General features: G+C 65.4%; 2 protein-coding genes and 2 long non-coding RNA genes across 5 annotated transcripts in view; 2 read left to right on the top strand and 2 right to left on the bottom strand.

Moving 5' to 3' along the window:
- The window catches only part of LPCAT1 (lysophosphatidylcholine acyltransferase 1), a 26,382-nt gene extending 12,094 nt beyond the window's left edge, over positions 1 to 14,288 (bottom strand). Inside the window, exons 1-4 of one of the 2 annotated variants that reach the window (XM_070056920.1) lie at positions 14,050 to 14,288; positions 4,807 to 4,949; positions 2,011 to 2,225; positions 762 to 874 (exon numbers count right to left, since the gene is read on the bottom strand). In XM_070056920.1, coding sequence (XP_069913021.1) covers positions 762 to 874; positions 2,011 to 2,225; positions 4,807 to 4,949; positions 14,050 to 14,196 — 618 coding nt within the window. In that variant the 5' untranslated portion in view covers positions 14,197 to 14,288. The remainder of the gene's footprint in view (positions 1 to 761; positions 875 to 2,010; positions 2,226 to 4,806; positions 4,950 to 14,049) is intronic. The other variant, XM_070056921.1, reaches the window with a different exon arrangement.
- Positions 14,289 to 14,352: 64 nt separating this feature from the next.
- Positions 14,353 to 18,692, top strand: LOC138845262 (uncharacterized). The gene is made up of 2 exons (XR_011382166.1): positions 14,353 to 18,280; positions 18,442 to 18,692. It is a non-coding gene; the product is annotated as an uncharacterized lncRNA (long non-coding RNA).
- Positions 18,693 to 32,365: 13,673 nt separating this feature from the next.
- LOC138845260 (uncharacterized) lies at positions 32,366 to 34,050 on the top strand. The gene is made up of 3 exons (XR_011382165.1): positions 32,366 to 32,928; positions 33,448 to 33,634; positions 33,823 to 34,050. It is a non-coding gene; the product is annotated as an uncharacterized lncRNA (long non-coding RNA).
- A 21,444-nt stretch (positions 34,051 to 55,494) lies between these two features.
- LOC100345053 (large ribosomal subunit protein uL6-like) lies at positions 55,495 to 56,509 on the bottom strand. The gene is made up of 2 exons (XM_051831088.2): positions 56,477 to 56,509; positions 55,495 to 56,222 (listed from the first exon to the last, which is right to left on the bottom strand). Exons 1-2 carry the CDS (start codon positions 56,507 to 56,509, stop codon positions 55,593 to 55,595), a joined length of 663 nt encoding a protein of 220 aa, XP_051687048.2. The 3' UTR covers positions 55,495 to 55,592.
- Between the last annotated feature and the right edge of the window lie 10,973 nt (positions 56,510 to 67,482).

Raw genomic sequence — 67,482 nt, 5'->3', positions numbered from 1 at the left:
AGTGGAAGATGGCCCAAGTCCTGGGCCTCTGCACCCACGGGGGAGACCTGTGTGGAGCTCCTGGCTCCTGGCTCGGCCTGGCCGTTGAGGCCTCCTGAGGAGTAAGCAAGTGGACGCAAGATCTCCCTCTCTCCCCGCCTCTTCCCCTGCCTCTGCAACTCTTTCAATTAAAAAGACAAGAAAAACACGGAGGAGAGCAGAGGTGGACGCGGGGAGGGGATCTCTGAGGAGTGGGGGCCCCGGAACCACACTGGGACGGTGAGACGCAAATCACAGCTCGGCCTCCCTCGCACACGGCAATCGCGGCTGAAAACCCGACGCGGCTGAGCCGGCAGGGCCCCAGCTGGGCACGCCCTGGCGGAGGGGCAGTGGCCTGTGCCACCCACTGCGGCCTCCCGGGCAGCCAGCACCCAGCGAGCCCTGCAGACCCCCAGCTTCTCGACGTCAGCTCAGCTGAGAGAGTCGACTCTCTCTCTGCCTCTCTGCAACTTTCAAACAAATAAATCAATCTTAGAAAAAAAGTAGGCCAAACCCAGCACGGATGACGTGGCCAGCACTGTGGGCTGGGACGGTGCACCCCGCTCGGGGGCAGAGCCGCCTCCGAGGGGATGACGCGAGACCCCGGAGCGCCAAGCCGACACTCAGCACGTCCCTGGTTCGCACGCTCAGCAAAAACAAAGCAAAATGCAGCAAAACCTGGCACCCAGGGGCGTCCTGGCCGCTCTGCTAGAGTTCACGTGGCTGGGAACGAGGCGCCGTACCTGTGGCCACGCCCCCTTTGACTGCGCCCGCCTCCGGATCTCCTCCACGGTCTTCCTGCGGGAATCCTGGTCTGACCGGGACACAAACACTGGTCGGATGTACCTGATCAGGGCTACAAGAGAGGCAGGCAGTATGGGAGGCTGGCTCCGGGCTGCACCGGTGGGCCAGCTGCGTGTCTGCTCCGGGCTGCGGCTCAGGCCCGAGGCCCCCTGGGCTGCACCGGTGGGCCAGCTGCGTGTCTGCTCCGGGCTGCGGCTCGGGGCCCGAGGACCCCTGGGCTGCACTGGTGGGCTAGCTGCGTGTCTGCGTCTGGCGGTGATATGATCAGGAAAACCCCCAGCCCCCAGTGAAGCCCTGCAGGAAGTGAGTGTGTACAGGCCAGGGCAGGGGGCAGGGCACAGCCTGGCCCTGCGGGCAGCAGGAAGTCCTCGGCCACCCCTGCAGAGGGTGCGAATGTCCCCGGTCACGTGGCTGGGGCCCCACAGCCCGTGTGGGCCAGACTGCGCCACAGCCCAAATGCTGGCTCTGAGGACGGACCCCCTTTGCTTGCCGATGCCAGAGCAGAGGTGAGGCTGTCTGGAGGAGGGGCATCCTGACGCCAAGAGGAACGCCGGGACCGCCAGCCACAGCAGTGGCCGGGAGGTGGCGGGGGAGGGGCCGGAGGCTGCTGACCGGCACCGTGTGAGCCTGGACACAGGTGGGCAGATGGATTCCCACAGTGCTTTGTGTGGGCAGCCCCAGGACCCTGCACAGCCTCGACCCCCGCGGAGGACAAACGTGGGAGACTTTGATAAAAGTGTCCTTGGGGAGAGCCGGCAACAGCCGCCCTCCCAGGCCCCGCCTGGGCCGCCCCGGCTCCCAGCATTCCCGCCACTCATGGGGGTGTTTCACGTCTACTCCTCCCTGGAGCCTTCTAAGGAGGGAGAGCGCACTGGCAGGAGACCCTCCCCAGCCTCCCAGCCGCACACTGGAGCGGAGCCTTCTGTACCCTCAGACTCGTGGGGCCCAGGCTCCCCACTTCCTGCGCCCCAGTGTCTGTGACCCCCACTCCAGGAGATCCCTGCTCATGGAGGGGGCGGAGCTGGGGGTGCCCCTGGGGGGTGATGCGGGAGGGGTCACTCACTGGAGGGGGTCACTCACTGGAGGGGGGGGTCACTCACTCCAAGGGGAGCCGTCACTCATTCCAGGGGGAGGAGTCAGCGGGGGGGAGCTCTCACTGCAGTGGGGGTGGGGCAGAGGGTCACTTACTTCCCCAAATCGGGATGTCCCTGCTCTCAGCCTTCATCACAATGGACGACATCGTCATGGTGACGGGGATGGCGTCGAAGTAGGAGGAGTGGGGCGCCAGTGTGAGGACAGCCGCCTCGGTGGGCAGCGCCCGCCGCCCCTTCACGGCCACCCAGTGGAAGCCGCCGGCGAACCACATGGCGCGCATGATGGCCTTCAGCAGGAAGTCCACAGCCCTGCAAGACGGGCAGAGGCGCTCAGGGGCGGCGCGGGAGGCCCCGGAATCGGCACCAGCGAGCACCGAGCCTCCTCCACGTCGCACTCAGCTCAGGCTGCGGCTGCTCAGGGAACCGGGCTCTGTGACGGCCACCTGCGCCACGGAGACGACACGTGGCTTCCCAGCACGCATGGGCACGTCGCACGCCTTCAGCCTCAGTGACAAGTTTGCCACCACGCTGTCATTTAATGGACACGGACCCTCAACGTCCTACACACGTGTGAGACCAGGGCGGGCAGCGCTGGCTCCGGATCCTGCGGGACAAGCCCAGGAAGCAGAGACCGGCTTCCCGCTTCTCTCGGTGGACGGCGAGAACTCGGCACACGGCACAGAGCTGCGGGGACTGGGAGGCGCCGACTGAAGCCCACGGTTCTCGGAGAATCCCACTCCCAGGCAGCCTGCGCGGGGACGGCGGCCTCGGGCGCTCTGGAGAGGGGGCCCACAGCCGCTCATGCCGCGGCAAAGGCGGCAGCGACCGGCCCGGCCACCCCATCCGCAGGAAGCGAACTGGACACGATGTGCACGCAGGACACCCAGGCTCAGGGCAGGGACGGGGTGGTGGGGGTCGCCGGGCAGCCTCAGGGCTCGGAGCTGGAGGGGGCAGGAGAGGCCGAACCAGGAGGCCACGGCTAGGACCATGTCCAGGAGGAGGAAGTGGAGCCAATCTGAGGATGGCACCCAGGTGTGCAGCGGGGGAGGGACAGAGCCTGAGGCAGGCACTGCCTGGGGGAGGGGCAGTGGCCTGGGTGTGTCTGCGCTCCTGTGAGGGTCCCATGGAGAAGAGAAGGGGTCAGCCCAGGCAAAGCAGAGCAGACGGAGACCAGAGTGTGGCCAAAGCCAGGCCACTGAGCGCTGGGCTTCTGACCAAACCAGCGGCCACGGCCTCGACCACACAGGCACGCCTGGGGCTACGCTGGCCCTGCTATTCCGCCTGGTGACCCACCAACACCACACAGGAACCACGGGACACAGCTTGCTCTTCAAGAATGCACACCCAGAAAGCCAAGAACCAAGAGCCGGTGGCGACCCCACACGGTCCCGGCAGAGCCAGCAGGAGGGCTTCCCACACTGTGCCTGGGAGGCGACCCCTTCCCAGAGGTGACCGGGCGTGGCCAAGGGCATGGCAGGCCCCAGGGGGCGTCAGGCGGGAAGGACACACAGGAGTGGGCCGGCAGTCACAATACCACAATAAACTTGTTTACAGAGGAGGGCAGGGTGCGCCCAGGCCACGCAGGGCGTCACAGCCTTGGCTTTACGAGCAGAGTGACCTTTAAGTCACCTAAATCCTCGCCAGCATACCTGGCACACCTCAGCACTCCCACTAGCAACGGCTCGCGCGGCCCTGGCCGATTCAGCCCCGACAGGGGCCCGCGGGGTCCCCTCACAGTCCGGTCTGCACGGCTCGGGCTCAGCCTGGGAGGGGCACCGGGGCGCAGGTGCCGCCCACCTTGGCTGCCGGGCGCCGTCTGAGATCCCGGCCGGGTCCGCTGCTTGGCCAAGATCAGCCAGAAACAGCGGCTCTGACGTCAACCTCCCGGCCTGTGCACACGCGGCGACTTCTAATAGCAGCCCGCAGGGGCGAGGCCTGGTCACTCCTGGAAGATGAGCCCCTGGCCCACAGCCCCGTGAGGTGCAGGGGTGGGGGCCTGCATGGGTGTGAGGTCTGCGTCACGTGGTCCCAGGGCCGTCCACTCAGCTGGGGAGCCTGGGGGACCGCACTGGCCCAGCCAGCACCACGGGCGGAAGTGTCCGGTCACGGGGCCAGGTGAGGGCGGCCACGAAGTTCTGACTGCAGCCGTGGGCAGCAAGGAGCCCAGCAGGTTCTAGAGCAGAGGCGGCACGGCAGGGCGGCGCTGAGCAACACGCCCGCGGCCCACAGGGTCCTGAAGACGGAGCCTCGGAGCAGGGCCTGGCCAGCCTCAGGCCGGCAGGGTGGACAGCAGGAAGCCCAGGGGGAGGTGGACAGAGAAGGGGAAGACGGGCAGGGCCCTGAGGAATCGGCACGAAACCCCGAGAGCCACACCCGACTGCTGGCCGTGTCACCCCAGCGTGGGAGCAGCCGCCAGCAAGCGCTCACCTTGCCAGGAGCACGCACCCACCCGCGCCACAACACGCACCCGTGCAACAAACACGCACCCGCATCACAAACACGCACCCGCGCCACAACACACACCCGCGCCACAAACACACACCCGTGCCACAAACACACACCCGTGCCACAAACACACACCCGCATCACAACACGCACCCGCGCCACAACACACACCCGCATCACAAACATGCACCCACACAACACGCACCCGCACAACACGCACCCGCGCCACAACATGCACCCGCACCACAACACACAACACGTACCGCGCCACAACACACACCTGCGCCACAACACACACTGCGCCACAAACACACACCCGCATCAAACACACACCCGTGCCACAAACACACACCCGCATCACAAACACACACCTGCACCACAAACACACACCCGCGCCACAACACGCACCCGCGCCACAAGCGCTCGCCTGCCAGCATGCACTCACCTGCGCCACAAGGCCAGGGGCCGCTCGGGCTCCTTGTCAGCAGGGCCCAGGGAAGCCACAAGCGCGAAGGGCCAGGCCAGCAGCATCATGAAGGCTGCGAACAGGAGCCGGACAGGGAAGAGCGTCAGCGTCATGAGGAGCACCTGGGGAGACAGGGGTGAGCGTCACGGGGGATGGGGGGGTGAGCGTCACAGGTGGGGGGTTGAGCGTCAAGGGGGGGGTGAGCGTCACAGGGGAGGGGGGGTGAGCATCACAGGTGAGGGGGGTGAGCGTCACGGGGGATGGGGGGGTGGTGAGCGTCACGGGGGATGGGGGGTGAGCATCACAGGTGGGGGGTTGAGTGTCAAGGGGGGGGTGAGTGTCACAGGGGACCTGGGGAGGGTGAGCATCACAGGTGAGGGGGGGGTGAGCGTCACGGGGGATGGGGGGGTGAGCATCACGGGGGATGGGGGGTGAGCGTCACGGGCGATGGGGGGTGAGCGTCACAGGTGAGGGGGGGTGAGCGTCACGGGGGATGGGGGGGTGAGCGTCACAGGTGAGGGGGGGTGAGCGTCACGGGGGATGGGGGGGTGAGCGTCACGGGGGATGGGGGGTGAGCGTCACGGGGGATGGGAGGGTGAGCGTCACGGGGGATGGGGGGGTGAGCGTCACGGGGGACGGGGGGTGAGCATCACAGGTGAGGGGGGGTGAGCGTCACAGGTGAGGGGGGGTGAGCGTCACGGGGGATGGGGAGGTGAGCGTCACAGGTGAGGGGGGGTGTGAGAGTCACAGGAGACGGGGGGGGGGTGAGCGTCACGGGGACCCGGGGGGGGGTGAGCATCACAGGCGAGGGGGGGTGAGCGTCACGGGGGATGGGGGGGTGAGTGTCACAGGGGAGGGGGGGTGAGCATCACAGGTGAGGGGGGTGAGCGTCACGGGGGATGGGGGGTGTCACAGGGGAGGGGGGGTGAGCATCACAGGGGACCTGGGGGTTGTCACTGGAGATGGGGGGGTGAGTGTCACAGGGGACCTGGGGGGGTGAGCATCACAGGGGACCTGGGGGGGGTGAGTGTCACAGGGGATGGGGGCGGGTGTAAGCGTTACAGGGGATGGGGGGGGTGAGCGTCAGAGGACCTGGGGGGTGTCATAGGAGACGGGGAGGTGTCAGCCTCACAGGGGACCTGGGGAGGGGGAAGTGTCAGCGTCACAGAACACCTGGTCGCGTGGTCCTGGAATCGCCACTCAGGGATCCTGTCCATCTCCCTGCTGACCTTCAGCGTGGGATGACCCAGGAGGAGCCAGCCCAGGGACACCCGCCTCAGCCAGGCACCCTGTGGAGCGCAGCTGCCCCAGCACCACCTGCGCCCGCAGCCCCCACCTCCCTGCCTCCACCTGAAAGCCACAAGGGGATGGTCTGCAGGTTCAGGGTCACTCTGACAGCGCCCTCCTCCCGCCACAGCCCCATCCAGCCTGGGGACGGCGTCACACACGGGTGGCGGGCGGCCGGCAGCGGCCGGCACGCGCCCGTCTGTCGCTCAGCAGATGAAATCCCAGTGATGGCTCGTGTCACAGGGCGTGGCCAAGCACGGGACAAACGGCCCCGCCTCCTGAGGCTGCAGAGGGAGTGCCATCTGCCACACCCCTCACATCCCTGGAAGAGGACCAGGCCCTGCAGGCCATAGGAGGGGACACCTCGGAAGCCCTCACCCCTCAGGTGGTCACCGGCCAGCAGGGCCCTGCAGGAGGCCCCGGGCACTGCCACCCACCCTCCACCCACACCAGCGCCACCATTGTCCCCACAGCCGGTCACAGGTCACAGAGGGGGAGCCACCCTCCACACCTGGACAGTACTCTTCACACCACACCTGTGACCTTTCACCCAGTGCCAAGGCCAACCCCTGTGGCCCCCGGGCAGAGGGCATGGTGGGAAAAGGCCTGGGTGCTCACCCGCCACTGGTGCCTGGGATGAGCAAAAGTGACAGGAAATGAATGACCTCACAGCAGGTGCATCCGGGTGGCTGTGCTGGGCTGGGGGCCCCACCACCTGCAGCACTGCCTGCCTCAGACCCCGGGCACCAGGGCAGGTGTCCAGCCGAGGGCCAAGGGGTGGGCGCAAGCTCAGGCGTGAGCTCACGGGCTGCAGGACGTGGCAGTGGGGGGGGCACGGCTCTGACCCTGTGGCCCCCAAGCCCCTGCCCTCCCCGGGGCTGGCTCGGTTCTGGTCAGATCTCCCCCAGGCTCCTCAGGACCCCCTTCTGGGACCAGAGCTCTGCCCGTGAGGCCTGAGTCCCCTCTGCAGCCCACAAGAATCCACGCGCAGCCAGGATCTGCCGCGGCTGCCAGTGCCTGCTGGGGGCCGGCGTCGGGCAGGGCCTGGCTCCAGACAGGCGCCCAGGCAGGCGGGAGCAAGTGTGTGCGTGCGAGCGTGTCCAGCAGCAGGAAAACGGGAATTTCTGTGTGGGGGAACAGGAGGCAAACCAGCATCCACATATCCAAGTCCCACCTGCGCTCACCCGCCGGGGTGGGCCAGCCCTCTCCCTGGGGGCAGCTTAGGGCATCTCGTCTGCCCCGCTCCAGGGGGGCCACTGTGAGGTACCCCGGACTCGGTGCAGGGGTGGGGGGGAATCACCCACAGCAGATCCTGAAAGACCCAGGCTGACTGCAGAGCCGCCTCTCGGCTCCTTCCCGAGACGCCCGCCTGGTCTGCCACGTGTACCCTCTCCATCCTCTCTCTTCGCTGAACTCTGCTACCTCGCTCACCGCTCCCACTCGGACAAGAGGCGGAGTTCCTGGGCTGGAACTCACAGCACTCAGGAACGAGGCTTGGCCCCAAATCCCTGCTCAGAGCTGCAGGGACCCTGCCGCACCTGACCCACTTCTGTGCACCTGTAATCACAGTGCCGCGGGAGGGAGTTCCAGGACGCCGGCTCTGTGCCCAAAGGCAGCTGCAGGCAGTCCAGACAGGCAGCCCCAGCGGTGCCGCTGGGGAGGGGCCGGGGACCCCTGCAGGAATTCCACGGAGAGGCCTTGTCCTCCTCCGCTGAGCCTGTGACATCAAAAACAGTAAAAGAGGCAGGGGCTGTGGCACAGCAGGTGAGCTGCCTTGGGCCCCTGTCCGGGACCCCGCCCTGGCGACTCCACACTTCTCATCCAGCTTCTCGCTCTCCCGCAGGGGGAGCCCGAAGCCCACGGCCCAAGTCCTTCATCCCCTGACGCCCTGGGCCCCACGGGAGGCTGCAGCAAGGCAGGGCAGACCAACGTGGTCAGGGACCACAGGGTGGACGGGCGGCTGGGAGCTGCCCCCAGCGCAGCGTCCCCGGCACCCAGGGAGTCCTGGGACGCACACACAGGCCGAGGGGCTGAGGGGCTGCCTACCGCCTGCCGCAGGGACATCAGAACAAGGCACTCGGGACCCGGGGCGGGGGGGGGGGGGCTCCAAGCCGGGCACACGAGCACCCCAGGGAGAGCTGAAAACCCTGTACAGGCTGCCCTAGAGCCGCCACTCACCTGGGGGCGGGACACAGGAGCAGGCGGAGCCAGCACCAGTCTTAAGTTTATAAAGAAGCGAATTCACAAATCCACAACAGCAGCCAGGCAGGCTCTCCAGACACAGCTCTGCCTGTGCGGCGGGGCTGATGCGGGAGGTGGCACACGGCTCACACGCGGGACAGACGCCGGCTCCTGCCACACACCGCCGACGGCCGCAGATGCTGAGCCCTGGTCCCCGAGTGTAGACGCCCATCCTGAGCCCTGGTCCCTGAGTGTAGACACTGTCCTGAGCCCTGGTCCCCGAGTGTAGACGCTGTCCTGAGCCCTGGTCCCTGAGTGTGGACGCCCGCCCTGAGCCCTGGTCCCTGAGTGTAGACGCCCACCCTGAGCCCTGGTCCCCGAGTGTAGACGCCCGTCCTGAGCCCTGGTCCCCGAGTGTAGACACTGTCCTGAGCCCTGGTCCCAGGGTGTGGACGCCCGTCCTGAGCCCTGGTCCCCGAGTGTAGACGCCCGTCCTGAGCCCTGGTCCCCGAGTGTAGACGCCCATCCTGAGCCCTGGTCCCTGAGTGTAGACGCTGTCCTGAGCCCTGGTCCCCGAGTGTAGACGCCCGCCCTGAGCCCTGGTCCCCGAGTGTAGACGCTGTCCTGAGCCCTGGTCCCCGAGTGTAGACGCTGTCCTGAGCCCTGGTCCCCGAGTGTAGACGCTGTCCTGAGCCCTGGTCCCAGATTGTAGACGCTGTCCTGAGCCCTGGTCCCTGAGTGTAGACACCCGCCCTGAGCCCTGGTCCCCGAGTGTAGACGCCCGCCCTGAGCCCTGGTCCCCGAGTGTAGACACTGTCCTGAGCCCTGGTCCCAGGGTGTGGACGCCCGTCCTGAGCCCTGGTCCCCGAGTGTAGACGCCCGCCCTGAGCCCCGAGTGTAGACGCTGTCCTGAGCCCTGGTCCCAGAGTGTAGACGCTGTCCTGAGCCCTGGTCCCTGAGTGTAGACGCCCGTCCTGAGCCCTGGTCCCCGAGTGTAGAGTGTAGACGCCCGCCCTGAGCCCTGGTCCCTGAGTGTAGATGCTGTCCTGAGCCCTGGTCCCAGATTGTAGACGCTGTCCTGAGCCCTGGTCCCTGAGTGTAGACGTTGTCCTGAGCCCTGGTCCCCGAGTGTAGACGCCCGCCCTGAGCCCTGGTCCCCGAGTGTGGACGCCCGCCCTGAGCCCTGGTCCCTGAGTGTAGACGCCCGCCCTGAGCCCTGGTCCCCGAGTGTGGACACCCGCCCTGAGCCCTGGTCCCTGAGTGTAGACACCCGCCCTGAGCCCTGGTCCCCGAGTGTAGACGCCCGCCCTGAGCCCTGGTCCCCGAGTGTAGACACTGTCCTGAGCCCTGGTCCCAGGGTGTGGACGCCCGTCCTGAGCCCTGGTCCCCGAGTGTAGACGCCCGCCCTGAGCCCCGAGTGTAGACGCTGTCCTGAGCCCTGGTCCCAGAGTGTAGACGCTGTCCTGAGCCCTGGTCCCTGAGTGTAGACGCCCGTCCTGAGCCCTGGTCCCCGAGTGTAGAGTGTAGACGCCCGCCCTGAGCCCTGGTCCCTGAGTGTAGATGCTGTCCTGAGCCCTGGTCCCAGATTGTAGACGCTGTCCTGAGCCCTGGTCCCTGAGTGTAGACGTTGTCCTGAGCCCTGGTCCCAGAGTGTAGATGCTGTCCTGAGCCCTGGTCTCCAAGTGTAGACACTGTCCTGAGCCCTGGTCCCTGAGTGTAGACACTGTCCTGAGCCCTGGTCCCAGAGTGTAGACGCCCGCCCTGAGCCCTGGTCCCCGAGTGTAGACACTGTCCTGAGCCCTGGTCCCCGAGTGTAGACGCCCGCCCTGAGCCCTGGTCCCTGAGTGTAGACGCCCGCCCTGAGCCCTGGTCCCCAAGTGTAGACGCTGTCCTGAGCCCTGGTCCCTGAGTGTAGACGCCCGCCCTGAGCCCTGGTCCCAGAGTGTAGACGCCCGTCCTGAGCCCTGGTCCTCGAGTGTAGACGTCCACCCTGAGCCCTGGTCCCTGAGTGTAGATGCTGTCCTGAGCCCTGGTCCCCGAGTATAGACGCTGTCCTGAGCCCTGGTCCCTGAGTGTAGACGCCTGCAGAGGTAGCTTTAAATCAGTGCACGGCCAGTGCTGCCCACACAGAGGTCCCCGTGGGCAGTGCAAGGACATGCAGGAACTGAACCCCAAGGGCTTGGTGCTTGTCTACTGCACACCTAGTGCCACAGCACGGGCTTCTCGCAAGACGGACGGTGCTACAGTCACGCGCGTGTCTGACGGGGCGGGACAAGTCAGTGAAGACGAATTGACGTCAGTGTTTTCAGAACACATTTGCCATGACCTTGTTGAAGGCCCCCACACTTGCACACACAAGCATGCACGTACACACACTCTCCTGTTAAAGACCCAAATATGGGGCAGTCTGGGGTAGCAGTCGCGGCACTGCTGGGGACGCCCACGTCCCACCGGGAGGGGCTGGGTCCAGCTCCCGCTCCCCGCTGACGCACACCCCGGAGGCAGCGGCAATGACCAAGTGCGTGGCCCTGCCTGGAAGGAGCTCCTGGCCCCCGCTGCAGCCGGGCCAGGCCTGGGCGTTGTGGGCATTTCAGGAGTGAACCAGAGGATGGAAGCTGGCTGTCTGTCTGTCTCTACCTCCATAGCTCTCAAGTACATTCTGAAAAACTTTGGACCCCAACTTGAGGAGAGAAGACTACAAAGAGGAGGAAGTGAGTCTTCCGGCCCCGCGTCTCCCTCCAGAAGCCAGAGGAGCCGGAGCTGAGCAGCCCCCCACGCACACCCGGAGACCCAGCTCCAGCTTCCCACCCGCCTCCAGGGCTGCGGCCGACACGTGCGCCGAGGTCACTGGGGAAATCCGGCCTCCCCTGGGCCACCGTGCAGCAGCAGCAGCAGCACCGTGGCAGGCCCAGGTCGTCTGACGGTGGCTGAGGGCCGTGGGCCTCCCTGGCACCCAGGGAGGGCCGGGCCCTGCACAGCCCTTGCCGCCTCCAGCCTCCTGAGGGGCACACACCCCCCCCTGGGACCCTCCAGGGCAGCGTGACTGGCCCCCTGCCCTCAGGGTCTGCCCCCAGGCCCCTCCAGAGTGCCAGCTACGGGCCAGGCCACCCCCTCCACAGAGGCCAGGGCTGCAGGGCGCAGCAGGGGCTTCAGGTTCCAGAGGCATCCGGACCCGCGTCCCCACGTGTACGCGTGTGCGCTGGGGGCAGAGAGCGCCTGCACCTGTGGCTGGGGAGCGCTCAGGCAGGGGCCCCCTGCCCAGGGTGGGAGGTGGGGTGCTGCCTCACAGCCCAGGCAGGCACTGGGACGGGCTCTTGGAGGGACAGGTGACGTGCTCCGTGCAGGGCGGGGCACAGCCCAGCTTGGGCCAGCCGGTGTCATAATCCTCTCTCTGGATTAGACTTGGGGGGCGGGGGGGAGCACTCACAGCCTCCTTCGCTCTGAGTCCAGGCTCGGATCCAGGACCAGGCTCCCAGGTGCAGCGGAGGCACCTCCACCCTCCAGGAAGGGAATTCCCTGACTGCTCAGGACACGGGGAGAGGACCCAAGGGCCCACGGAAGTGGTCACCAGTCTATGACTCCAAGGACACACAGGAGCACATGACTCTGAGGAACCCAGGCCGAAGCCGCAGGACCCAGTCCCGCACCACGCACAAATCCGTACCCTCGCTTTAGCCAAAGCCTGCTATGGACAGATGGTCACAACACCTCTGTCCAGACCTTTCTGTGTTGCTTCCTGTCCCAGCACCGTGTAAGCTCCTAACTAAATCTGTAGCTGAATGACAGACGGGCTGGAGGGATGAGGCGGCCCCAGCGCTAATCCCACACGGGCAGCACTCCTGGAACCAACGCGGCAGGTGCGCACGGGGACTCAGGGCAGCCGGGGACTGTCCCAGGCACCCCAGGATCCACGGGGGCCGTCCCAGGCACCCCAGGACCCACGGGGACCGTCCCAGGCACCCCAGGATCCACAGGGACCGTCGGGGCCATCCCAGGCACCCCAGGATCCACGGTGACGAACCAGGCACCCCAGGATCCACGGGGGCCGTCCCAGGCACCCCAGGATCCACGGGGACCGTCCCAGGCACCCCAGGACCCACGGGGCCGTCCCAGGCACCCCAGGATCCACGGGGACCGTCCCAGGCACCCCAGGATCCATGGGGACCGTCCCAGGTACCCCAGGACCCACGGGGACCGTCCCAGGCACCCCAGGACCCACGGGACCGTCCCAGGCACCCCAGGATCCACGGGGACCGTCCCAGGCACCCCAGGACCCACGGGGCCGTCCCAGGCACCCCAGGATCCACGGGGACCGTCCCAGGCACCCCAGGATCCATGGGGACCGTCCCAGGTACCCCAGGACCCACGGGGACCGTCCCAGGCACCCCAGGACCCACGGGACCGTCCCAGGCACCCCAGGATCCACGGGGACCGTCCCAGGCACCCCAGGACCCACGGGACCGTCCCAGGCACCCCAGGATCCATGGGGACCGTCCCAGGCACCCCAGGACCCACGGGGACCGTCCCAGGCACCCCAGGACCCACGGGGACCGTCCCAGGCACCCCAGGATCCACGCTTTCTTCACAGCCTTACTGCGAAATGCTAACCCAACCGTTACACAAGGGACTGTAGCAACCTTACCTTGATGGTTACACAATGAATTGTATCAAGCTGCCTGGGCACGCCCCCTGCACACAAAGTAGCCCTCATTTCCAGGAAGGGCGAGACCACCGCCCACCTGTTCTCTGGCTAACGCCAGCCTGGGAAAGAGGGTCCTGTGGGGAAAGCTACCTGGAGTCCCCAGCCCACCCAATCTCCCAAGGGGGACCCTGCCCCAGGGCAGCTGGGAAGAGCTCACCCCCCAGCTGGGCGAACAGGCCCAGGCTGGGCGCTCCTGGCGGGGTTCTGCCCTGCTCCCATGAGGGCGGGGGGCACCCACTTCGGGGCAGAACAGGGCAGACTACAGGGACCTAGGGGGCACAACTTTTTTTCTGGAGGAGGTGAGGGTCCCCCTGGGCCGGGGTGGGAGGGGCACAGAGCCAGGTGAGAGGGGAGGAGTCCTAGGGAGTGACACAGGGGAGACCCGTGAGCCCGGCGGAGTGGAGCGGGCAACACAGGGACAGGGGGCCAGGACAGCCTCTGCTCTCAGCTTCCGTCCCGGGACAGGGGTGCCAAGGAGCATCGCGGGGCGGCGGCCGGGAACCCCGCTCCTCCAGGGGCTGCAGGAGCTGCCCCACGCGCACGAGCCGGTCCCTCGGGGAGGAGGGGGCCCACGCCCCATGCTGAGCCGGACACGCGGAGGCCGCTCGCTCAGCCCCTCCTCCTTCAGCCCGGCCCCGAGGGAGAAGTTGATTCTGGGCACGCACCAGCCCCCGGCGGCTGGAACCACGCTCTCCGCCCCGAGGGGCCTCCCGCCTCCCGCAGGCCCGCGAGGTCCCGCACAGGAGGCGCGCCGGAGACAAAGTCGCCGCCCGCCGGGCCCAGGGAGGGGACGCCCCGGGGTCCCGGCGCGCCGGGACTGCCGCGCGCGGGATGGGCGCATGGACCAGGGGCGGGGACCAGGGACGCGCGCGTCTCCGCCAAAAGGGGGTGTGGGGCTGGGTTCGGGGCCGCGGGCGGGCGGCGGGCCCCGGCGAAGCGAGGCGCGCGCCGGCCGCGGGGGAGGGACCGCGACTCCCCGCGCCCGCCCCCTGCCGCGGCTCCCCTGCGCCCGCGGGCCCCCCGCCCATCCCCCGCGCGCCCCCGGCACCCACCTGGGCCTTCCGCAGGGTGCTGAGGCGCAGCTCATGCACGAAGGGGTTCCGCCCCGGCGGCGCCAGGCGCCTCGCGTCGCCGGCCCCCGCGCTGGAGGCGGCGCCGCAGGCGGGGGCGGCCCGAGGACCGCGCGCCCGCAGCCTCATGGCCTGCGCCCGCCGCGAGAACCGCAGGGCGCAGCGGGGCCGGGGCGCGGGCGAGGATGCGCCGCGACTGGAGCGGGCCGGGCGCGCGGCGGCGCAGGCGCGGGCGGGGCGGCGGAGTGACGTGGGCGGGCGGGGGGCGCTGGCGGGGCGGGGCGTCCCCGGAGCCCCGCCTCCTGCCGGCGGGAGAGGCGCGAGGGCCGCGCGGATGCGGAGACCGGGGGCGGTATCGGGGGGCGCCTGCGGCCAAGGGCGGTCTCCGGCCCCAGGGCGCGGGAGCTGGGGGCTCGGAGCCGGGGTTCCCGCGCCTCCCAGCCCAGGGGCGTGGGCGCGGGCGCGGGGTTTGGCCGGCCTGCTCGGGGACCCTGCACCGCCTCTTCTACTTCCCCGTCTCTGAGCTCACGTGGGGGCGACCCCGGAAGGCTGCGGAGCAGTGGCGGAGGTGCCCCCGACCTGGACCGCGACCCCAGGAGACCGCGGGGTCCTTCGGACGCGGCGCGGAGTCTCCCGCGGGCGGAGGGGACGTCGGGGAACCTCTCGTTTGTGGCGCTTTATTAGGGCGAAAGCAAAACAGCTTCCTGGTCAAACTTTGCAAATTAAAAAAAAAAAAAGCCAACTCCAGGCTGGCTTTAGGGCTCAGCTGAAGTCTGCGGGTGGGGGGAGGGCGGGGGGGAGGTCTGGAATCAGGAGGAGGGGAGGGGGCGGCTGGGACGTTTCCTGACCGCATGTCGGGGGTCGGGGAGCGCCCCCTACCCCGTGCCCCTGCCGGCCGGCCTGGTGGAGTGGGGCTTGCTGAGGGCCTTCTGCTTTGAGACCTGGATGGGGGAGAGGTGGAGGGGTTCCCAGACGAGGGTAGGCGAGGGGAGAGTGCAGCCCCTGTGGGGTCCACGTTAAAGCCTGCTCTTGCCCGTGGTGAGTGACCTCGCCTGCCCACCCTCTGTGCCCCGAGGGGTGGGACACCTTGGGTACTGGGCTGAGGGTCCCACTGGCAGCCTGGTCATCAGCACCCCACTGCCTCTGGGCTCCAGTCTCCGGCGGGAGAGCCCAGCGTGAGCGCCGGTCCACCACAGACCAGACCAGAAAGCTGCCCCCAAAGGCTGCCCGGGCTCTGACAAGGGCCGCACCTGGGCACTGCGGGAGCCGTCTCCGCCCTGTGACCTCATTTGGCATTAGGGTCTCTGCAGTCAGTCATAGGAAGATGTGGCCTTCGGGTGGGCCCTGCCTGCCCCCTGCCCCCTCCCCCCACCCTGTGTCCCCCCCAAACCGAGTCATGCGTGGACACCCCAGAGCACGCCGGAAGCTGGAGAGGGGCCTGCCCACCCCTGTCTGGGACTTCTGTCCTTCAGCCCTGGGAGGGGCATGAAGCCTGTGGTAGCTCGGCCGTGGTCCTGGCCGTGGCCCTGGCCGTGGGAGCCCCAGGAAGCTGCAGGGGTGGAGGAAGGACGAGAGCAGCCTCAGCCAGGCCTGCAGGGTCCCCTGCTGCCCCCTGCCCTGCCCAGTCGCTGCTGGAGCTGCCTTGGGGGACACAGTGTTGGCTGCTCTGGGGCCTTGAGGCAGGGTCCAGCTACAGTGAGAGGCCCTTGAGCCGGCTGGAGGGGCAGGCGAGCTGGCGGCCATGCACTCCCCTGCCTGCCACTAGCCAGCACTGGGCCCCGGGCGGGGAGCCAGAGCCAGTGCGCTGCCGGGGACAGGCTGGGTGGCCAGAGGGCAGCTCGGGCGCCACAGTCAGCATGTCAGGGAGGGGGTGCTCGCTCAGCTGCCCGCGGCAGTCATCCCTGGGGTCTGGGCCGGGCGGAGGCGCCGACAGTGTGGATCTGGGAGGAGGGTCTGGGGTGCAGCGGGAGGGTGGTCAAGAGTGGCCCCAGCGTGGCCCGGAGCTGTGCGTGGCAGAGGCTCTCCAGGAATGGGGGCATTTGTGGAGGGTGGGGGAGGGCCCTGGGAACCCCGAGACAGCTGGGGCCTCGTCCTGAGAGCTGCCCAGCAGGAGCTGTGGCGTGGACGGCGTGGGGAGAGGTGGCACCTGTGAGGGCGTCAGAGTTAAGAAGTGCGTTGAAGACCCCGCGTTCCGCCCCCGCGTCCTGGTGCAGTGTCAGTTTGCATGTTGCTGGTTTAACCGGCGAACTTGTGTTAGGCGCCTGGGTCTCTGTTCCCGGGAAACCCTGGCCTGTGAGGCTGGTTGCTCGTGGTGTCCGGCTTTCGGATGGGGATGGCGCTGCCTTCGTGCAGTGCGTGGCAGCGTCCGAATCCCGTGAGTGCCGCTGCGTCTGTGCACGGCTGTCCTTTTAGGAAACTTTTAAATTACAGATTCGAGTTCTTCAGCGGTTTGGGGCTATTCGTCTCTCTTCTCATTTTAAACAGTGCTTCCTTATTGAACTTGAGAGAGAGAGAGAGAGAGAGAGAGAGAGAGAGAGGGCTCCCATGCAGCAGTTCGCTCCCCAGGTGCCTCCACAGCGGGGCTGCTACCGGCCTGAGCTGCTTCCCCTCCCGGGCATCGGGGAAGCTGGAGCTGGCGGTGCAGCCAGGGCTCGAGGCCGGGCACCGGACGTGGGGTGCAGGTGCCCAAGCCGCATCTCTCCACTTCTTCTGGACTCAGTTCTCCAAGGTCGGCGTGTCCTGGACTTCGTCCGTCGGCTCGTGTTGTTGGATTCACTGGCGTGTGATGGTCCTCTCAGTATCCGTCGGTCTGGACCGCTGTCTGTCCAGATCCCGGAGCTTGGCCGTCTGTGCCGTCTCTGTGCCACGTCTGCTACAGGTGCTCGGTGTGGCCGGTCAGTGGAGACAGCTGCTTCGGGGTTCGTGTTTTTTCTGTTATTTCCCCACTCTGTTTCAGGCCTACCTTGTCCTGTCCTCCTTTGTTGCTGTTGACGGCTCCCCGCCCCCACCAGCTCTGGGGCAGCCCTGGCCCTCCCCTGCGGCCACCCTCATGCCAGAGGTCTCACGGCTTCATGTGTGGTCTCTGGTCTCCTGCTCAGCACCCCACGCCCCGCCTGGGGTCTGTGTCCACTGGGGCCCGACAGGGCGGCCCAAGGCCTCAGCTTTACCGCCCACAGCTCTGGAGGCTGAAGGCCACAATGGAGGTGCCGGCAGTGTCCGTGTCCCGGGAGGGTCTCTGGTGCCTCCTCCCAGTCCTCACCTGGGGACAGACTGGGCAGCTCTAGGGGCCCCCTCTGGAAGAGAGCTGACCTGTGAGGAGACTCTGCCCTCCTGACTGCGCGCCTGGGGCTCCGCCTCCTGGAGACTCCGCCCTCCTGGCCACACCCCCGAGCCTCCGCCTCCTGGAAACTCCACCCTCCTGGCCGCCCCCCTTCCCCCAGGCTCGGCTTCCCGGCCCCATCACCTGGATTGGGGACACCCAGTGCAGTTCCTGGCAGCTCCAGGCACCTGTCTGACTGCGCCTGCAACCACCCCAAGGCCAGCAGGCCAGGCCCGCGGCTCCCCTTCCTTGCTCGCAGCCTATTCTGTCCTAACGGCCTGGCCTCGCTTGATTCTCATCCGGGCGCGGCAGGTCCATGGTGTCTGGATGACCCCCACAGGCCCTGAGACCTGCAGGGAGGCCCCGGCACCGTCAGGAGCCAGGACGTGGGGGTGCCGGGCACCTGCTGTGTGGGAGCCCTGCAGAGTGTGGGGTGGGCCTGGCCTGTGTGGGTCCCTGTGGAAGGAGCACCCCGAGAACACATGAGCCCCCGGGGCATCAAAGCAGGTGCTCCTGGTGCCCCCCCCGGACGTCTCCAGGCCACGCATGGTGCAGCTGTCACCGCCAGTGTCCCCAGGGTTCCTTGTAAGTGGAGGTGGGGTGGCTCTCCTGCAGGGGACCTGCCCCGCCTGGCTGCCGCAGTGCCCCTCATTCCGGAGCCTCCTTCCAGGTCCCCCAGCCCTGCCGGCAGGAGGGCTCCGGCTCAGCGGCTCCCGTTGCCTCTTCCTGGGCGTCCTGGCCTGAAAGCCAGGCTGGTGAGAGCCGGCCTCGTGTGCCTTGCTCCGTGTGTCTGCGGGCGCAGGCATCTGCTCCGAGGTGCAGGAGGACACGAAAGTGCCCAGGGTCTCGTCAGGCCTGCCCCAAGGACGCGGCTGCCACTGTCCACTTCCACAGGTGACCTTCAGAGAGGCCTCGGCCACCCAGCATGTTCCCAATGTGGCATCCAGTGAGGGTTTAGCTGGCGCTGTGGCGTAGCGGGTAAAGCCGCTGCCTGCAGTGCGGGCATCCCATATGGGCGCTGGTTCAAGTTCCGGCTTGCTCCACTTCCAATCCAGCTTTCTGCCATGGCCTGGGAAAGCAGTAGAAGATGGCGCAAGTCCTTGGGCCCCTGCACCTGCTTGGGAGACCCGGAAGAAGCTCCTGGCTTCTGGCTTCGGATCAGCGCAGCTCCAGCCATTGCAGCCAATTGGGGAGTGAATCAGTGGATGGAAGACCTCCCTCTCTCTCTTTCTCTCTCTCTCTGCCTCTCTTTCTCTCTCTGTGTAACTCCGATTTTCAAATAAATAAATAAATCTTTTTTTTTAAAGAAACAACATAATTTTTATGTTTTACTGGGAAATCCTGACTTCATTAAAATCCAATAAGCATTTGACACGGGGGTGGGGTGGGCAGGGCAGTGTTATGGTGCAGTGAGTTAAGCCACTGCCTGAGACGCCAGCATCCCATGTGGGCACCTGTTCCAGTCCCGGCTGCTCCACTTCTGACCCAGCTCCCTGCCGATGGCCTGGGAAAGCAGTGAGAGACGGCCCAGGTGCTTGGGGCCCTGCACCCGCTTGGGAGACACAGATGGAGCTCCAGGCTTCTGGCTTTGGCCCAGCCCAACCCTGTTGTAGCCATCTGGGGAGTGAATTAGCATATGGAAGATCTCTCTCTCTCTCTGATTTCCAAATAAAAAATAAATAAATAAATCTTTAAGAAAAAAAAAAAACCCGCAGAGGGAGTAATGCTGGTGACAGAGCCAGCTGTGCCGAGGGAGGCTGACCTGGCACTCCGCCTGCCTCGGCGTCCCCCCGAGGCTGAGCCAACGGGCCTTGGTCTCAAACCCGCGAGAGGTCGGGGGTCCCTCGGTGGTCCTCACACAGACTGCGAAGTCAGAGGCTGGAATGTTTGCAGCGTTTGCTTGCTTCGTTCTTCACACTTCGGGTTTGCAGAACAAATGTTTGCGCATAGTTTTGCTTCCTAAAATGTCAGAAAAAAATCACAAATATGAAAACAAGAGTTCCCCCAGGAGTGGTCTCTCACGAGACGAGTGCATGCAGCTCGTGCCAGCCGGCTGAGATGCTGTGCCAAATGCTGCCAGCACCCTCGGGAGCAGGGCGTGTGGCGATGGCAGCTGCCCGTCCTGCGCCCACGATGCCAGCACCTGCTGACGGCCAGGGACGGGCTGGACGGCAGCGTCGTCGCCTGCCCTTGGCAAGGAACCAGCGGGGACAGCGTCACCGAGGAGGACCTGCACCGCCCCCTCCTCTGTCCTAGCCACACCGCCTGTGCGTCCTATCCCGAAGCGCTCCTGCCACCGCTCAGGGCGACTGTGGGTCTCAGCCCCCGGGCGCCGAGGTGTGGTCGCATGCGTAAGCGCTGGCACCAAGTGGGTCACAAGCACAAGGTGTGTGAGGCTTCTGGGAAGTGCCCTTCAATCTGCACAGCCCCACACACCTGTGCCTGCCGCACGCCTGCACCTGCACACACCTGCGTGCACACACCCTCCTACACACACCTGCATGCACACACCCTCCTACACACACCTGCGTGCACACACCCTCCTACACACACCTGCACCTGCGTGCACACACCCTCCTACACACACCTGCATGCACACACCCTCCTACACACGCCTGCGTGCACACACCCTCCTACACACACCTGCGTGCACACACCCTCCTACACACACCTGCGTGCACACACCCTCCTACACACACCTGCGTGCACACACCTTCCTACACACACCTGTGTGCACACCTGCACCTGCACACACCTGCACCTGCGTGCACACACCCTCCTACACACACCTGCGTGCACACACCCTCCTACACACACCTGCGTGCACACACCTTCCTACACACACCTGTGTGCACACCTGCACCTGCACACACCTGCACCTGCATGCACACACCTTCCTACACACACCTGCGTGCACACACCTTCCTACACACACCTGCACCTGCGCACACACCTTCCTACACACACCTGCGTGCACACCTGCCCACTTGCCTTCACCTGCACACACACCTGCATGCACACCTGCACCTGCACACACACCTGCGTGCACACCTGCACCTGCACACACACCTGCGTGCACACACCTGTGCTCTGACATTGGCTCCGTACCAGAGTCATCTGGGGCTGTGGCTCTCGGTCTCTGAATTGGCGCCCAGACGCCCCTACGGCTCCTCATGTGGCGCCATCCTCATGGGGCCCAGTGCATATTTTCGGCTCGAGTAGCCGCAAGGACTCTCACCGGATCAGAGGAGATCCTGCTTCCACTTGGCTCTGAGCACCGGACAGGAGGGCCGGGCGCCTGATCCCAGACCGAGGGGCAGCGCCCGTGTTTGCGGAAGGAAGCTGGGGCCAGATTTCGTGAGTGTGACGGGAACGTTGGCGCCACTCCCCGAGGTGCTTGTGGCCGTTGAAGTCTAAGCACCATGGGTTTCACTTCACTGGCTTGCTTTTAAATGATTGTTTATTTGAAAGAGCAACAGAGAGAGAGGGAGGGAGGGATAGAGGGAGGGAGGGAGGGAGGCAGGGAGGGAGGGAGGGAGGCCCTCTACCTGCTGGGTCACTCCCCAAATGTTGCCACAACAGCTCTGGCCAGGCCGCAGCCAGGAGCCCAGACTGCAAGCAGATTGCCCATGGGGGTGGCAGGGCCCAAGGACTTGGGCACCGCTGCTGCCTCTGCCACCGGTGCCCACAGGCAGGAAGCTGGATCGGAACCTGGTGCTTGGACCTGGCCTGACACCCACCCCCGTCTTCAGAATTATCCTCTGAGAAACGGCTTTGTCGGCACGGAGCGAGGCTCTCCTAACTCTTCCCTAGCTGGAGGTGAGGGGCTCGCCGTGTCGCTGTGCCGGCCGCCCCTGGCTGCGGTGTCGCTCCGGCCGAGGTGCTGGCATGGGTGGCGTGCATAGTAAGTTGCTGGTTGCTGCAACAGGCGCGCCACATTTGCATCCAGCAGTTAAGGGTCAGGCCAGAGCCCCGCACTGTGGCGCAGTGGGCAAAGCCCTGGCCTGCAGCGCCGGCATCCCATAGGGGCAGCGGCTCGAGTCCTGTCTGCTCCACTTCCAATCCAGCTCTCTGCAGGCCTGGGAAAACAGTGGAGGATGGCCCAAGTCCTTGGGCTCCCGTGCCCATGTGGGCGACTGGAAGAACCTCCTGGCTCCCGGCTTCTGCCTGGCCCAGCCCTGGCCGTTGCAGCCATTTGGGGAGTGAATCAGCAGAAGGAAGACCTCTCTCCCATCTCTCCTCTCTCTAACTCTGCCTTTTAAATCAATCAATCTTCTTTTAAAACAAATTGTCCAGGCACAGGCGGGAAGCTTCGGGGCGTGGTGTCCAGCCTGACCAGTTAGCTACGGGGAGTGGGTCCCCGACAGAGGCTGGGGAGTTGGCCAGGCGCCCCGGGCCGTGGGTCTGGGGCTGCCGTGAGCTCAGGCTCTGGCTGCAGCACCCCGGTGGCCGGGAGGAACGCACGCCTCACTGCTGACTCCTGGCGTCTGCAGCCTCGTGTCGCAGACCACGTGTGGCCTCTGAGCTTCTTGCCCCTCAGATGCGTGCGTCTCTGTCGCTGTCCCTGGGGCAGGGCGCCCCCCACGCTCACTGCTGGTGATGGGAGAGCCTTCCTCACTCCAGGCTCCGTCCTGCGCTCGGGAAGTGGGAGAGCAGGCCTCTGCGGCACGCAGGTTCGCACGGTGTCCACACAGGTCCCCGGCAGCCGGGGCCCGACCGCTGCGTGGGACCCTTGGTGGCAGTGGGACGGATCCCCCCGAAGCGGGCTGATGCCCACGCCTGGAGCGCGGCTGTGCCGTGGGGCCCAGGGCACTCGTGCAGGTGCGCGCGGTGCTGGCCCCGCCGAGAGGGCCCTCAGCACACGCTGTGAGGGTGAGGCTCGCGTGCCTGCGTCGGCGTTGCCAGCCCCTCGTTCAGACCTCTGTGGTTCTGGGGGCTCAGAACTGTGGATCCCCCGGCAGCCTCAGCCCCCGGGACCCCCGAGGGCAGCTGAGGGCCCGGGGGAAGGAAGGAAGTGGCCACACTGCGTGTCAGGGGTCACCTTCAAGGCAGAGCCGGGGGCAGAGAAAGGAAGTGACGGCTCCTGGCCTGGGCTCCTGGGGAGGGGCTCCCGTCCCCCCGCCTGCTTGTCAGGCCCCTGTGAGTGAGGCTGAGCCACAGGCCCTGCCCGTCCACCAGGAAGCTCCGGCTTGGCCGCGGTGTTCTCCATGGAGCCGCTGACCCATGACCAAGAATTCGGCAAGGACTTTTCCACGCACTGGGCAGCCGTGCTCACGTCACAGGCAGAGGCCGCCCTGGGCGCCGCCTTCAAACCCTCCCAGACGGTTCTCCGGGCCGTGGCACACAGGCCTGGCTGCTGCCCTGGCCTGGGGGAGACCCCTCCCGTGGGGGGCCTCACGCGTGCTTCACTCAAGGAGAAATGCAGGCGTGTGCTCCCTGCTGCCCAGGCTGAGGGGCTCAGAGCCTGGGTGGGGTGGGGCTCTCCAGGGCAACAAACCCCCCTGCGGAGGTGCAGGTGAGGAGAGCTGGCTGCGACCCGGAGGGTCGGCCCTGAGCAGAGGGCCCGGAGCGGGAGTGCAGCCAGGCGGCGGCCAGGGAGTGGTCTCAGGCGCTCCCCCCTCCCCGGCTCCGCAGTGCGCCTGCAGCTCTGAAGCACCTGCCCTGTGGCCCTGCGGCCCTGATGCGCAGGCTCCTGGGGGGCAGCATTGGTACCTGGCTTTCTGAAGGGAGGGCCGTGGGGGAGGCTCCGAGTGGGGGCGGGGGTGGGGTGTCCCCGCCTTCTGCTCCCCACGCCTCACCCATCGGTCCCCACTGAGCGAGGACTCGAAGGTGGCCAGGGAGGCCCTGCCAGAACCTGCTGCCCAGCCAGCTTCGCCAGCTTCACGGCCACGGCCAGGGCCAGCTGGAGCCATGACGCCAGGGCAGTGCTGGACGTGGCCAAGGGGACCCAGGGGTCCCTGAGGGGTGTGGGGACACAGGGACATGGCGTCCACTCCTGAGGGAGGGGGGTGGGGGGACACAGGGACATGGCGTCCACTCCTGAGGGAGGGGGGTGGGGGGACACAGGGACACGGCGCCCACTCCTGAGGGAGGGGTGTGGGGGACACAGGGACACGGCGTCCCCCCCGAGGGGTGTGGGGACACAGGGACACGGCGTCCCCCCATGAGGGGTGTGGGGACACAGGGACACGGCGTCCCCCCATGAGGGGTGTGGGGACACAGGGACACGGCGTCCCCCCCTGAGGGGTGTGGGGACACAGGGACACGGCGTCCCCCCCTGAGGGGTGTGGGGACACAGGGACACGGCATCCCCCCATGAGGGGTGTGGGGACACAGGGACATGGCGTCCATCCATGAGGGGTGTGGGGACACAGGGACACAGCACCAACTCCTGAGGGAGGGGTGTGGGGGACACAGGGACACGGCGTCCCCCCCTGAGGGGTGTGGGGACACAGGGACACGGCGTCCCCCCCTGAGGGGTGTGGGGACACAGGGACACGGCATCCCCCCATGAGGGGTGTGGGGACGAGAAGCTCTGGTGATGGCGGGTGGGCCGGCTGTGAGTGGCAGCAGCTCGGTGGGAACGCAGAGTTTGCTCTGTGTCTTGAATTTGCCAGCATTGTACTTTATTTTTCACATAAAGTTCATCATTCAGTTTTATTTGTTTAAAGGTGGAGAGACCCAGAGACGGAGAGCTCCTCCATCAGCAGTTCACTCCCCCAAAGCCCGCAACAGCCAGGGCTGGGCCAGCCAAAGCCAGGAGCCGGGAGCTTCATCCGGGGCTCCGGCGGCAGTGCAGGGCCCCAGCACCTGCGGGGTGGCCCTCGGTGCCCACTCTGTAGGGAATCCGGGCGTCCCCCGCGGCGGCTCGACCTGCCCCACCACGGCACCCACCCGCGTGTCGAGATTCTCAAGGACGAGGGTGCAAAGACGAGGACCTCAATGACTGCAGGAAGGGCGGCTCGCCTGGTGCAGGGCCACAGAGCAGAGCCTGGGGAGGGCTGACCAGGTGCAGGGCGGGCACCGCAGCTGACCGAAAACAGAACCAGTGCCGTGACCGAAAACAGAGTCCGTGCAGCTGTGAGGACGGGCTCCAGGGAGGAAGCCGGGCAGGAGGAGCAGCCCTTGGCTGCAGGGGGCTCTGTGTGCCTCGCCCCATGGGGAGGGTCCGTCCTGGCCAGGGTTGGGAGGGCGTGGGTTCAGGGCACAGCTCGGACCAGAGCAAGTGGAGGCCCCATCCAGGAGCTGCAGGCCCAGGGACTCGCGTGCCAGTCTCCCAGGCACCCCCCCAGCCCCCCAGGGTCCGCACTGGCAGGAAGCCGGATTCAGGGGCTGCACTGGCATGACCTCCGCCAGGCTGGAGGCCCATGCCCATGGTTTTGCGTTTCTGTTCCGACCCGACTCTTCACGGCTGCGGCTCTGACCGCCTGCCCTTAGAGCTGAGGGCGTGGGTCCCAGCCGAGCCCCTGGCGGGGTCAGCGCCTCTGGGGCAGCCGCTCCTCCGGGCTCAGCAGAGGGATTATCCCGCCCCACCCGGCGTGCAAGCGCGGGATTTGGGATTTGGTCTCCATTGTTGCGCTCGCTGTCGGGGGTGGGGGCTTCCAGGTCGTTCTCAGAGCAGCGGCGGCGCGGTGGCCTGGCGGGCACCCAGCCTGTGGCGGCACTGGAGGCTCAGCCAGGGGCCGGCTTCCCACCAGGGCCGGGCTGTGATGTGGACACACAGACGCCTTCATCCCTCTGTCCCCGCCTGGACGCCGGCCAGGCGTCCTCGGCCATGGAGCTCAGCCCTGGAAATCTCAGCGCGACAAAAGCCTCTGTCCCGTTGCCGGCCAGCCCCGCCCCCGCCACTGGGCTCCCCTATAACTGGGTCAGCCCGGCTGGGAGCACGCCAGGCCCCCCCCCCCCGCGGGAACTTCTCCGAAGTCGACCGTTCCTGGAATCCCTGCTCGGCTTCCTCGAGTGCTCGGCGCCGGCTCCAGTTTCAGGCCAAGGGTGCCAGCCCAAGCCTGCCCCGCCGCCCACCGGGCCCCCGCGGCCGAAGCCCTCCAGCCTGCGGCCTGTCCCTCTCGGTCACTCCTGGGGGCCTTGAGCCTGGGCTCTTTGGGTGGCTCCTGGCAGGAAAGGGGAGGACGGAGCTGCCCGCAGTGTCGCCCTGTGCGCCCCGTCCGCCTGTGCCAACACCGGCTGAGCCCTCGAGCCTCAGCTTCCTGCCTGGAACGAGGCTCAGGCGTTTGCTGACCCAGGGCCGTGCCAGGTTTCGGCCTCTGCAAACAGCATCGAGATCCAGCTGAGCACAGTCTTCCGGCTCTCTGGGGGGCAGGGGGCTGCGGGCGGGGGCACAGCCAGGTCTGCAGCACACCCGGAGAGGCCGCGGAAAATGCAGTGCCAGCTCACCGGCCAGGTGCTCTCGACCAGCAAGGCAGGTGGGGCACCCGGCCTGGCTCTGCTTTCCCGGTGGAAACCACGGGTCCCTGGAGTCCAGCCGGAGCAGGACAAGCTCCAGGAGCGGCCAGGCTGGCCGACAGCCCGGTGACAGAGCTTGGGGCCAAAGCCCCACCTCGGAGTCTGCTGCCCACCTGCTGCCCACGCAGGTGGCACCCGGCCACGTCACGAGTACCTGCTGCTGGGGGTCGGAGTGTCGGAAGCGGCTACAGGCCCCGCCCCACTGCTGGCCAGGGGCCAAGGAGCCTCTGGGAGACGCCTGGGAGGGCCACACCCCCAGCCCCCGAGCAGCACAGAGCCTGGGACTGACCGTGGTCCCTGGATCGGGGCTGCCTCCTGTGGGCACCACAGGACATCAGGCCACACTGTAGAACCCCAAGGGGCCACCAGGATGGCCCTGGGCCTCCCCTGACCCCTCAGGAGACACCTGCAGGAATCCTTGCTGGGGGGGCGGGGCTTGGGCACGGGACTGTGTCACCATCTAGAACATCCACACGCTACCCCGGCACCCACTAATGCAGCTCGGGGCGGGCAGCCACTCAGCCTCAGCCCTGGGCCTCTGCCAGCCTGCTGGGAGACCTGAGTGGGGTTGCCGGCTCCTGACTTCAGCCTGGCCCAGCCCTGGCCGTGGGCATTGTGGAGTGAACCGGCGATGGAAGACCTCTCTCCCTCTGGCTCTGTGACTCTCTCTCTCTCTCTCTCTCTCTCTCTCTCTCTCTCTCTCTCAATAAAATGAAAATCAAAACTTGGAAAAGAAAGCACCAAAGCACCACATGGAGTTAGCAAGCCACGAACCGCGTGGCCTCGCTGCTCAGTGGGCACACACCCTCGAGAAGCCGCAAGGGGGCAGCGCTGGCTTCCTCCTCCGCTCCTCCTCCTCCTCCCCCTCCCCTCTCTAGCAACGTCGCTCTCATAAACAAAAAACGACGTTCATGGTGAAGAGGCTTCCACTGCCACACATGCTGACCTCACTTTGTTTGTCTGACATCTGCTCAGGGGGAGACAGAGGTGGGGGAGGGAGATAGACGGGGAGAGTGCGGGGAGAGAGAGGGATGGAGGGAGGGGGAGAGAGAGGGATGGAGGGAGAGGGAGAGAGAGGGAGGGGGAGAGAGAGAGGAAGAGAGAGGGAGAGGGTGGGGAGAGACACACAGAGATGGACAGAGAGGGGGATATGGAGGGAGGGAGGGAGGGAGGGAGGGAGAGAGACAGAGGAGGCAGCAGAGTCGGGGTGGCCCCGTCTCCTGCTCAGCCCTCTCTCCCTCTCCCAGGACGCTGCCTCTGGGAGCCTGGTGTCCCACCACGGGCCTGGGGGGTGTCGCTCTACCCGTGTCTTCTACAGTGGGCGGTCATTCACCTTGGACGCGTCCAGCTCACCAGGTCCTTAAACTCAGTTACCGGTTGCCGCACCTTCACCGGCACCTCCTGGATTAGTTGGGGTCCACGGGCAGTCAGACTGTGGGTTTAGAGGGTGGTGCTGGGCAGCTGGCTGGGGCCCTGTGCCCTCGGAGCTGATGGCAGGCCTGTCCTGGCGTGGGGCGGGTGCTCCTGGTGGGCTTGGGGCTGTGGGAGCTCACTGGCCACACTCAGCAGCAGCCCCCCCCCCCCCAGGCTGAGCAGTCCCAGTGGGTGACGGTGAAGCTGCCGTGGGCCGGCTGGTTCCGAGTCCAGCTCAGACCTCACTTGGGGGGCTCAGCCTGATGACTGAACACAGTGCCTCTGGGGCTCAGGCTGTGCCCACGCAGCAGACGCTGGCGATAGAGGAGGGGGAGGGGGAGAGGCACAGGTGAGCACCAGGAAGTGGCCACCCACAGCTGAGAGGCCGGCCCTGGTCAGCTCAGCCAAGAGAGGGCTGTCGGGGGCCACGGAATGTGCCAGAAACCAGAAAAGTCTGGCACCCAGGAAGCCCGGGCTCTGTCAGTCTGCACTGCAGATTTGCAGCAGGGAGCAGCTGTGGCCGGGGCTCAGGGCTGTGGGGCACCGGGCAGGCCCCGCACATGGTGGCCTCAGGGGCAGGAGGGCCCTGCCTGCGGCCCCAGACCCACCGGGGAGGGGGCAGCCCCTGCTGCCGCGGTTGCTGTGTAACCCCCGCTCCCGGGGCAGAAGGGGGCACTCTGCTCCTCCCTCCCCTCCCCCCCTCCCCCCTCCCCTTCTGCAACAAAGAGAACCAGTGTCAACACGTTGACAGCTGCTCCAGAAACATCAAGACACATCTACCACTGGGTAGTCAGAGAGACGCAACCAAAGCTGTTCAGAGTCCTTTCCCCACACTGGACGTCTTTCAGGAGATGCCGAAGCGCCGGTGTCCCCGGCCACAGCCAGTTTCCCAGGCGGTCACACGCAGGGGGCTCTGCAGGCTCCACCCACGTGGGCGCGGAAAAGCCATTCCTGAAGGGGACTGTGGTGCGCCCAGTGTGGCGCCCGGCTCACAGCCCGCAAGGGACGGAGCTGGGACTTGCGGAGCAAACAGGGTCCAGAAGGAAGCAGAATAAGGCCGGCCGCTGTGCCCCAGGGGCCGGGAGGACCGGGCAGGGTGGAGCAGCCGGGGCGGGGCTAGCGCTGGGGACACAGCGGGACTCCGGTGCTGCACCTCGGGTCTCAGTTCTGGTCACCAAGCTTGCCAAGGGCTGACCATGGGGAGAGTCTTCTTAGACACGGGAACGTTGTGCAGGCAGCTCGGAGACGCCCAGGCGAGCCTGAGAGCCAGCTGGCACTTTAAGATCACCGCGCGTTGCAAGGCGCTGCGGTGGGAGTGAGCCGGCTTCAGTCCCAGGTGCCCCCAGGCAACACCTGTTCGCCCGTGTGGAGTGGGGACAAGGGCAGGACGAGCCCCCTCTGGGCAGCGCTGCCTGCACTGCCAGGTCCACGGAGACCTCCCAGGTGAAGTGCACCCCCGCTTCCCACAGGACACACGGGGCTCCCCCCTCGCAGCCCTGGGCTCCCAGCGCGGTCGGCGGTGAGGCAGATCTGCTGCTGGCTCCGGCACAGGCAGAGGACAGAGGCCATCCCCAGCTCAGGCCGCGTGATGTTGGTGCGATGTGGAAGCAGCAAGTCCCTGGGGTTTATGTTCCAAACGGAACTGTGAAGCGGAGACCTCGGGATGGCCGTGGGAGTACCAGGACCTTGGCCCAGGGAGCCAGCACACAGGGTGGGAGGCGGGAGAAGGCAGGTCCACCTGCCCAGGTGTGTTCACCTGCCCACGTGCGTCAGTTGCTGATTGGTGGGAAGCCAACAGTGCCTTAGGCTTTATCAGAAGCCATCAGGACCCAGCAGCCACGCCCGGGCCCTGCAACAGACTGTGCGGGGTCTATGTCCTCACAGCCCTCATCTGACTGTGCGGGGTCTGTGTCCTCACAGCCCTCATCTGACTGTGAAGGGTCTGCGTCCTCATCACAGCCCTCATCTGACTGTGCGGGGTCTGCGTCCTCATCACAGCCCTCATCTGACTGTGCGGGGTCCGCGTCCTCACAGCCCTCATCTGACTGTGCGGGGTCTGCGTCCTCATCACAGCCCTCATCTGACGGTGCGGGGTCTGCGTCCTCATCACAGCCCTCATCTGACTGTGCGGGGTCTTGTCCTCACAGCCCTCATCTGACGGTGCGGGGTCTGCGTGCTCACAGACCTGGTCGGACGCCTGGGGCTGAGTGTCGGGTTCCTCAGGCTGTGGAAGGGGTGTCCTGGGGCCGCCGCGTCCACCAGTGAAGTGGGTGAAAGTCCATTCAGACTCAACAGGAAACGCATGATGCTTCCCGAGACCACGGCACTCTCACTGCCTGGATCAGTTACAGCAGCGCGGAAACCTGGGGACATGGACAGGCAGGTGACGTCTGCCCGGCTGTGCCTGGTCCTGGAGACTCAGGGCCACAGGGCGGGGTGGGGCGGGGCCCTGTCTACTTTACCGGGAGTCTCCTGTCGTGGCCTCAGATTGTTAAAGTTTCAGAAATTTGCTTTTCCCCATTGTTCTGGGGCATCGGTCGCTGCCTGTGTGTCCCTGACCAGGGTGGCTGTGTCCTCCCTCGTCCTGTCCCCTTCTCTGGCTCCTGGTATGGGGCCAGCCTTGTCCTGGGCCAGCCTGCAGAAGCGTGTGCCACCCGCTCTGCTGGGGAATGGCGGCCGAGGTGAGGCCCTGCCCGGGACCCTGACCTCACCCCATGGGCACACAGGATTCCCGCCAGGCGCTGGGAGGAGAGGGTTTGCTGGCTCAGGCTGGCTCATGGGTGCCTCCTGATGAAGCTGCCCAGCCGCTGACCCCAGCCCCGCAGGGTGCGGCTCTGCTCCTGCCTGCGGAGTTGTCCTGGGCCCTCACCCCAGGCCGAGAGCCTCTAATGGCGGCTGACCACAGCCATCGAGGAGCTGGGGCCCTGCTCCCCCAGCTGGGAGTGGGAGGTCTCCCATGAGAGAAACTGCTCTGGCCTCGCTGGGCCTAAACGCTTCCGCAGTGTCCCTGTGTGACGGGGGAGGGAGGCTGGACACCTGCCGGAGGCCGATGAAGATGGAGGCAAGGCTTGGGGTGGTGCAGCCACAGCTGGGAGCACCTGGAGCCTGGGGGGTTGGGAGAGACAGGCAGGACCTCCCGGGGCTCCAGAGGGAGCAGCCCTGACCACACCTGGACGTCACCTGGACGTTGGACATGAGGAGAGGCATCCTGTTCTCAGCCCGGGGCCCTGGGGCTTAGGGTTAGGCGGCCCAGGGCCCAGCACCCAGGAGGGCGCCCCCTCCCGGGAGCCAGGCCCCAGGAGTCCTGGCCGCAGCCCGGCACCCTCCTGCTGACATCACGCGCTGACGTGGGAGCTGCAGCCAGCCGGTGCCCGGGCGGCTCTGGACTAGGGGGCCTCTGTAGCGCGCACCTCCCCCGCCCCGGGCGGCTGGGGCAGGTCCACGGGGGAGCAACGTGTGTGCCATCCGCCTGAGCGGCGGAGGTGGCAGAGCTGGGCGCGGCTCCTGCCAGCCTCAGGGTTTCCTGGGCGCTGCCTTTGTGCCCCAGGCCTCTCATTTCTTGGGAGGAGATCTTATCTCTGCCACCTGCCGCGGGAGTCCCTGGCAGAGTGGAGCAGGTTCCCACCGCGCGTGCGTGTGGCGCTGGGCTCAGCGCAGTCGCCTGCAGCTCCCACAACAGCAACCAACAGCAATGCCGGGAACACGCGTGGCCTCCAGGCTGTGGCCGGTCACAGGCGGGAGATGGATTCCTGGGCACGTGTGAAGGGGGTGGGGCTGCGGCGGCCCCTGCTGCCGCTGTACAAGTTACTCCAAGCTCCAGGTGCAGCCGCCATCACCCCACCCGCAGTTTTGTGGGTCCGGAATTCCAGAAGGTTCTGGGGGCTCTTGCTCAGAGTCCACGTGGCTGATGGGCCTACGTGGACGTGGGGCCGGCAGCTGCAGGAGTCTCTCGGTGGCTGCCCGAGGTGGTCTCCCTGGGTGCCGTCTGTGAGGGGGGCTGGAGTTCCCCAGGTGGGAAAGTCTTCCTCACCCCAGCCGGCCGTCCACGGGCCTCGGCACGGCTCCGCAGGCCACCACAGCATCTGCCGCCACGTGTGGAGTCACATACAGTGGTGGGGGGGACATGGGCTCCCACGTGGGTGGCAGGAAGCTGAGTCAGGAGGGGAGCGGGGAGTGGAGGCTCTGACGGGGCGCCGGGGAGTGGCCAGCGGGCCACGCTGTGTTATTGCTCAGAGCCGGTGGTGTCCACAGGGGTGAGGGCCGCACCTGCGCCATGCCCACCCTGCTCAGACCCAGAGGGGTTAGCGGCACCTGCTCAGAGCTCCGTGAGCACTGATCACAGCCACAGCACTGAGCCCACCGCCCCGTGTCCCTGTCACAGCACACGGGGCTGGCCCTATGACCGTGTGGACGTGACCATGAGGGACGTCAGAGGCCGAGCACAAAGTGGCTTCCTCTCTGCCGAGAACGGCCCTGGCCGCAGCAAGGGGCGCCAGCCCTCAGGGCTGGGGTTGCCTTCACCCCTCCTCTCGCTGGGGCTCCAGAGACGGCACGGACAGGATCGTGCTGTGTGGCCAGCCCGGGGTCCGGCCAGCCTGGATGCTGGGCAGTCGCTGCACGTCCAAGCGTCCTGTGTGCTGGACAGGAGCAGCCCCGTGTCCCCTGATCGCAGCACACGAACTTCTGAGTCCCTGCAGTCCTCGGGCAGTCTGCGGCCACGCCCAGCTTGGGCTGGTCCGAATCTGTCCCCGGGGCTCAGGCTGGAGGCTGGGCCCCTGGGTGGGGGGTGGAGACCTTCCTGAGGGCCTGGGGAGTGTTCCAGGCATCGATGTCCTCTGGGGACGCCCCCTGGTTCCTACGAGAGAGTGCTGGAAGAGCCAGCCTGGCCAGGGACTGTCTTCCCGTCTGGCTCCCGCCTCCATGCCCACGCCCACTGGGCCGGCCTGGCCTTGGGCCTCCAGCCAGCGGTGCGCTGGGCCACATCAGCCTCCTTCCCCGTCCAGGCCCAGCCCGGGCGTTCGGTGACAGAGCGGAAAGTTGGGCTGGGCTGTCCTGGGGCAGCATGGGAAGTCCAGCGTCCGGGAAGCAGAGGAAAAGCAAGTTCCGGGCGGGGGTGGGGTGGGGTGAGAACGCGCACGGAGGAGAGTTTATATTGCAGGTTTTAGAAAAGATTTATTTATGTATTTGGGAGGCAGAGTTAGAGAGAGACAGAGAGAGAGAGACAGAGAGAGAGACAGAGAGCGAGGTCTTCCACTCACTGGTTCACTCCCCAGGTGGCTGCGATGGCCGGGGCTGGGCCAGGCTGAAGCCGGGAGTCGGGAGCTTCTCCCAGGTCTCCCCTGTGGGTGCAGGGTCCAAGCACGTGGGCCGTCCTCCACTGCCTTCCCAGGCCATCAGCAGGGAGCCGGATCGGAAGTGGAGCAGCCGGGACTGGAACCGGTGCTGGTACCTGTGTGGGATGTGGCGCTGCAGGCCGCCCCTGTGTTGTGGCTTCCTGAGATCTCTCCTTTGCTGTACTTTGCCTCTCTCTCTCTTCCTGCATTTTCTTACTGTGCCCCCAGGCGGCCCTGTAACCAGGACGAAAGGGACGAGGGACGCCCCACAGCCCCACAGCTCCAGGCCTGGGCTCTCCCAGTCTGGATGAGCTGAGCACCAGGAAGCCGGAGGTGGGTTGCAAGAGTCCACCTGCAATGGGTCACGGGTCTCTGAGGAGGACATCAGGGGAGGAGGAAGGGGGGGAGGGGGAGGGGAGGGGGCAGAGCTGTGCCCTGACCTGGGAGGGGGAGGGGAGAGGGAGGGGGAGACTTGTGCCCTGACCTGGGAGAGGGAGGGGAAGGGGAGGGGGCTGAGCTGTGCCCTGAGCTGGGAGGGGGAGGGGGAGGGGGCTGAGCTGTGTCCTGACCTGGAAGGGGGAGGGGGCTGAACTGTGCCCTAAGCTGGGAGTGGAAGGGGGAGGGGGCTGAGCTGTGTCCTGACCTGGAAGGGGGAGGGGGCTGAACTGTGCCCTAAGCTGGGAGTGGAAGGGGGAGGGGGCTGAGCTGTGTCCTGACCTGGAAGGGGGAGGGGGCTGAACTGTGCCCTAAGCTGGGAGTGGAAGGGGGAGGGGGCTGAGCGGTGCCCTGAGCCGGGCAGGTTTTGGGACGGAGGTGAGGCCAGACCTGGTTCTCAGTGTGTACCCTTGTCAGGTGGGACCGTGTCCTGTGTCCCCAAGGACAGAGGAGCCGCCAGGGCTGGGCTCAATGCCGTCCGCAAGCCAGAGGGAGAGACCCCCACCACACCGACCCTGCCAGCTCCCGGACTGTGGCCATCCAGCCTCCAGGACTCCCTGGGGGAGCTGAGCCAAGACCAGCGGGAGGAGCCGCGGAGGACAGAGTAAGAAATCGGAGCTCCGGGAGCGGCACTGGCTGGAGTCCCCAGGTGGACACGGCCGTCAGCTTCTCCCATGGCCTCTTCCATCACCACCCCCGGGTCTTGGCGCAGGGGGTGAAGCTTCTGCCTGCGATGCTGGCAGCACCCACATGGGCGCCGGTTCTAGTCCCGGCTGCTCCACTTCCCATCAGCTCCCTGCCATGGCCTGGGGAAGCAGCAGAAGATGGTGCAAGTGCATGGGCCCCTGCACCCACATGGGAGACCTGGAAGACGCTCCTGGCTCCTGGCTCAGGCCTGACCCAGCCCGGCCATTGCAGCCATTTGTGGAGTGAACCAGCAGTTAGAAGATTCTCTCTCTGTTTCCTTCTCTCTCTCTGTAACTCTGCCTTTCAAATCAATGAATAAATCTTTTAAAATAATCCCAGATCTGGGGAAGGAAGCAGGAGTCAGGAGATGGGTGCATCCTTGCTTTTGTTGTCCGTAGCCTTAGGACTTGGTGTCGGGAGCGGGGAGTGACGGTTGAAGTGGTGCCGCGGCCCCCGTGGGCATGGCCGGTGGGCACTGGGTGCGGGGTCAGCAGCACGGCCCTGCTTTTTCTCGTGTGTCCAGAGCTGAGTGTGTGAGTGCGGGCGTCAGAGGCTCTAATTCACGGGTGAATCCACCCAGCCCAGCGAGGAGGGGGCCGCACCAGCCCTGCGCTGGCCTCCCAGGCTCAGCCCTCGGCCCTCGGCGCTCCGGGCGGGAATCTGACCCTGGAGTGAGAGAGGCGAGTGAGAGCCTGCACCTGTGCTCGAGTGTGGCACTGTGGGTACATGATGCGTGTGCATCCCGTGTGTGTGTGTATGATGTGGAAGTGTGTGCACACGTATGTATCCGAGTGTGCAGCTGTGTGCTCATACATGTGCATCTGTGCCTGGATCCTGCATGTGGGTCCCTGAACCCTCCTGGGCCACGGCAGCACGGGCTTTGTCTCCCTGACCCGGCCTGTGGACGGATGGGCCAGGAACACGTGGGGACAGAGTGGCTGACACGGCTGGGTCCCCCGGCTCTCTGCCTGGAGCCTGGGGGGGGCAGGAGCTGTGTTGCTCCCTGGGCCAGGCACGTTCAGGCCCCGGCCTGGGATTCTGAGTTCACTCCGGCTGCCGCTCAGGCCGCTGCTCCGGTCTCTGGCAGAGTCCAGCATGGCCGTCAGCCCACACAGACGGCGCCCTCCGGCCCGCTGTGGCTGTGCCCACAGCGCCCTCTGGTGCTGAGCGTGGAGGCAGCTGCATCTTTGGACCAGGAGGCGGGCAGGCAGGCGGCCTCCTGACGCTGGGCGGGAAACGGCAGTTGCAGGTGCAGCCTCCTGGCCCCTCCGTGGCTGGGAACCGGCTGGGACGCCCACCGGGGGCCTGGTGGAGCCTCAGAGGGGGTCCGTGCGGCCTCCACCTGTCCCTACCGTGCCCCTCATGTGGGCGGGAGGCACCAGCTCGGAGCAGGGACCAGGCGTCTGGTCTCAGCTTGCCCTGACGGCCCCTGCTCCGGGCTGCAGGAGAGGCCACGTGGCCACAGCCTCCGCAGCCCCAGTGGGGCCCCAGCACCTGCAGCAGCCCTGGACTCACAGGACAGCGCTTCCCGGGCTGGAAGTGTGGCTCTGGCCTCGGGAGCAGGTGCTGGGTGGGGACCTGGAACATGCCACACACACCCGCTCCCGCGTCCTTCTACCAGGAACAAAGTACGGCAGGAGAGACAGAGATGGGGAAGGGGGAGAGGACAGAAGGGGGTCGGTGCTGTGGCCAGTGGGCTGAACCCCCGCCTGAGTGCTGGCACCCCACTGGTCCGTGTCCCGGCTGCTCCTCTTCCGATCCAGCTCTCTGCTGTGGCCTGGGGAAGCAGTGGAAGATGGCCCAGGTCCTTGGGCCCGGCACCCACGGGAGAAGAAGCAGGTGGCTCACCCCCACCGTGTGTGGCCGCCGCGCCCACTCCCGCCTGCATGGTGCCTGCAGGGCTGGGGGCTCCAACGGGGGCCTGCACGGGGCTTAACCTCCCAGCTCTGCGAGACAGTGTGGGTGGGCACAGGCTGGGCCCTGCAAACAGTGAGGTTGAGCCCCCACCTGAACGCCAGGCGACACCTCGGCCTGTGCACCGCTGAGCCCCCATCGGAATCCCGTCTGGGCTCCGCTCTCTGTGGGGGTGGCCGAGTCCTGGCGCGCCTGCTGAGCCCGTGCCGGCCCCTGCGCCGTCTCGCACCTTCTGCCGCTGCCCGTGCGCCTGCGCACACACAGAGGCCTAAACGGTTAAACAGCAAAACAAATACACCGGCGAGCGGCAATTGCACCTTATTTTCTTTTAATTTCAGAGTTGTCTGTGAAAAGCTGATCTGAAGTTCGTTGAAATTGGATAGGTAATTAATTCACACGCACCTACACGAGGAGAGACACACAAATTACTTGTAACATTTTGTAAGCACTGAAATTAATGTAGTGTGAATTTGTCATTTCTACCAAAAGTTACAGATTTTCTATATTATAATTTAATCTTTTTAATGTAAAAAGAATAGGAATTTTGCCCTTTCTGGCCTCCTGGGAAGCAGGAGCTAGTGTATCTAATTATCTGAACACACAGAACATAAAGGAATAGCAAATGGAGAAATTATAACTGGGCCGGAACGCCTCCGTGTTTCCTGATTAAACCCCTCGCTGGGCCCTGGGCAATCGTGTCGCCCTGTGTTTGCAGTAATTGCATGTGTCAAGGCCCAGCTTTGTGTACCTGGGACCCGGCGCCTCCCGGCTTTAATTTAGCAGGAGATAACCGTGCCGGCGGGCGGAGTGGGCGTCTGCGCGCGGAGCCGGGGGCACAGGCCCCGGGCGCGGGTTGAGGGCGAGCGGGATGCAATCAGGCCACAGCCCCGCAGTGGGCTCTGCACCACGGGAAAGCAATTTCCCAGCGCAAAGCCGGCCACCTGCCTTCCTGTGCCGCCCCCCGAGGAGGGTGGCCCCGGCTCCCAGCCCAGGTCCGTGCTCGCCGTCCACATGCCGCACGCTGGGTGCAGTGGAAGTCGGGAGCCGAGCAGGGGCCGGGTCGGGGGAGCCCTGCGTCTGCTGCTCCCACGCGGAAGGTGCTCACAGCCCCAGGGAGAGTGTCCGGGCCAGCTCACGGAGGGGGAGGGGCCGAGAGCGAGGCCCCAGCACAGAGCTCTGCTGGGCGCAGGCAGCCGGGCAGGACTGTGGGGCCGCAGGGGGCCCTGGAGCTGGGCGCTGACCCCGTCAGCTCTCGGAGGCTGGCCGCTCCCTGCCAGCGCCCCTCACACTGTCCCTTCCTGTCGCCAACACAGGCCTTGTTCTCCCACCCTGAAAGTGACGGGGACCCCAGAGTGGGATTCTAAGAGGGACACTTCTGTGGCCGAGGGGCCCCGGGGCGAGGCTGCCGCCCTGCACACAGGCTCCCGCTGCCCCGCATGCTGGGTCCCTGTGTCCTGGCCCCGGGGAGGCCGTGTGCCCAGAGCTCTGGGGCCCCTGCTGGCTACCCACAGTCCACGCGAGCTGGGAGGGCCTCATGCGTGCTCCTCCGGGCCACGCCAGGACGCCAGGGCTGTGTGCCAGTGGACGTGCCGGCACAGCTCTGGCAACTTCTGCCCTGGTGCCCACCGCAGCCTGAGGGTCGACTCACAGGTTCTGGGCTGGGCAGGCTAGGGGGACGCCTGCTCCACAACCGTCCAAGAGCGGGTGCCAGCAGGCGACCCCCAGACTCCACGCCTTCACGTCCCGGCCCCCGTGGGCCTCCCAGGGCGAGGGTCAGGGGCTACGCTGAGCCGGGATGGCCTGTGTGTCTGCAGCCACGGGGCCCCCTCCTGCCCGCCTCCCCCTGGAATCAGCAACCCTCGCGGGGCGCTGCGCCCCCTCCTGGCCGGGTGCCACTGATCTTCCAAACCTTCCCCAGCAGGGCCACGACCCTCCTCCCTCCTGGGGCCACGATGACCTTCCAGATGCACCAGCACCTGTCGTGGAGGAGAGGGCTGGCAGGTCCCCAAGGGCCCTGCGCCCCGTGCCGGTGATGCCCAGCCCCAGGCGTGACTGTGGAGGAGGTGAAGGGCGCGCAGCCCTCTACCGCTCAGCTTCCAGGTGCCTGGAGACAGAGTCTGTCCACATCCGTCGGCGAGGGCAGCTCTCAGGGGCCGCGCTTCACGTCTGGACAGCCCTTTGCTCTCCCCAGTCCGGGGAGGCTGCGGGCCAGGGCCAGGGCCTCGGTACCGGCTCCTCCTAAGTCCCCTCCATGGGCTCAGGGACTCAATGTCCTGCTGTGTGCCTCTGTGTCCAGTCGGGGGGGGGCAGGATGCAGAGGGGACACAGGGAGCCCAGGACCTGCCAGCGATGGCTCCCGGAATCCCCGTGGCACAGTGGGGCTCCCCTACCCAGGCCATGTGCCCGCCACGCCATGGCCTGAGCCCAGGAGTCTCCAGTGCTGGGAACGGGGCTGGTCCCGACTCCCCACGTTCACAGGGAGGGGTCTGGGGCACGGAGCTGCCTGTGTCAGCCCAACACAAAATGGGCGGGGCCGGGAGGTGGGGACGCTTCTGGAACCACGGGCTGGCACTCAGCCTCAGACCGCCCTCGCCCTGGTCGACCGCACTCCCTGTGGTTGGGAAAGGTCCCCTTGTTCCCAGCCAGGTCCCGTGTCACAGATGGCCCCAGTGCCCGGTCGCACGGCTCCCTCCGCTCGGTTCTCACCCCTTCCTGGGGGGCCGTGAGGGGTCTGAGCTCTCCTGCCCAGGGAGCCTCCCCCACATTCTCCATAGATCACCCCAGGTGCTTCCACTGAGCCCACCCCACCCCCAACAGCTGCCCTGGGCCTGGGCCCACCCTCTACCTGAAGCCCCACCCACTGACCTGAGAGCAGGGGCAGGCATCTCCAGGAGTCTCCCCTGGTGTCTCGGGGGATTCTGAGCAGGAATCTGGCAGCTGGTGGGGGAATGGTGGAGGCCCAGGGGCCAGCGGGGGCTGGATGGTGTGGGGCGGGCACCCTGGGCTGGGGCTTCAGACAGCTGAGTGTCGGGGAAGACCTGCGGAAGGGGTAGGTGATTCCCCGGAGGGGAGTGGGACACGCGCTGTGGAGGCGGGGCTGGCTTGGGCCCTCCACCTGCACAGCCCCTCTGGCTCCTCCCCTCTGGGCCCCTCCCATAGGGGACTGGAGTGGACTGGGCACGGTCGGCTTTCAGATGTGCTGGTGGTCACTTCATGGTTCAGTTCTGCTCAGTTCTGTGTGGTCCGGCTCTGTCACCAGCCTGCCGGAGCTCGCAGGAAGTGGACCCCCAGGCACACACCAGCTCCTGTTCCCCCACCTGTCCCACAGAGCCACTGCCACCACCTCCTCACGTCCATCAGCACAGCCGGCAACCGGCCTAGCTCCCACCAGCACCCTGACTGTGGGGCAGGAGGACGCCCAGGGTCCTTGTGTTCTGGAGCCCCCCCCCCCCCCCGCCCACACTGGGACCCTGGGTGTGCGCAGGTGTGGGCTGAGCCCTTCACACCCGGGGAGCAAGGAGAAAGACCTGACACTGGACACTGCGTGCAGTCGGGCCTGCCGTCCGACTTCTCGGCGCCAGCGTGCAGCACCGTGAGTGTTCGAGTCCCAGGACAGCGCGTCTTAGGAGTGCCTGGGACAGTCAAGGCACTTTTGAGACTCGTGTTCTTTGGGGGGGAGGTTGTGTGGGCCTCGGCTCTGGCATGGGGGGGTCAGTACGTGGGGGCAGGGATGGGACCCTCTGGCAGGGGTTGCTTCTGACCTGGGGGCTGCATCAGGGTATGGGGAGGGCCAGACTGGGGAGGAGCCAGTGGGAGACGGGGGCTGAGGGGGAGGTTACTGAAAGGTGGGGTCCCTACATGCTCTCCCCATGTAGGGGCCCTGGTGACTCCCTCCACCCTGCCCCATGTAGGGTCCCGAGTGCTGACTGACCAGCCCGGGCACTCAAGCCCCAACACAGGAGGGCTGACTCCCCAGGGAGCTCCCCGAGTGCAGCCGGCAGGGTGTGAGGTGGGCAAGGCCGGGTTTACCGAAGGACCGGCTCAGCCCCACCGGGAAGGCTGGCTTCTCAGTGCAGGCGCCCCGGCGCAGCGCCAAGGTGGGTTCTGTGTTCTCTGTGGCTCCAGCTTTGCCGCCGTCAGGGGCCCTCCACGGGCGGAGCAAAGCCCACGGCAAACAGAGGAGCAGCCCCGACTCTGAGCCTGTGTGGCAGGAAGAGCCAGGGAGGTGCGACCACACCCGGACCCTGCCCAGCCACGGCACAGCAGGCGTCACCGTGCAGGCCGCGCTCCCTCTCCTCGCCCCTGAGGCGTGGGTCCAGTCCCGGTGACGCGCCTCTCCCTCGTGTGGAGGCTTTCTGGGTAGACCGTGCACACAGGTGTTCAGGGCAGGTGTGGCGACAGCATGTCCTGTGCAGGGTGGGGGGCAGCGAGTGAGCTCACCAGCCCGTGTCCCTGACAGGCGCGTCCCAGGTCGGCACCTGCACAGGCCACCTCCCGGCTCTCTTCCTGGCTGGGTGCTCAGTCCGCCGGGCCTCGGGATTTAACCTGGTGTGGGGCTGCACCACTCTGTTCTCCACTCCTCCCCAGGCCTGCTGATTTCTGAGCTCTCCCTGTATCGGCTCACTTAGTCCCCACACCCGAGACGGGGACGCTGAGACACCTGAGTGGGCTGCAGGTGGGGCCCAGAGGGTGGCCCCAGAACCTTCCTCCAGGCAGCTTTGTCTTAGCGTGCTTCCGCCTCCGACAGGGGTAGCCAGCCAAGGGCCTGTGCACCTGCCCCCCTTAGACTCTAGGGGTCCCCCGCAGCCTCCCCTCCGTGCCTGGCGCTCACCTCCCCGCGTGCCTCGCCCCAGGCCCCGGCGTCCCCTCCTCGCCGCCCCCTCCACGAGGCGCCTTCTCTGCGCCCACCGAGCGGTGGCGCTGCTGACCTGGGAAGCGGAGGCCCCGCGGCCGCAGGACTTCGGGGGGCCTCGGCTCCCTGCCCTGGGGGCCGGGGGAGACTTAGCGGCCGCCCGTAGCCCCCAGCCCCGCGCGCTAGGCCTCCCTCCCCGGCGCAGGTGCGGGCGAGGCGAGGGCGGCGAGGGCGGCGAGGCGGCGAGGGCGGCGAGGGCGGCGAGGGCGGCGAGGGCGGCGAGGGCGGCGAGGGCGAGAGGGTCTCTGGCTGGGGGCGGCGCGGTTGCGGGCCCAGGGCGTTGTTTGCGGCCGTGTGACTCGGTCGCCCAGGTGAGCCGCCGCAGGCTGTGGCCTGGCTGAGGCCGCCGAAGGCCCGCCTGGGAGGGCGGCACGAGAGTCCAGGCTGACCCCACCCCGTAGTCCTTGGGCGAGGTCTCCCGCCAGTTCCCCGAGTCTCGGCGCCCTGGGGGCGCGCGGACCGGCGGGAGCGGCTTCTCCTGGCGCCTGGGTCCTGAGCACAGGCCTGGGGGTCTCTGGGAAGCGGACAGGAACATCCCTCCGCCTCCCCGGGGAGGGGTCTCACCCAGACCTCTGCTCCTCCCCCCCCACCCCCCAGGCCTCCGGGCTTTCACCCCGCCTGGCCGCGCGCTGACTGAGGCTCCCTGGGGTCCCGCCCCCCGCACCGGCTCGCAGGCCTGGCTCGGCTGTCCAGGCTTCCACGTGGGCGTGGGCTGTGGGGTCCAGGGGTCGGGACCCTGGCTGTGAAATGGGCTTCCCAGCACAGGGTTTGGGGGCGGTGCTTGCCCGCGGGAGGGCTCTCTGCTGCCTTCCCGAGAACCTGGGACAAGGGGCATTGGGTCCCCCAGGGTCTGTGTCCTCCCAGCACCACCTCTGTCCACCCTGGGCCTGCAGTGGGATCCCCTGCCCGTGGGAGGCAGGTGTGGGGCCGACTCGGGCTGCTGGGAGCTGAGTGGGCTCTGGGCAGGGGGGAGGGGGACCCCGGGAGCCCACTCTTCGGGCAGACGCTTGTGCTTCTCCGGTGCCTGGCAGGTGAGGGCTGAGTACCGCGGGCTTGGCCGGGCACCTGCAGCGCAGTCTGCTGTGTTGCCTGCCAGGAGGAGCCCCCAGCGCCCCCTGGGCTCTCTGGACCCGTCCACCTGGAGACCGGGCACCCAGATCCAGCTGGACCCCATGCATTTCCTCGCTGTCCAGGAGGAACAGTGGGGGACAGCTTGGCTGAGACAGGGTGTCGTCCCTTCCGGGAGGGTGGAGGCCGCATTCTGAGGGTCAGCTCCGTGGGTCCCTGGGGCACCACCCTCAGAGGGGATGCAGGTGGCTCACGTGGGGCCGCCGAGAGGTGCTCACGTGTGGGCAGTGGAGAGAACAGCCACCTGGCCCTGCCCCGCCTCTGGCCTCCTGCGTGGGGGTGGTCTCTGCCTGTGCCCTTGAGCTTCCGCAGGTGTGAGGGGAAGAGGCCTCTTCACGAAGCCCCCAGCCCCAGCGCTCTCTCCACGTAACACCCGCCTCACCCTAAGCCCACCTGGCTGTCAGAGTCGGGGGCTTCGCAGTGGGGCTGTGGGACTTGGCGCGTCACTGGGGAAGGTGAGGAGACAGGGCCCCTCTCCCGTCCACCCCTAGGCCCTGGGTGTCTGCCTTGACCTGACCAGGCAGAGCCCCCGGCCGGGGCTGCCCAGGTGGGGGAAGCCGCCTACCACCCCCCAGGCGGAGGGCCCGTGCGCGCTGCTCGGCATCTGGGGATCTGCAGCGCCCCTCTCTCTCTCTGTCTCTCTCTGTCTCTCTCTCTCCCTCTCCCTCTCTCTGTCTGTCTCTCTCTCTCTCCCTCTCTCCCTCTCTCTGTCTCTCTGTCTCTCTCTCTCTCCCTCCTTCCCTCCCTCCCTCTCTCTCTCTCTGTCTCTCCCCCCTCCCCCTCCCTCTCTGTCTCTCCCCCATCTCTCTCTCCCTCCCTCCTTCTCTCTCTCTCTCTGTCTCTCCCCCCTCCCCCTCCCTCTCTGTCTCTCCCCCATCTGTCTCTCTCTCCCTCCCTCCTTCTCTCTCTCTCTCTGTCTCTCTCCCTCTCTCTCTCTCCCCCTCCGCCTCCCTCTCTGTCTCTCTCTTTCTCTCTCTCTCTCTGTCTCTCCCCCCACATCTCTCTCTCTCTCTCTCTCAAGGCCTTGGGCTCAGGACAGGAAAGTCACATGGAGTTCCCGAGGGAGAGACCTGGCGCGGACCTGTGCCCTGGTGCCAGGTAAGCTCTGAACGCGCGGAGGCCTGGGTCCAGTCTGCTCAGAGCAGGCGCAGGGAAGCTTCCGGAAGAGCCGGCAGCCGGTTGCGAATGCCCTGCCCAAAGCAGGGGCACAGGCGATGACTCGCGCCAGGTGCAGCCCCACAGCTGTGGCTCCTGCACCCGCGCCTGCCTAGCCGGCCGGGCCAGCACCCTGAGGTCGGTCTGCCCGGGGACTCCTTGTGAGAGGAGGGGGCCCGGCCTGGAGACTGGCTGGCCTGCTGAGCCGCTATGAGGTCCCAGCCGCCCGCAGCACGTGCTGGCCCGTGTTTCCCGCTGCACCACTGGGGCACAGCCAGGTGTGCCGCTGCCAGCCCTGGGAGCAGAGTTTGCATTCTGAGGAAAAGGGGTTCCTGCTGGGAGAGCCACCTGCCGCTCTCCGCCCTGCACACACGAGGCTTCTCGCCCGGTGCTGGCTCGCGCGCAGACCCACCTGCAAGTGCTCCGCCTCCCTCCCTGGGGCGCAGCCCCGCACACAGCAGCCTCCTCATGGGGTCAGAGGGAGCTGTGGGTCTGGTGAAGAGAGAGCCGTTTCACCGCGACAGTGGTCGTCCAGGACGGGCGGGGTGCTGAGAAGGGTGGGGGGCCCCGAGTCCCTGGCAACCTCCGCCAACGCCATCATGGGCATCAGTGCCGTGTGGGCGTCAGTGGTGCCGTGGGCGTCCCTCAGTGCTGTGTGGGCGTCAGTGCCACATGGGTGTCAGTGCCACATGGACATCAGTGCTGTGGGCGTCAGTGGTGCTGTGGGCGTCAGTGGTGCTGTGGGCGTCAGTGGTGCCGTGTGGGCGTCCCTCAGTGCTGTGTGGGCGTCAGTGCCACATGGTGTCAGTGCAGGGGTCAGTGCTGTGGGCGTCAGTGCCGTGTGGGCGTCAGTGGTGCCGTGTGGGCGTCTCTCACTGCTGTGTGGGCGTCAGTGGTGCCGTGGGCGTCCCTCAGTGCTGTGTGGGCGTCAGTGCCACATGGGTGTCAGTGCCACGTGGACATCAGTGCTGTGCGGGGTCAGTGCTGTGGGCGTCAGTGCCGTGTGGGCATCAGTGGTGCTGTGTGGGCGTCCCTCACTGCTGTGTGGGTGTCAGTGGTGCTATGTGGGCGTCCCTCACTGCTGTGTGGGTGTCAGTGGTGCCGTGGGTGTCCCTTAGTGCTGTGTGGGCATCAGTGCCACATGGATGTCAGTGCCGTGCGGGGTCAGTGCTGTGGGCGTCAGTGCCCTGCAGGCATCAGTGCTGTGTGGGCGTCAGTGGTGCCGTGTGGGCGTCCCTCAGTGCTGTGTGGGCGTCAGTGCCACATGGGTGTCAGTGCCACCTGGACATCAGTGCCGTGCGGGGTCAGTGCTGTGGGCGTCAGTGCTGTGTGGGCATCAGTGGTGCCGTGTGGGCATCCCTCACTGCTGTGTGGGCGTCAGTGCCACATGGTGTCAGTGCCGTGCGGGGTCAGTGCTGTGGGCGTCAGTGCTGTGTGGGCGTCAGTGGTGCCGTGTGGGCGTCCCTCACTGCTGTGTGGGCGTCAGTGGTGCCGTGTGGGCGTCCCTCACTGCTGTGTGGGCGTCAGTGGTGCCGTGTGGGCGTCCCTCACTGCTGTGTGGGCGTCAGTGGTGCCGTGTGGGCATCCCTCACTGCTGTGTGGGCGTCAGTGCCACATGGTGTCAGTGCCGTGCGGGGTCAGTGCTGTGGGCGTCAGTGCTGTGTGGGCGTCAGTGGTGCCGTGGGTGTGGTCCTGCATGGTCATGATGTTGGCTGATGCCATGAACTTTTGGGATGTCCTCATGTTGGCCTTCTCAGTTCTTGCACCGTCCTGGCAGAGCGTGAAGATGACAAATGGTGACGCGTGTGCAGCTCCCAGCCTGGGGCCTGGTGCACGCCCCACGCCTGGTGCACGCCCTTTGCTTCTCAGACTTGAACGTTCGATTTCGGGCTTTCCCGTGTGCGCGCGTCCCGGCTTGTCTCTGCGCCCCGGTGACGAGGCCCAGGGCGGCCCCCACTGGAGATTCGCCCACAGCCTGGTCAGGGGTTCCCCGCTATGAGGAAGCCGAGACGCCGGTCCCCACCCCCGCCCGTCTTACAGCTGGCCTCCCGCGGGGCACGCCCCAACCCCGACTCTCACCGGAGAGCACCCGGGGCCTCGGCAGAGCCGGCTCTCCCGGTGACCCAGGCTGACCGCGACCGAGGGCCGGCGCCCCTGTGGTGGCGTGAGGGTCACCTTCCCAGGGAACTGACCTTGTCTGTCAAAACCCAGTGCCAACGCAACAGGAGCACCTGCCCGAGCGCTGCTCCCACAGAGAGCGCCATGCCATCGCCAGGCCCCGCGGCCCCCCGGGAGTGCTGGGGACACGCCGTGCTGTCCTCGAACTCCGTGGGGGGTTTCCCTGCCTGTGCGCAAAGGCGCTTCCGCCGATTCTGGGGCTCGGGCAGCAGGTGCACAGCGGGGAGGGCGTTGGGCACAGTCGTGCCAGTGACTCGCGGGCCTGGCCAGCAGGGAGGAGCTCTCGGACGGTCAGCTGTGCTCCTGTCCGACGCCAGGAGCTGCCGGGCCTGGGGAGGCAGGCCGCTGAGAGGCTGAGCGGCAGTGGGGGGCCCGGGAGCTGTGGCGCGGCCTCGGCAGCCTGCCCCTCCCCCTTCAGGGCATGGCGCGTCCCCAGGCTGGCCACGGGACCCTGGAGGGTGTGAGAGGTCCTTTCCACTGCCCCAGGGTGCGAGAGCTGCCTGACACAAGGACGGTGAGCCTGTGCTGGACCCGCAGGTGCTCCGCTGGCAGGAGGAGCCCAGAGCTGCTCTGCTCGGACAAGGCGGGGGGGGGGGGCCTGGGGGCTGGGACGGGGTGAGGCTCAGCCGGTGGGCGGAGTCAGCCCACCCTGACCCTGACCCTCACACTGGGGCCTTGTCCTGCCTGCTTGCCCTCTCCCTGGGACCCCAAGCACCGTCCAGGTCAGTACAAGGGAGGGCGTGGCCGGCATGGGTGCGGCAGATGGGGACGCCGGGGACGCCGGAGCCACCTGAGCCGCTCCGGGCCGGGCTTTCTGCTGCACAGCTGAGGCGGCGCCGGCTCTTCTGCTCCACTGGGCTGCGGGGCCACCGCCCGCCCCTGACGGCCACCCACGTCCTCGTGGCCTTCGGCTCAGTGGCTCCCTTGGGCCCTGGCTACGTTTTGGGCACGCTCTGGCCCCTCTCTGCCCTTGACTCCTGGGAGCTTCTCTCATGGTGGGGCTGAGATGCTGGAGCCCCCCTGGCCCAGACCAAGGCTGTGGGGACCCAGGCCGTTTTCTGTGATGCTAGCGAGACCAGTCCCCAGGGTCTCAGGGTCTCCTCTCCCCTGAAGCCCCCCACCTGTCACCCCTCCGTGCACACTGCCACAGTCCCGTCCTCATGGGTGTGCGAGGCCTCGGGACTTCCCCCGGCAAAGCATCCCAGAGTCCTGGGGAGGGGAGCCCGCCCCTCCTGCAGCTCCGGGACCTGTCACTCACCCCCCGTGGCAGGTCCGGACAGGAACTTTGGGCCAGCACATGTCGTTTTGGTTTAACTTTTGTTTATTTGAAAGAGAGACAGGGAGAGAGAGTGGCTGAAACACGCAGGGAGAGGTCTCCACCTGCCGCTTCACTCCCCAGAGGCCTCAAGAGGTGGGGCTGGGCCAGGCGGAAGCCAGGAGCCCAGGACCCAATCCCGGTGTCCCACGTGGGCGGCAGGGACCAGCACCGTGCCTCCCAGGGTGCCTGGGGTGCCCAGGGTGCACGTTAGCAGGAAGCTGAGGGGCGGCCCGGGCCAGCGTGGGCGCAGGATCCCAGGAGACGGGCAGGGCGCCCCGCGTGCTGTCCATCCCCCGTCCCAGTCTTGACTTGGGTCTTCGTGGTCTGCGTCTCCGGGGGGTTCCGACTGTTCATCACAGGCGAGCATCTGGGTGCTGTGGTTGTTGTTGTCGTTCAAGAGCAGGGAGCTGGAGTGCACAACCTGCCCGTGCTGTATGGATTCCATATTATAAGTTATTCTATGCTGTACAGCGAGGGAGTCAGGATCCCCAGTGCAGTGGGGCGGCGGCCGAGAGGGCACGCGGACTCCCTTGATGGAGCCCATGCTGTCACCACGGTACCCCAGGAACACGTACCCCCACGCGTGCCCCTGTGTGATGACCACGCGTTTGGTCTTCGGCATTGGCCTGCACTCGGGATGGGCCACGTTGTTTTGTTTTTGTTTTTGTTTTGTTTTGTTTGCTGTTTCTAGCAGCTTCTAGGAATTCTACAGATTACACAGGAGGTGTGATGAGAACTTCAGGGCCGGATTCTTGGTGTTCGTTTGAAGATTCTTGCTATTTTATCTACTTTTTAAAAAGTTTTATGTATTTGAAAGTCAGAGTTACACAGAGAGAGAAGGAGAGAGAGAGAGAGAGAGAGAGAGAGAGAGAGAGAGAGGTCTTCCATCCCTCCATCCGCTGGTTCACTCCCCAGATGGCTGCAGCGGCCGGAGCTGTGCCGATCTGGAGCCAGGAGCCAGGAGCTTCTTCCAGGTCTCCCACGTGGGTGCCGGGGCCCAAGGACTTGGCCCATCCTCCACTGCTTTCCCAGGCCACAGCAGAGAGCTGGATCAGAAGTGGAGCAGCCGGGACTTGAACCGGCGCCCACATGGGATGCCGGCACTGCAGGCCAAGGCTTTAGCCTGCTGCACCACAGCACCAGCCCCAACTTGGATCTTACTGCTGAAGTTTTGTTTAGAATTTGTATACCCATGTTGATGAGAGACTTTTTTCTTTTGTTTCCTTTTGTTGTAAGACTGATGGTTTTTGGTGTCAGCTAATGCTGACACAGTCATGCACGCGAGAAACCAAGTAGGCACAGGTGGTTCTGTGAATGTAACACGCGACAGTAGCAGTCACCCCTCTGCAGAACAGTTACACAGGGAAGACAGCAGGTGAGGAGAGGACCAGCAGGAAGTGAACCGAGCACACCCCCCGGAATGGCGCACAGAATCAGAGTGCGCAGTGGGCTCCAGGAGTGGCGGGAGCGTGGAGGCCTCTGGGTCCTGAGCTGGAGGGACAACCCGGGAGGGCGGCAGAGCCACGGCAGACAGCCGGGACAACAGGATCTGCAGAGTCAGAAGCACAAAACCACAGGAGACACGGTGGCGCGTTGCTTAGCAACAGGATTCTGTCCCCAGGGCTGCGTGAGGCGCTTCCATCGCATCACAGCGGGCACCTGCTCAGACCCACGGGTGTCGGACGCCACGCGGGCCACTCGGCCACGCGACCCTGTGGGATCCTTGTCCTGAGTGTGGTCTGTCACTGGTGGAAGCGTTGTTATGCGACATGTGACTGTGTAAAACGAGGTCCGTCCCTAAAACAATATAGTGAACTTTAAGAGTAATTAAAAATAAGTAGTAATTAAAAGTACCTGGAGATGGGGCTGGCACTGTGGCGCAGCAGGTTAAAGCCCTGGCCTGAAGCGCCGGCATCCCATATGGGCGCTGGTGCGAGTCCCGGCTGCTCCACTTCCGATCCAGCTCTCTGCTGTGGCCTGGGAAAGCAGTGGAGGATGACACAAGTCCTTGGGCCCCTGCACCCACATGGGAGACCCTGAAGAAGCTCCTGGCTCCTGGCTTCAGATCGGTGCATCTCCGGCCATTGCAGCCATCTGGGGAGTGAACCAGCGGATGGAAGACCTCTCTCTCTCTGTCTCTACCTCTCTGTAACTCTGTTAATAAAATAAATCTTTTTTAAAAAAAGTATCTGGAGAAAAGAGAGATTAGGAACTGATTAAAGATTCACAACAGATTAGCAGAGCTCTGAAGAAATCGGGTTTACTGTGATTGGACGACAGCTGCCCTCTGTGGAACACACGGGAGCGGGACTCAGTGCAGCGGCGTCGTCACAGTGCAGAGACCGGGGAGGGTCTCCGACGGGCGTGGACACGGGCGGCCCTGCTGCAGCCTCCCCGCCGTCGCTGGCCGGGGCTGCGTCTCCCGCGCGGCTGTGCGTGGAGACCCCGAGGCCGGCTCCAGGGAGGCGCTGGCTGGGGCTGTATCTCCCGTGCCGCTGTGCGTGGAGACCCCGAGGCCGGCTCCAGGGAGGCGCTGGCCGGGGCTGTGTCTCCCGTGCGGCTGTGCGCGGAGACCCCGAGGCTGGCTCCAGGGAGGCGCTGGCCGGGGCTGTGTCTCCCGTGCGGCTGTGCGTGGAGACCCCGAGGCCGGCTCCAGGCCGTCGCTGGCCGGGGCTGCGTCTCCCGTGCGGCTGTGCGTGGAGACCCCGAGGCTGGCTCCAGGGAGGCGCTGGCCGGGGCTGTGTCTCCCGTGCCGCTGTGTGTGGAGACCCCAAGGCCGGCTCCAGGCTGTCGCTGGCCGGGGCTGTGTCTCCCGTGCGGCTGTGCGTGGAGACCCCGAGGCCGGCTCCAGGCCGTCGCTGGCCGGGGCTGCGTCTCCCGTGCGGCTGTGCATGGAGACCCCGAGGCCGGCTCCAGGGAGGCGCTGGCCAGGGCTGTGTCTCCTGTGCGGCTGTGTGCGGAGACCCCGAGGCCGGCTCCAGGCCGTCGCTGGCCGGGGCTGCGTCTCCCGTGCGGCTGTGCGTGGAGACCCCGAGGCCGGCTCCAGGCCGTCGCTGGCCGGGGCTGCGTCTCCCGTGCGGCTGTGCGTGGAGACCCCGAGGCCAGCTCCAGGGAGGCGCTGGCCGGGGCTGCGTCTCCCGTGCGGCTGTGTGCGGAGACCCCGAGGCCGGCTCCAGGGAGGCGCTGGCCGGGGCTGTGTCTCCTGTGTGGCTGTGCGTGGAGACCCCGAGGCCGGCTCCAGGCTGTCACTGGCCGGGGCTGTGTCTCCCGTGCCGCTGTGCGTGGAGACCCCGAGGCCGGCTCCAGGGAGGTGCTCCTGAGCTCTGCGACCCCACTTCTGTCTCAGGAGACATCGCAGGGAGCTGAGGCCACACCCACTCCGCTCCACACCCACTCCGCTGCCCGGGTGCCGTCGGGGCTTCCTGTGGTGCCTGATACTGATGGGTGGCCACGCAGATGTTTGGGGAATGTGGGAAAAATTGGGGTGCATTTCTCCATCGTTATGGTAAGGTTCTGGACTGATGTGTGACAGAGCGGCTGGGACAGTGTCCAGTGAGGACGGAGCGGCTGGGGCAGAGTCCAGTGAGGGCAGAGGGGCTGGGGCAGTGTCCAGTGAGGACGGAGGGGCTGGGGCAGTGTCCAGTGAGGACAGAGGGGCTGGGACAGTGTCCAGTGAGGACGGAGCGGCTGGGACAGTGTCCAGTGAGGACGGAGCGGCTGGGGCAGAGTCCAGTGAGGACGGAGCGGCTGGGGCAGAGTCCAGTGAGGACAGAGGGGCTGGGACAGAGTCCAGTGAGGACAGAGGGGCTGGGGCAGTGTCCAGTGAGGACGGAGAGGCTGAGATAGTGTCCAGTGAGGACGGAGCGGCTGGGGCAGAGTCCAGTGAGGACGGAGCGGCTGGGGCAGAGTCCAGTGAGGACGGAGCGGCTGGGGCAGAGTCCAGTGAGGACAGAGGGGCTGGGACAGAGTCCAGTGAGGACAGAGGGGCTGGGGCAGTGTCCAGTGAGGACGGAGAGGCTGAGAGAGTGTCCAGTGAGGACGGAGCGGCTGGGGCAGAGTCCAGTGAGGACGGAGCGGCTGGGACAGTGTCCAGTGAGGACGGAGCGGCTGGGACAGTGTCCAGTGAGGACGGAGCGGCTGGGGCAGAGTCCAGTGAGGACAGAGTGGCTGGGGGCAGGGTCCAGTGAGGACAGAGCGGCTGGGGCAGAGTCCAGTGAGGAGAGGCAGATGCAGAAGCTGAAGAGGGATTGGCGGGGGGGGGGGGGGGGGCGCTGCAGCAGGTGCACTCGTGGTCTCGGCGCGAGTCTGGCGGAGCTGGGAGCTTGCACGGTGGTGGATCCGGCACGCTCACAGTGGCCCTGGAAGATTCCAGAGCGTCCACGCCCTCTCTCTGCAGCTCCTCCTCGTGGCCAGCGGGCCATCCTCAGACACGCCAGCCTTGTCCCCTCCCAGAAGCACTGCGTCGTCTTCCTAACCAAGCCCAGCTCTGGGGCGAACGCATCCCCCGTCCCCGCTGTCCCCAGGGCTGAGGCAGCTGTGGTGGGCTCCACCCAGGATGAGCCTCCTGGAAGTCGGCCAGTCATCGTCTCTGTGACCGAGCTGGGGAAAGGCCCGAGTCTGTGTCCCAGCACGGGGGGTTTGTCACCCCCAGTGTGTTCTCCATCGCCGCGGACGTCCGGCGATGCCTACCACACATGCCCGGGAACCGGGAGCGTGCCTAGCACCAGGTCCTGAGTCGCTGTCGGTGCCACCCGGCCGCGGGCGCAGACTGACCTGTGACGGAGCCTGCCCTGTGGGTCCCGTGTCTGCCTGGCCCTCCATCAGGGAAGTCTCGCGGGCACTGCACAGTGCAGACCCTCGGGAAACGCCTGGGACTCGCAGACGGGGGAGCCGGGAGGTGAAGAGCAAGGGAGGGGCTGGGGTGCAGCTGGCAGGAGGGGCCGCGCCACCACGTCGGCGGCCAGCACCCGGGGGGAAATCATGCGAAAGCTTACTGCTCCTGTATTGCTTTCTGCCACTCCTAATAAGCCGCATTTTAATTCACAACGGCAATTTATAGTGCACTTCATTTACGACAGCACCATCCAGTGTAATCACAATGCCATACATTTATGTTCTAAGTAATTTTTAATGCTTGTAGCAGCTGGGTCTCTGGAGTGTGGAAATAGCTGACATTTTTCACCTGGTGCAGCCCCGGGGACAGGAAGTGCCGCTCTTTAGTTATGTGACCAGCACGGACAGCGGTGGGCGAGGGGAGCAGCTACAATCGCCGAGAACCTGGAGGGGTGGGCACCCAGCTCGAAGGCTGGGCAACAGGAAACAGCGTTAGGAAGACCGGGCACAGAGCAGAAGTAGCTCAGACCGGGGTCAGAGGTTCCTCTGTGCAGCGTGGAAGGCACTCTCGTGGCCTGGTCCCAGCCCCGAGGGCAGCGGCGCTGCCCGTTCGTGGGTGAAGAGGCTTGGGCGGTCCAGCCCTGGCGCCTGGCCCCGGTCAGCACTCCTCCTGGGGGCCGGCGTGTGGCCACGCCCACTCCCCCACCAATGCCCAGGTTCAAGTCTGGCCTCTGCTCCTGATGCCCGTGTCCTGCTAAGGCACCCGGGGGAGGTGGTGCCCAAGCCTCAGGGGTCCCTGCCTGATTCCCAGCTCCAGCCACTGCAGGCATTCGGGAAGGCAGCAGGGGATGTGGGCTCCGTCTGTCTGTCTGTCTCTCGCAGAGTAGACAAGCATGCGTCCGCCTGTGCAGCCTGGCCCCCGCCCTGGCTCAGGCTCTGTGCGGCTCCAGCTGCCCGCGGCACGCACCGTCCCCGAGTTCTCCGCTGATGTCCTAAGCCCAGAGCAGACGGTTGCTGTGTTTGGAGATGGGGCGGGCGTTTTGGCAAAGCTCGTTAGATTTAAGTGAGGTCTTTTGGGTGGACCCCAACCCCTGGGACCGGTGGCCCTACAAGGAGAAGCAGTGGGACCCAGACACACACGGGGTTGGCCACACGCATGTGGGAAGACATGTGTGTGCCAGAGAGAAGCCCAGGAGCGGCAGCCCTGCCGGCTGGCGATCCCGCACGTAAGCAAAGACGGCTCTGCTCACAGCCGCCCTGGCAGACCAGTGCTAAGGAGCCCACCAGTGAGTCAGCCGCTCGCCCATCAGTCTGTCCGTCACCCACTCACCCACCTGTCCACCGTCCATCCGTGCACCCATCTGTCCACCAGCGCAGGCTGCAGCAGCGTAGGGCTAGGACTGGGCATCGAGGCAAGGGGAGGGAGTTCTCTCACATAAGCTGAGTTTACCTTCAGAACCCCGAGAGGGGAGCCGTGTGAGGACGGGTGTCTCCTGCAGGCCCTGTGGCTTCCCTTCCCATGAGCCCGACTCCGGGACCAGCCACACCCTGCACACAGGGGAGAGGGCTTCGAGGAGGGCGTGCTGCCCTGGCCTGCCTGCCCTGGGCCCTCGAGCCCCTGCCCTCAGGGGTCTGGGTCCAGCCCTGCCTGCCCTAGCTGGGGCTCTCTAGGGTCGACAGCCCTTTGAAGCAAATGAGACACAGAGAGTGTGGATGTCCAGTGGCCACGTCCCAGTGGCCACGAAAGAGAGGCAGGGCCTCAGAGGAGTTGAACGGGAAGGGACCCGAGTGACCGTGGACCCGAGATCAGTGGACCCCACGCCCGGGGTCTTGGCGGGGCCTTGTGATGTCAGGCAGCAGCTCTGGGGGAGGAAAAGAGGAGTTGGGGGGACTGCCCCCGAGACGTGAGGGAGCCGTGTGTCGAGGGCACAGACGCTGAGCCCTGCGTCTGCCACCCGTCCCCTGCCCGTCCCGAGCCCCTGCCGCTCCCCTGCTCTGTCCCTGCACGTGGCGCAGAGACGGAGCTGGGGGAACCCAGCGACCGGCCACGGCCGCGCTCATCTTGCTGTGTCCGTCCGTCTGGGTCACTCAGTGCCCGTCCCGAGCCCCTGCTGCTCCTTGCTCTGTCCCTGCACATGGAGCAGAGACGGAGCCGGGGGGAACCCAGCGACCGGCCACGGCCGCGCTCGTCTTGCTGTGTCCGTCCATCTGGGTCACTCAGTGTCCGGGAAGGGACAGCGCTCACCGCCACAGTGCGGCGATGCCGCGCACAGCGCCCGCAGGTCTCTCCGGAACGCCCACCGCCCTCCTGGAGATGGAATGAAGCTTTCTTTGTTTTGATAAAAGAATTCTGTCTTGCGCCTTGCGAAGGCAAACCTGTGGGCCTGTTCCGTTATTACCGCTGCTCAAGCCTTCCACTTGTCACTGATGTATGTGGCATGGAAATAAAGAACGCGCCCGGACAGAAAGCTGGGTAAATAGACATTGCGGGTGCCGCCGAGTGCCGCGCCCCTTATCTGCATTTGCAGGTCGGCCAGATCCATCAGTGCGGCCGCCCAGCCCAGCCCGGCCCCGGGCCCGCCCGAGCCGCCCCGCCGGGGAGGAGCCGGAGGCCGGGGGGACGCCGCAGCTCTGCAGCCACTCGCGGCCGGCTCCGCTTAGAAATTCCTGCTGGGGGCGGGGGCGACGTAGCTGTAATAATTTTAAGGACATTTCCCAAATGTTTATTTAGATAAAAGATGGATAACGGCGAGGCTTGGGAACCTGCCGCCCGATAACTGGGTTTATTAATGACCTGCCATATGCCCGGGCTGGATAATTAAAGTTCTTCCCCCCCTCCCCAGAGGAAGAGAGTGGACAAATTTATTTGATGGTTTGATAACCAGGGACACTGGTTGAAAACTGTTGATAGAATCGGAGCTCATTCGATTCGCCCGAGACAGCCGTCCCTATCAGCTAATTTCACCTGTGAATACTTAATTATTCTCTGAATGCATATGGGCGAGTCATTAATAAAATTTGACTATGTCATAGTTTCTGTGTCACCCACGTGTGCCTTCTATCTCCTGCATCTCCCACTCAGTCTCGCTCCCTTCCCATTTTTAACATTTTTTATTTTTTTATTCCTTTCCATTTTCTCTCTTAAAAAAAAAAAAAGTGCTGGGGAAGACAGATGTGGGCACTGGGATGCTGCAGCTGCTACACACAGCGCCTGGGCTGTGCGGGTGAGGGCCCCGCGGCGGGGCAGGCGGCCAGTTCCCCATCTGGAGGGCAGGGTGTGCAGCGGCCAGGGCGCGGGCGCTGGGTGTGGCTGGCACCCGACTGTCCCCCCAGTGCCTTGTGCTCCCGTGTCACAGCCTTGATTTCTCCGATTTCCGTCTTCTCGGTGTAGAGCAGGACCGACGCAGGGCTGGTGCTGCGGTGCAGGAGGCTAAGCTGCAGCTTGCGACGCCGGGGTCGGGGTCAGACGCTGGCTCAGCGCCCAGCGGCTCCACTTCCCGTCCAGCTCCCTGCCGATGGCCTGGGGAAGCCGCGGAGGATGGGCCGAGTGCTGGGTCCCTGCCACCCCTGTGGGAGACCCGGATGGAGCTCCTGGCTCCTGGCTTCAGCCTGGCCCAGCGCTGGCTGTTGTGGCCATTTTTGGAGTGACCCAGTGGATGGAAGCTCTCTCTTTGCCTTTCAAACAAACAAACAAACAAACAAATAAATAATCGATCCTTGAAAACCCCAGGGCTGCTCACGCCCACTCCAGGGAACGTGCGGGCGCCCAAGGCCGTGTTGGGCCAGCAGACACAGAGGCGCGCAGGACAGGGAGGCGCCCGTGGCTGCGAGGGGGCCCCACTCCCCCACCCCTAAGGTGGCCCAGCACGGTGCTGGGCCTTGCTCTGTTTGTCTCTGGGTGACGGTGGACAGACGCAGAGCAGGGTGAGCCCCGGTGCCCTGTGGCTGTGTCTGCCCTGGCGTGCCCCGCCTCTCGTCTCACGGCGTGGCCGGCTGCCTGGGGGTCGTGCAGGGCGGTGGTGAGGGCCGTCCTCGCCTGCTGCCCACTTCGCTGGGCAGCTCTGAGTGTACCTCAGGCGTAGCGCCAGCTGCAGGGTTTGTACAACGCTCGTCAGGCTGGGGGAGCTGCCCCCAGACCTAGTTCTCTCAGGATTTTTATCAAAAAAATGGCTGTGGAGTTTCTCAAATGCAACCAACAAATCCCCCCACCCCCCGTTTTCCTCTTCGGCTGTGGGTGGTGGATTGGCTCACCCTTCGGGTTTGAGTGTGGATGAGACTTGCACCCTGGGACAAAGCCTGCCTCGTCATGGTGTGTGATTCTCGCTTTTGAATGTGATTGTTTTTTTTTTTTTAAATCAATAATCTTTTATTGCATTATTAAAATACCACAAGACACAATCTGGGTTCTTGTTTCTGCAGCCGGATAACTTTTAGGTCTTATTCATCAGCCTGTTGAACTGTTCCTTTTTCAGAGACATAGATACCATCCAAAAATTTTCTGATATCTTTATTTTTAACTGTTGTTGCCTGCTGAATCAAAGCAGCTGAATTTGAAACAAGTTCAATGTCATTTCCTTCAAGCACTAATTCATCTTTCTGGGCTTGAGACACTGAACAGGCAACACCTGGCCTCATCCGAACCCTTCGGATGTACTTTTCACCCAAGAAATTTCTAATTTCAATAAGAGACCCATTCTCTTGAATAACCACGTTGATGGGGAAGTGAGCATACACTGACCTCATCTTGTAACGGAAGCCCAGTGTAACCCCCTTGATCATATTCTGTACGTGACTACAGATCGTGCGAACAGTTGCCAGTTCCTTTCTATTTCCCCACCATTTGTCAACCCGGAGCCTCTTCTTTTTCTTTCCCAGGAGACTGAGTTCCACATTGATGTGGTTGAAGTCCCTCCGCAGGGTTCCTCTGGGCCCCTTCACAAAGACTGTGCGCCCCTTCAGACTGATGTCGACATTGTTTTGTTGAGGAATTTGGCAGCGTGTTTGTGAGACGCTGACCCGTTCTTTCTTTGCAGTGTCTGTCTGGTTTTGTGTTAGTGTAGCGCCGGCCTCGTAGGAGGGGTTAGCAAGCGTTCACGTTGCTTCTCCGGGTGTTGGAAAATGTCTTTGCTAAATGTCCGGCAGAATCCACGAGAGAACGCGCTGGGCCTGGTGCTGTCTGTGTGGGGCGCTGTGACTCTGACCGCGTTCGCGGGAGCTCTCCGACCCGGTCAGGGCGTCCACGTCCCTGAGCTCCCGAAGAGCGCGGCCTCCCGGGACTTGGTCGTTTCGCCCAGGGCATCAGCCCTGTGCTGTCCGCTAACGTCCGCGCGGTCGGTGGCGATGTCCTCTTTCATTTCTGATCTCGATAACTTGTGTCCTTTTCATTTTTTGCTTAGTCTGCCTAGAGACTTGTGGATTTTACTGATCTTTTCAAAGAATCAGCGTCGGCCTTGGTTGATTTCCTGATTTTGTTCAGCTTCATTGAAGTGGTGGTTTCTTCACTCCTCTAACAGATGACAGGTTTTTTTTTTTTTGTCAGGTAGAGTTAGACAGTGAGAGAGAGAGAGACAGAAAGAAAGGTTTTCCTTCTGTTGGGTCACCCCCCAAATGGCCGCTATGGCCAGCGCACTGCGCCCATCTGAACCCAGGAGCCAGGTGCTTCCTCCTGGTCTCCCATGCGGGTGCAGGGCCCAAGCACTTGGGCCATCCTCCACTGCACTCCCGGGCCACAGCAGAGAGCTGGACTGGAAGAGGGGCAGCTGGGACAGAACCGGTGCCCAACTGGGACTAGAACCCGGGGTGCCGGCGCCGCAGGTGAAGGATTAGCCTAGTGAGCCACGGTGCTGGCCACAGATGACAGTTTGTTCATAATAACAGCAACAATGTATTCAATTAGGTTTGTTCAGGGGTGTATCTATCCTGCATGCGATGGGAGAACGGATTCTGGATGTTTTGTTGTAAGGAACTCTGTGAAGCAAGTGTGACCACAGGGTGCACACAGTAGGGCACCCACTAAAAAGTGCAAGGATGAGAAGAAGAAACGTGACGAACCTGTGGAGAAAGGAGAGAAAGTGGAATTGCATAAATGCTCAGTTAAAATCACAACAGGCAGGGCGGGCACTGTGGCATAGTGGGTAACGCCACAGCCTGCAGCGCCGGCATCCCATGGGCGCTGGTTCTAGTCCCGGCTGCTCCACTTCTGATCCAGCTCTCTGCTGTGGCCTGGGAAAGCAGTGGAAGATGGCCCAAGTCCTTGGGCCCCTGCACCCACGTGGGAGACCTGGATGAAGCTCCTGGCTCCTGATTTTGGACAGGTCCAGCTCCGGCCATCGCGGCCATTTGGGAGTGAACAGTGGATGGAAGACCTCTTTCTCTGTCTCTCCCTCTCTCTGTCTGTAACTCTACCTCTCAATATAAATAAATAACAATCTTTAAATGCTTTAAATCCTGACAGGCAGAGAAGGCGGGGGAGGGAAGCAGGAGCAGGAGTGGGGACTGGGTGCTGGAGACTCAGCTCCGTGCAGGGCCAGTGCCGGAGGTGGTCAGAGCACCAGGGAAAGACAAGGCTTGTGAAGGGCAGGACAAAGCTGGAGCCACGGGAAGTGGTCCACGAGAAGCCCACTTAGCCACGAGAGCAGACAGGCGGCAGCAAAGCCGTGGACAGGACGCGTGTGCGAGAAGGGCAGACTCCAGGCTGGCGGACTTTGGGCGGCACCGCCGGCGTCCTGCGCGCCCCTGGCTGGCAGGTCTCGGAGGCGGCTCCGTCAGCTCCTCCCAGGAAGGGCCCCTCTGGCCCACTTGGCGTCCGTCACGTCCCTCCCGCGTCTGTGATGTCCTGAGTTTTTTGCCTCGTACTGCCTGGGGCGCGGAGCTTCTGGGATCTGCTGGGAATCCCGTCGTTCCTGCTCCAACGACCGCTTCTGTCCTCCTCTTGCTGTTTGCCGCTTGCGTGGGCCGTGGCACACCGCCCGTGGCTGCCCCACAGCTCCTGGGTAGCGCTTCCCTTCCCAGCGTGGACATCTCTATCGCCAGGGTCTCAGTCGTCCCGGTGTGTGCAGCCTGCTCACGGACCTCAGGGGCGTGGTCTCAGCCTGCTCAGGGGCGTGGTCTCAGCCTGCTCAGGGGCGTGGTCTCAGCCTGCTTAGGGGTGTGGTCTCAGCCTGCTCAGGGGTGTGGTCTCAGCCTGCTCAGGGGCATGGTCTCAGCCTGCTCAGGGGCGTGGTCTCAGCCTGCTCAGGGGCGTGGTCTCAGCCTGCTTAGGGGTGTGGTCTCAGCCTGCTCAGGGGTGTGGTCTCAGCCTGCTTAGGGGCGTGGTCTCAGCCTGCTCAGGGGTGTGGTCTCAGCCTGCTCAGGGGCGTGGTCTCAGCCCGGTCACGGCCTCACAGGCACTCTTCCTATTACTGTGCCGCCGTCTCTAGCATTTCCTCTGACTCGGTCAGAATTTCTCTGCCCGTGTGACCCACCTGTTCCCTGATGCTGTCTGCGGTCGCACTGGAGTCCTTAGCGGGTTACTGCTGACATCCGTGTGGAATTTCTGGTCTGCTCTCTCCCACGTCACCACCGTATCTGGCTTGGTTCTAATGCCTTCTCAGTGTCTCCCCGGGGTGCTGTGTTGCCGTTAGCACACTGCGGAATTTTCCGCTGACAGGTATTGTGACGTGCTGGGTGAGGGAGCAGCTGTGAGCCGGCCGGGCGAGGCAGGTGGCCCGAGGGGCTGGGGTGCCCAGGCTGAGAGACCGGCAGGGAGGCCCCGGCTGAGAGACCTCTCCTAGGGCACACCCTGCGAAGGGGCACTCCTGTCCTGGCCTCCCTCACAGGGCTCCTCCCCCTCCCCTGCTGGGGCAGGAGGGGCTTTGCCTGATCTGCTCTGTGGGGACCTGGGGGGCCCTGGAGGTGACAGGCACGAATCTGGATCCCCACCCCCAGGTTTTTATTTCTCAGGCTGGTCTGTGTGAGCCTCAGCCCTCAGGGTCTCCTGCCCGGCACTGCTCCCCGCCAGGGTCTCTGGCCTCTGCTCGGGGGGAGGCAGCTGCCCTGTGGCCTTACTTGTCTGAGGGACCCAAGAAGAGCTGTTGCGTTTCCGGTTCGTTCCGGTTTTCACGTGTTCAGCTGAGGCTGAGCTGCTCACACCGGGTCGCCGTGGCCCTGTCCCGAGTCGAGTGCTGGACGCAGCAGAGCCGCCCCCGCCCGGCTGCAGATTCCAGCAGCAGCGGTCACTGGGCCTCCACGGGGCTGCTCCTGCCCGCAGCGGGACACCCAGGGCAACAAGGGCACCAGCTGAGCCGGGGCTGCCCACGAGCAGTGAGGAGTAACGGCAGGGGCCGGGGGGCCAGGACCTCCGCAGACGACACTCGGGTGTGCCCAGGGGTCCCCAGGCTGTCACAGAAACAGGACTATAATAGAAACAGTTCAGGCGACTGGCCGCGGCCTCCCACCCGGAGCCGCAGCCCTGCTGCCGGCCACACAGGAAGTTCCACCTGCCCCTGCCAGCGGCCAGCGACCAGTGACTGGGATTTCCCAGGCCGGCGGTGCCACGGGCTGAGACGTGGCCCCGTGAACATGCACAACGTGGCCTTACTCGGAGACGGCGTCATTGCAGGCGTGAACCGTTGACGTGGTTAACTGTCAACTGTCACACTGCAGCAGAGTGGCCAGACAGCTGTGTCCCTTTAAAGGGGATGCTTGGCACACACCCAGGGAGAGGCCGGGTGATGACGGAGGCCGAGACTGGGCTGTGCTTCCTGGGCCAGGGACAGCCGCAACCACGGCAGCCAGCAGCCTGGGGAGGTGGACAGGAGGACACAGCCCCCTGAGTGGCCGGGCCTGGCCGCCAGCCCCCAGCCTGAGACAGAGCTGTGTCGTGCCTGGTCTGGCCAGTGGAGCCCAATACGAGGGCATTTCAGGAAGTGTGTGGAAATGGAAATTAAGAAGTAGTTTATCTTGGTGCAAAAGGTGCTGAAATCCAGGGCTACACCGGTGTTGCCACCAGAGCTGTGGCGTAGACGGGTGAAGCTGCCGCCCGTGATGCTGGCATCCCATATGGGGACTGGTTCTAGTCCCGGCCGCTCCACTTCCGATCCAGCTCCCTGCTGGGACCTGGGAAAGCAGCAGAAGATGGCCCAAGTCCTTGGCCCCTGCACCCATGAGACCTGGAAGACGCTCCTGGCTCCTGGACTTGGCCTAGCCCCGCCCTGGCTATTGGGGCCATTTGGGGAGTGAACCAGCGCATGCAAGATCTATTCCCGCCCCCACCCCGTAACTGCTTTTCAAATAAATAAATCTTAAAAAAAAGATACTGAAATCGATGCACAGAGTCTTCAAAAGTTTTGAGAAAAGTGCATCATGAAAAACTATGCGTGGATTCAAAATCATTTTTGCACTGAAACAAACATTATCTTCCACTCGTGTGCTCCCGTGGACTTCCTGGGTCCCCTCCCGCTCTCGTGTCTGTGAGAGCAGGGATCCCAAAGGACACGGGGCTCTCCCCGCAGCTGCGGGACTCAGACGTGGGGCTGAGCGCTCACCACGGCCCCGATAGTGGACTTCCTGAGCCCCACAGTGTAGCCCAGCTCTGGCCTGCGGTTCCGGCCCTGCCTGAGGTCCCCTGTCCACAAGGCATTTGTTGGCTGTCCAGGGTCAGCAGAGCCCCTAAGGCCAAAGTCCCAGACAGGGTTAGTCAGTTTGCTGCCCTGGAAATGCAGTGCCCGGGTCACTGTGGCCGGCATGGAGGCTGCCCCAGCCAGCCAGGGCCGCAGGTCCTGACCCACCCTCCACGGCCCCAGGTGGGCGGCACTGAGGGGTGCGGTCCATGGACTCGGGCTCCCAGACTCGGACATCCCAGGGGTTGGACGGGTGAGGCTGCTGTTGCCCTGCGCCTCCCCCACGGCCTGGGGTGCTCAGCCCAGAAGATGCGCTTCTTCCTCTGTGACCCGCTCCCCCTAAGGGAAGCCCATCCGGGAAACGGGTGGACGGCCTCCCAGCGTGTCCTGTACATCACGGCGCGGGGGCGGGAGGGCCCTGTCCCCCGGGGAAAGGTCGGGTTTGGTCGCCTGCCTCCCAAGGTGCAGGGGCACCAGACACGATAGCAACCCCCAAGCACGTCTCTAACCAGGGAGGATCGTCCCCCCTCATGGGGAGTGGTTAGGATCAGCCGGCAGCCAAGGTGCAGGCAGAACAAGCAGCTCCCTGGGGTGCCCGTCTGCCGCCCACCCGTGCCCTGCAGAGCCGCCTCTGTCGGGCAGTGCAGCCCCGTGCTTGGCGGCTCCTGCGGCAAGCGCGGGCCCTGGTCAGCGGCTTGTCTGTTCTTGGGTGGGGGAGGGCAAGACGGATGTGAGTGAGCCAGGTGCGGGGAGATTAGCATCTGGGCTCCCACAAGATGGATTAGCGCGGGGGCTCCCGCCTGGCGCCATCCTTCTTTGGGAGTGCTGGTGGGTATCCATCACAGCGCCGCGTCCCCGGGCGGGGGAGCATCCATCCTGCCCCCGCGCCCGCGCTCCGTGTAACGCGATCCATCCCGCGCGTCTCTCCAGACAGCCGGTGCTGGGGCCGACAGGCTCGTGGTGACGCGGCACTGGGAGAGTCCGCATATCGCTCCATCGACACCCCCGGTCTTCCCACAGCGCTGACCCTGACACTCAAGCTAATCCCAAGATCACGGGTGGTGGGCTGTGTCTCCTCGCTCCTGAGCGGTGAGAAAGGAGAACCTCGAAGCTAGGGCCTCCGCCCTGTGGTGGGTGCCACGGAGGGGCTGCGTGGCTGGGGACAGTATGGGCCTTGCGCAGTTAGAGCACGGGTGACCGTACCTATCTCCAGGGAGCCCCAGGACCTGCGGCTTCTGTAAACCTGCAGGTCGAGCGAGGACAGAGACCAAAACCTGAAGTCACTGCAGGGTGAGGACGCAGCCCTGGGACTGACCCTGGCCTGGCTGTGGCCAGTTCCCTCAGGTTCCAGAAGTGACACAGGCAGGCGGGTCACCGTCCATCTCTCCCGGCTGCAGTAAGGACCGGTGGCTCAAAACTCAGTGCCTGAGGTCAGAGGTCAGGGTGCTGGCAGGGCAGGGCCCTCCCAGAGGCTGGAGGGGACATCACCTGTCTCCCCGCACTGGAGGCTGTGGACAGTGTGGTCTTGCTGGGCTGCGAGACCCTCGCCCGCATTCCACCTTGCACGGGTCCTCCTCGGAGCGCCTGACCTGGACACACCTTTTGGGGTGACTCTGCCAGCTGCAAGGCCAGGGCGACCCTGGCCTCTTCCCCACTCCAGCTGGGGCTGTGGCTGTCTGGGTGTCCAGAATAAGGGGTCACTAACCAGTCAAACCTGGCTCGTGCGTGGCCAGGCATGCGGTCCGGCTCTGTGCCCTGCCCTGCCCCCTCCTGCTCCGGCGCCACTGGCTCCTTTGACCCTGACCCTTCCCAGGCATCACCTGTGCCCACTCTGACGTCAGTGCCGCGTCCTGGCGCACTCTGCCCCTGTCCGCGTGCAGCTTAGAGGTTCAGAGGACCCTCCCAACCCCAGGTGGGCACGCTGCATGGCTCTCCCTCTCGGCGACAGGGTCAGTGTCCCCGGAATGCCGGCCTCAGGGAGCCCGCGCCCCACTCCGCTGCCCACCTGGGCCTCTGCAGCTGACGACTCGCACACCGACACCGAGTGCCCCTCCTCCGCCTAAGCCACGTCTCCGAAGGGGACAGCGGAGCTCCCGGCCTCTCGCCCAGGAAGAGAAGGGCAGACAGGAGGGCCCTGCGCCCCTGCACCGCCGGGGAACTGCAGGGTGGCAGCGGCGGGCCGCTCCGGGCGGGTGTCCCTCCGCGCTGTGGGTGCCCAGGGCGGCGGCGCAGGGCGCGGAGATGCGGGGGGCTCAGCTCGCCGCTGCTGCGCGCTGCGTGTTGGCGTCTCCCCGACACTGGAGCAGAACCCCGGGTCCCCACGGGAGCCTCCTCCCGCAGCCCGTGTGGGTGAAGCCTCTCCCGCTCTTGGAGATGAGGCCTGGACCCTCCCGCCGCCCAGCGTCTGTGTTCCCTGCGCAGGAGGCCGCAAGCCCACGCCCCGGGGGCAAGGGCGGACCCGGAGGTGGGTGCTCCCAGACTGCCCGGCCACTCGCCTCGCGGTGCCCACTGGGCCGGCTCCTCCCAGCTGTGGGACTTCCGCGTGCGGCCTTTGGCTCCGCACCTGGCGGCTCTGCCCTCGGAGCCGGGTGGCCCCACTGTCCGCTGAAGCCCCCCCACTCTCTCACTGCTCAAGGGTTTGGCCCCAGCGCAGACCAACGCCCCCTGCTGTTGGCTGGGAGTTTGGCATGCGCATCCTAAACCCCAGGTGATGGCTTCTACAGGCGCGGCCTCTGGGGGTGGGGGTGGGGACGTCAGGAGGGCGGGATCAGTGCTTTCTAGAAGCGGCCCAAGAGCTGTCTGGCCTCCTTCCTGGCAGCCACCAAGCCCCCCACCTCGGCCCGCACCCCCCACCCCCCGGGACAGGGAGCCGAATGTCAGTGACTAGGGCTTCCTTTCCCTGCCCACGCCGACCCATCAGAGTGTCCGTTCTGTTCCCGGCACTGACGCTGCTGTGGGAGCCCCCCTGGGGCAGCTGCGGGGGCGGGGGGGGGGGGTCTGGCGCTCAAGTCGGCCCTGCCACAGGACTGGCCTTGTGATGGCAGGGAATGTGGGCAGGGGACATCTTTAGGGCCATGGCCGGCTCACACACTGGTGTCAGGGTGACAGCCCGCAGCACCCCGGAAACCTGAGGGCCCGGCCCCCTTCCCTGTGGAGACACTGCAGCTGACCTGGGGGTGGGGTGGGAGAGCACTGGGGGGGTCTGCCCCCCAGCTGGCCTCTGGAACAAGCCCTTGCCAGGGCCTCAGCTCCGCCAGGTGGCGCCACCCAGGCCCATGTCGGCCGCGTCAGGCCCCGACCTGTTGTCTGTGTTGGAGCAGCCGGGCTGCTGTGCCCTCCTTGTGGGGATCTGGGGGTTCTGATAGCTGTGGGATCTGGGGGTCTCAGACATTTGTGGGATCTGGGGGGGTCTGATACCTCTGGGGTCTTAGACGCCTGTGGGATCTGGGGGGTCTCAGACATCCGTGGGATCTGGGGGTCTGAGATGCCCGTGGGATCTGGGGGTTCTGACACCTGTGGGATCTGGGGGTTCTGACACCTGTGGGATCTGGGGGTCTGAGACATCCGTGGGATCTGGGGGTCTGAGATGCCTGTGGGATCTGGGGGTTCTGACACCTGTGGGATCTGGGGGTTCTGACACCTGTGGGATCTGGGGGGCTCTCGGGCCCAGGTCTGTTTGTGCTGGAGCAGCCGGGGCCGCTGTCCCCTCCTCGCACCCAGGCTGTTTGGGCCTTCAGACGCTCACTCGCCCGGCAGTCGTCTCAGTCACCAGGGACGAGCTTCTCACGCCATTTGCCTTCCGCTCGGCTCTGTTTTACGGCTGTGTTAATGACCAGGCTGGCTGTGCTCACTGTTCACGGCACACAGCCGCTGCCCGCCTTCCCGCCCTGGAGCTCGGCTCTGCGGCCGCCCTCTCAGAGGCCCGTGGGACCTGGGAGATCTGGGGGTCTCCGACGCCCGTGGGACCTCAGGTGCGCGGCTGGTGGGCTTGTCTTGCCTTGCTGCTGTTTTGCAACACAACCAGGCCTGACGCCCGCAACTGTCCTCCTCCTCTTCTTCCTAAGGGCGCCGAGGGCGAGGCCTGCAGACCCGGGGGAGGGGCTGCCGCTGGGTTTGCCCGTACTGGAGGGGACGCCTGCTTTCCTCCCGAGTCTGCCCGGAGGGGGCGGTCAGCGGCCCCCGCCTGCTCTGCCACATGCCCCGTGCACACGTTTGAGTGGCAGCTTCGCCAGCGCGTCCATGTGGGGTGAAATCGCTTCTGATTTCGCGGGATGGCGGCCTCGTTCTCCAAAGGTCTCTGTAACCCCCACTTCTGCCAGGAACCCAGCAGGAGCCGCTCCCGCCCGCCACGGTGGCCAGCGGCCTTGGGCTGGGTCAGTGGTTCCTTTAACTCTGTAGTGAACTTCATCCCTTAATCTGATGCGGCAGGGAATCCTGGTTCTGAGACAGGGAGCAATTGTGTCGCCACGAGAAACCAGTCCTGACACGGCGCTGGTGCCCTGGCTTCCCAGGAACCGGCCCCCAACATCGCGCCGCTGTCCCCGGCGTCCATGCCACCGGGCTGATTCCTCGCCAGCCTCCTTCCTGGGCTGTGATGGCGCCTGTCCCCGCCCCCAGGATGGCGAGGTGCTGATTTGCTGGGCTGTGTCCTGGCTGACTACACGTTTTCCATGCGTGTTCCAGTTTCTGGGGGCCAGTGAAGGCTGCTGCAGGGTGCTGGGGTGCAGTGGACGTGTGGTCAGCTGAGGGGACTTTGCACGTCTCCCCCTGGGCTGGGCAGCCATGTGGACTTCACGCCTTTGCTGTTAGTGATCCGGAGTCTGCTAAGTTAAGGTACCTCCCAACTGCCATGGGCTGGGTTGGGTCACCTAGAGGGTGTGCATGTGTGGACATGTGTGTGCATTCATACACGTGTGTGCATTGTGTGGTATGTGTGTGAGTGGACACGTGTGTGCATGGGCAGACACATGTGTATGGTGGACGTTGTGCGTGGGTGGACACTTGTGTATGGTGGACTGTGGGGAGCAGCTCGGACTAGACTAAGTTACTGGAATTAAGACTTATTCTATGCATCTGCTCTCCCACAATATGGCGCTGGGAGAGGAGGAAACAGTTTCTACGCAGCTGCCTCTTGCCAACTTGAGTGATGACCTGCAGGAGCTGATCCTGCTCCTGATTGGAGGAGAGCAGCGTACTCGGCGTGTGGGTAGCAGAGTTGGGATTGGTGGAAGAGGACTATAAAGGAGGAGAGAGACAACATGCACCAGGAACATCTATCTGAAGGAACAACCTGTGCAGCCCCCGAGAGAGCCGGCCGGCGGTGTGCCGCTCCCCCGCGGAAGTGGGGAATGTGGCAGGGGGAACCGCCCTTCCACGGAGGTGGAAGGGTCGGTAGCCAACCCGGGAAGAACCAGCAGCCAACCTGGGGAGGGCCGAGCAGACGAAAGAACAACGCAGGGTCCTGTGTCGTTCCTGCGCGAAGAGGGGGAGCGACAGTGGACGTTGTGCACGGATGGACCCGTGTGTGCATAGTGGACGTGCATGAGTGGACACGTGTATATGGGCAGACACGTGTGTGTGTGGACGTGCATGAGTGGACATGTGTGTGCATGGGTGACACGTGTGTGTGGTGGACGTGCATGAGTGGACACGTGTGTGTGGTTGGACACCTGCGTGTGTGGATAGACATGGGAGTGTTTGTGTGTGGGATTCCTTCAATCAGGGGTCTCAACCCTGGAGTGCGCGGGCCAGGGGAGCCTGGGCGAGAGGTCTGTTCTTTGGTAACAGCCGCTCAGGCCAGGGCAGGCTCAGTGACCGAGGCCTCAGGGGCTTCAAGCCGCACGTCCCGCATCTGTTTTGTGATTAAACTCCTGCCGGGCCACGGCCACAGTCGTGGTTTGCACGTTGTCTGTGTCTGCTTTGTGGCACGCCGGCACTGCTGAGCGGTGGGGCAGAGCTCCTGCCTGGCCTCGTGGGGGCTTGCTGCCGGCCTCGCCCCCGCGTGCCGCTCTGCGCCCTGGGCTCGGGGGTGGTGGTGCCCCGGGCGCCGGGGGCACAGGCTTGGAGGACAGAGGTGACTCGGCAGGACTTCTGCGAGGAGCGTGGGCGGCACACAGCTGATTGTTCGTGAAGGCCGTGTTGTCCACACACGCCAGCCCACTCCAAGGACAGCACATTCACTGTGACAGCACAGGAAAAGTGACTGTCACGCGGGGTTGTCTGGACGCGTCGGCGTCTCAGTTGTTTCCCAACGTGACAGGGCACTGAGTCTGAACCAAGCACTGGGGTTTGACTGTGGGATACAGCCCCTCCCCGTCTGGCAGCACAAGATGGGACCCCGTGGTTGGGCTGTGTTCAGCTTCCGGACGAGCGCCGGCCAAGCTGGAGCGGGGGACACACTCCCATCTGGTTTAACTTAGACAGGAACTCGGCCGCCCCACAGACTGCGGCCCGACGCCAAGTGGACCCCACGGCCTGTGCCATAAATCCAGGCGGGGTGAGGGACCACGGACGTGGTCTGGAAAAAGCACATTGAACAGTGCAGAGATGGACGGGCGAGAAAGGCAAGAAGTGGAAATGATGTTCTCAACACAGGACCCGCGTGTCTGGGCCGAGCACACCCTGGCCGGCCTGCCCCGTGCCGGACGCTGCCACTGCCCCCACAGCCTTGGGTGCGGGTGTGGGGAGGGGGAGGTGAGCCCTGGACCCTGCCACCCAGATGTGGAGCT

The sequence above is a fragment of the Oryctolagus cuniculus genome, chromosome 14, assembly GCF_964237555.1.
Source record: "Oryctolagus cuniculus chromosome 14, mOryCun1.1, whole genome shotgun sequence".
NCBI classification, from domain to species: Eukaryota; Metazoa; Chordata; class Mammalia; order Lagomorpha; family Leporidae; genus Oryctolagus; species Oryctolagus cuniculus.
This window is presented reverse-complemented; position numbering and strand designations above follow the sequence as displayed.

Coding starts and splice junctions, on each gene's coding strand:
- LOC100345053 (XM_051831088.2), bottom strand. CDS start 56,509: ATGAAAGAGGACATCGCCACCGACCGCGCGGAC. Junction 56,223..56,476: donor TCGCCACCGACCGCGCGGAC/GTTAGCGGACAG, acceptor CCCTCCTACGAG/GCCGGCGCTACACTAACACA.